The 72,089-nt window shown below is 37.5% G+C and overlaps 2 protein-coding genes and 1 non-coding gene across 3 annotated transcripts; 1 reads left to right on the plus strand and 2 right to left on the minus strand.

Annotated features, from left to right (window-relative positions):
- Positions 1-22,753: 22,753 nt before the first annotated feature.
- On the plus strand, positions 22,754-22,825 carry TRNAW-CCA. Its single transcript has one exon. It is a non-coding gene; the product is annotated as a tRNA-Trp (tRNA).
- A 203-nt stretch (positions 22,826-23,028) lies between these two features.
- On the minus strand, positions 23,029-30,990 carry LOC110929376 (cleavage stimulation factor subunit 77). The gene is made up of 22 exons (XM_022172529.2): positions 30,666-30,990; positions 30,492-30,554; positions 29,817-29,926; positions 29,578-29,678; positions 29,408-29,469; positions 29,186-29,326; positions 28,320-28,448; positions 28,186-28,232; positions 27,607-27,670; positions 27,309-27,429; positions 27,159-27,217; positions 27,020-27,088; positions 26,347-26,487; positions 26,193-26,257; positions 26,000-26,096; positions 25,875-25,934; positions 24,845-24,994; positions 24,700-24,757; positions 24,513-24,611; positions 23,840-24,001; positions 23,592-23,765; positions 23,029-23,478 (listed from the first exon to the last, which is right to left on the minus strand). Exons 1-22 carry the CDS (start codon positions 30,717-30,719, stop codon positions 23,282-23,284), a joined length of 2,223 nt encoding a protein of 740 aa, XP_022028221.1. The 5' UTR covers positions 30,720-30,990; the 3' UTR covers positions 23,029-23,281.
- A 27,835-nt stretch (positions 30,991-58,825) lies between these two features.
- LOC118490466 (glycine-rich cell wall structural protein 1-like) lies at positions 58,826-59,382 on the minus strand. The gene is made up of 2 exons (XM_035988123.1): positions 59,267-59,382; positions 58,826-59,186 (listed from the first exon to the last, which is right to left on the minus strand). Exons 1-2 carry the CDS (start codon positions 59,380-59,382, stop codon positions 58,826-58,828), a joined length of 477 nt encoding a protein of 158 aa, XP_035844016.1.
- Between the last annotated feature and the right edge of the window lie 12,707 nt (positions 59,383-72,089).

Below are 72,089 nucleotides of genomic sequence, written 5' to 3' on the forward strand. Positions count from 1 at the left end.
TTATCAACGGAAAAACAATATTCTGAGATTGGAGGATATTCTTCATCATCCTCTTCTTGGTCGACAGCATGCACATTCTTGTTCTCGTTTCTATGGTAGGATTTGAACTTGTTGTTTTTGAAGGAGGATCCTTGCTTATCTGGTTTTGAGGATCCCACTTGTCTCTCCTGGATCCTCTTGTCATCCTCTAGCCGGATAAACCTGAGTGCTCGTGTTCTTACTTCATCTAAATTCCTGCAAGGTGTCATAACAAGATCATCATAGAATAATGAATCCTTAAGAAGTCCCATTTTGAAGGCTTCAACAGCCGTAGCCATATCCAAGTTGGGAATATCCAAGGATTCTTTACTAAATTTAGTTATATAATCCCTTAATGATTCATTATTATTTTGAGTTATCCTGTACAAATCACTAGTTAATTTTTCAAATTTTCTACTACAAGAAAATTGGTTATTGAATAAATTAACTAAATTAGCAAATGAAGTAATAGAGTAAGGGGGAAGACTTAGCAGCCATTTGAGGGCTGATCCAGTAAGAGTAGATCCAAATCCTTTACATAGGCATGCTTCCTTCAATTTTTCCGGGATAGGATTGATCTCCATCCTTTCCCTGTATTGTGCTATATGCTCCTCTGGATCCGTTGTGCCGTCATACAACTTCATGGTAGGGATATGGAACCTTTTGGGTACCTCTGCATCACAGATTGGTGGTGCAAAGCGAGATACCTTGTGGCTCCCATCTGCAATCTCTGGGATAGGCTTGACTACCCCTGGAACACTTGAGATCATGTCCTTTAGTTTCTGTAGTTCCCTGGCCATAACATGATTGGTACCTGTATCCTGCATGAATCCATGGTTAGTGGTAGGATAATTATTTAAAGTGTTACCTCCCATTGGGTTCAAGTTAGGGAATCCATATTGCTGGGATTCTGGAACAACGGAGGGACCAGTGGAAGCTATAGTCTGCATTGGAATGAAGTCCCCTTGATGGACATCTAGACTCCCTGTTTGCAAACTTTTTAGGGATCCTGGCATCTGTAAGGATCCTGGTATCTGGGATGATCCTGGAACGAAGGAGGATCCTTGAACCTGGGATGATCCTGGGATAAAGGAGGATCCTTGGCCCTGGAATGATCCTGGGATAAAGTAGGATCCTTGAAACTGCTGTACCCCCGGATAGGCTCCCGGATTCGTGAAGGATCCCATATACTGAGGATAGGATCCTGCTGGCTGAAAATACGAGCCCGATGTCTGAGTCATTGCTGCTGACTTGAGATGTAATCCTCTCGTCTCCCCTGTGATCTGTACGTCTGGGATCCCTGATGGCTGAGAGGTGACCATTGGAGTCTCAAAACTCAAGGATTTTGGCATCAGTGGGGAATGATCCTCTGCCGCTTTCTTTTGTCTTTTGAGATCTCCAATCTCCCTGAGGATCCTGTCATTAGTTTCATCCTGCCGCTGCATACGATCCTTCATCTGCAAAATTAAAGCAAACACATCACTAGTACTGGGAATAGAAGAATTCATAGCAGAAGAAGATGGAGGTTTAGAGAAAGAAGGGGTTGGTCTCTTCTCAGCATTTCTCTGGGATCCTGCCGGTGGAGGAGGTAGAGTGGTTTGTGCTGAGGTGATTGTAGACATCGCCGTGGAGGTGTTCTTCAATGATGAAGCCATGTAACTCTTTGAAATGATTTCGAACAAAAGATTTTCTTTATGAATGAAGCACCAATTGTCCCACGGTGGGCGCCAAACTGTTTTGGTCAAAAATCACACAAGGATAATGTAACCAAACTTTATGTAAACGGGGTATGATGCTTGGTTAGCTATGAAAGTAAAGGATCACTTCTGTGATAAAGATACAAAGACACAATGATTTATACGAGGAAAAAGCCCTTGATCAATGTATGATCTCCGGCATAAAAAACCTCGGGTGATGGCAACTACCGATCACCAACTTCAATATAATAAAAATGTAGTTACAACTTCGGATAGTAATGAGCTGAGTACAAGGATCACTGAGTGTCTAAGTGTTTGAGAGTTGTGTCGTATGTTGTGTGTTCTTCCGAATGAGGAAGACGGGTACTTATACATGTGTGGGTGACTTATTTTAGGTAAAATGACTAAATATCAGCTCATTACTCCTTTAGAAATTAAGATAATCTAGCCTAAATTGCTGCCCATTAATCAAGCTAAGTTTCCATATCCGGTACAACGTCTATCTCCAATTTAGCTCTTGCCATATTTGTGAAAACGCGTCCCTGGATCATGATGTGTAGGGCATATCCTGCTAGGTGTTCCTGCAAAACAATTTTGTAACAAGTGGAAGTGACCGTTAGTGTAAGGATCACCATATCGTCCCATGATCCTGATCCTGAAGTCTGGCTGAGGATCACTATCTGCCAAAGAAACAAGGATCACTGGTCAGGATCACGTGTAAGGATCATTTATAGTAAAATCCAGCCCCAACAGAAATTAAGTGATTAATAAAAACACATGGGGAGCATCGCCCGTTCAAGCACAATGTACAAGCTTCTAATGCATAGTCTTGACCAACACATACATTCAACCCGAATTCTTGTATGAGTTCCATCTAAGGCACATTCCTCAAGTTAGTATACTACTAATTACATCATTATCATGTTTCATTCATATATGTCAAGCCATTTCATACAATCTCACATCCTAACTTCACCTAGACATTTCATCAAACACTTGGCGTGCGTACAAGTTTCTAAACATGATGTACAAGTAACCTTCATTCTTTTCTTTCTAATTCTTGTTTTCAATCATCCAAACTACCAATAACAATTCAATCTCATACCATATTCAATATAACTAACAATTTGGTCACATGCAACATATCATATCAAGAATTAAACAAAGATTGGACATGGGTGACATACCCATGTCGCCATTTCTACTAACCCAAGTGGGTTTCATCTCCAAATCTCAATTAACATCAAATCTTGCATAATTCACATTCCAATGATAATTCTAACATATGTTCATGCTTAATTTCATCCCAATTCATGGATTAAGACCTAACCCATTTCGTACAAGATCACCAATCTTAGTTTTTGAGACATACCTTTTGATCCTCTTGTGATGGTGAGCATTAATTCGTGTTTATTCATGATTTTGAGCTTGGATTCAACCTTCAATTTGGACTTCTTTAAGAACTAGGGTTTGCACCCCTTTGTTCTTCTCCAGAGCATTCCACGCACACACACACGATGTATGTGTGTTGTGTGTTGTGATTTTATTTAATAAAACATAACTTTCCCCCTTGTTCATATATGGTCCCTCAAGTTTGTTCACTTGTTTGCTTTGCTAAACTTTTGACTAGGTATAATAACCTAGTTACTACATTCTATATTATTAAACATGGGGTCTCATTAGCAAATTTAGTAATTCGAGTTTTTGGAGCGTTACTTAACTAGGTTAAATAACCTAGTCGTTTATTTCATGCTAAGTCATATAAGAACACATGGCAATTATAAACATTCAGGTTTTGGGATGTTACAAGTCTACCCCCCTTAAAGAAGGTTTCGTCCCCGAAACCTTTCTCATTCAAACTAGACCAATTTTACTCTTACCCCTTTCAGGTTGTTCATTCACAATACTTACTACCACCTAAACGCTTTCGGGATCTTGACAAGGTGTTATTCATGCATGAACGTAATTGAACACATCGTTCCTATGCCCTCATATTACGTAAATTGCTTTCATAATTATACTTATGTTAGACTCTGCTCCAGAGCTCTTATTAGTGTCTTTTACTTTGTCTTTTACTTCATAATACTAGCTCTTAACACATATCATCACTAACGTTTCTTTCATCGAGTTTATTCCAATTGTATACAATTATTAACTGTATAAACCTTAGTCTGTGGTTTGTTTCTAACTTCCTATCTAAGCATCTTTCATTCATATATTTGCTAATCGAAATAAATCGATTTATTCCATACTACTCATACACCATACGCTACCTTTCATTTTGATCACTATGAGCCATGTTAAACATTCCATTACTATCATTACTCCCGATTACCTCTAAGCTCATAAAAGGGGTCGATACATTACCATACGCATACTATAATCATTCAAGAACTTATTATTACAGCTAGATTCACCCTTCTTAACTTATTTATCCATACTTAATCCACAAAGACTAAACATTATTTCCATGGTTACTGCTGTTATTTATGCCATGCGTATCTTTTCTACAATGTCTTGTTCAAATGAACATGGCCAACAAGCCGAGCATCAAAATTAGCATTTCTTAATAACATTTGCCGTCTTTTATATTCTATCAGAATTTCCATAGTTACTATCATTTAAGTTCAATACCACCCGAAGATCATTACAAACATTTGAAATTCACTCCTTATTGACATACATTCTTCTTATGTCAATTGTTAAAATTAAACTTTCCATATCATAACATTCATACCCATTCCATCATTCATTTCGTAGGTCGTACCCAATTAACCAATTCATACTTATCTAACATAAGTTAAACTTTTTACTGACCTCATCTCATATCATCCATCGACGATCTGCAACCCAGATCGATCCGCATTCTTCACGAGTACTAGTCATACCAGGCTAGATTTCATTCATCCGCGTAATGCGCTTTCGCCCGTGCACATCCTTCCACCAATTCGTTTGGTTTCATCACATCAAGAGTTCCTAACATTATAATCTACAATTTTTGCGGTTAGCACATTTCATTCAAGCATTCATTATACTAGGTGATTACTCACCTATATTTCCTTTTTCAACGTCCTACGTACAAACTTTAACACATTCCGCATTTCATTCCTTACATGCAATTCTTTTATTCTGGTTCCTCATTTCATCAACCTTTGCAGTTTGACCCTTTCCAGGTCAGGCTGTCATTTCTTACTTACCATAGATGTATTGAGGTACTCTTCGTACTTCTTTCCATTCATGCTTACTTGCATAGACATTCATTACATCATTTCGGTATTCTTAACAAAACTTACCTGTTCGTATTTAAATCATTGTCCGGGTCGTAGCCCGTCATTCATTATGACTCCTAAGAGTCCATTACTAACATATTTAACACATAACTTGTTCGAACTTCTTTCTTTCGCTTTAAAATTTAGGTTTGCATGCCCATTACGATCATTCTTTTGTTTATTACTTTACATTTACCCGTATGACTCGTTTGACACAACCATGGTCAAACTGTCGACACATTGTGATGCGGATTAATTTCATCCCTTTTTATATTTTAAATCCGTCCCACGAACTCAATTGTCACATTCATGCCTTTCATTGCTTTCATGTTTTGAATCCGTCTAGCGGTTCCAAACATACTATTCATACATTTTCTTCCTTTCGTGCTTTGAATCCTTTTCGCGGATTCAAACATTTCATTTACATTACCCATTCACATCTTTCATTCATTACATGTGCTGAATCCGTCTCACAGATTCAAACATATCATTTTCTGCATTTCATTCCTACATAGTACACTCAATTTCCCGAGAGCCTTACTACCCACTTCACCCGCACGCCCACCTGCTACCCAATTCTACAGATATACCTGCGATAATTACCATGGTCTCACGAACGTCATATGCTTCTTGCGTACTGGCCAGGTGCGCAATTCACATACTAATTCCGTGCCTTCAGGTAATCATCGCCTTATGTCCGCATTAGTGGGTCTCAGTTCGTGCTACATTTTTACAATTTTACCAAGACAATATCGTTGTCTTCCGTTTAGTGCTTACCCTCCCAAGGAGACTTTTTCCTTTTTCTTTTAACAACGGTACCCATACATGTCAACATTGTGTACCTGGGGTCCGTCTGTCCATTCGCATCCTTGCCTGTCTTAGCATCCACCTTAGACTGCATTCACGGATCATCCTCTCCAAACTTTTAAGCTTACCTTGCACATAGCAAACCGTTAGCTTCTTCATATGAATACATACATACACGTTTTCATTCCATTTCTACCTTTGGATCTTGATCGAGTCATGGATTGTACAGGTTCCTTATCACAAGAGCACATAGGTTTGAGTTCAAGTACCTACCTTCTCGTACTTGATTCCCTCAAACCAGGGCTCTGATACCAACTTGTAAGACCCTAATACGTATTTGACTAAAAGTCGCAGCGGAAGTTCAAGCCATAAACTTTCTTTCATTATAAACACCTTAACTTATTTAAAAATTAACTTTAACATAACTCTTTCACATAAATCCATCAATCGACTTATTTACTAAGTAAAAACATAGCTTATGTTTACTACATTATATACATCAACGTTCCCGTACAATCTCACTAGTGACTCGATCCTCGATCTCTGTTCCTTGATGATCCTCATGACTCGTACTACCTGCGCTCACCACATTAAATTCATAACATTAGTACGCATTATAAACATACAAGATTTATTCACGTTTACTTTTGTTCCGTTAATTCTTTACATCCCAGCTTTCCATCTGATCGTACATTCCGTGGTGAGACTTTCTCATTTTACCTGCTTTACACTTCGTTCACAAGGCACATTATTATTATCGTCAATACTCAATTTCATTGAATACATGCGTATATACTTTCATACATACTTACATATGTGCATCCGTTCACACATAACTACTTACAAACCCACGTACCTACATTCATACGTACGTTCCTACATACGTGCATACCAACATACATACATGCATACATGTCTACATACATACCTATTACATGCCTTCTCACAACCCTACATACGTGCACACACTTTCGTACATACTCACTTGGATATATATATACACATACACATACTACCTACATACACACCTACATACATACATACATACATTCATTCATACATACCACTTATATTCACACATACATACATACATACATACATACCTTCATACGTATCTACTTAAGGAAATTCTTAATTTAGGATCCCACCTTTGGGTACCATATTACTACATATTCTTTAGGATCCCACCTTTGGGTACCATATTACTACATATTCTTTAGGATCCCACCTTTGGGTACCATATTACTACATATTCTTTAGGATCCCACCTTTGGGTACCATATTACTACATATTCTTTAGGATCCCACCTTTGGGTACCATATTACTACATATTCTTTAGGATCCCACCTTTGGGTACCATATTACTACATATTCTTTAGGATCCCACCTTTGGGTACCATATTACTACATATTCTTTAGGATCCCACCTTTGGGTACCATATTACTACATATTCTTTAGGATCCCACCTTTGGGTACCATATTACTACATATTCTTTAGGATCCCACCTTTGGGTACCATATTACTACATATTCTTTAGGATCCCACCTTTGGGCCCCCTACCCGTCGGCGACGCCCTCTAGTTTTTGCAGTTTTCTGCAGGTTCGTTTCGTCGTCCGTACGCACTAAAACACACGTAACTTTTGAACCGTTTACCCGTTTGACCTCCCGTTTCTTCCTACATGCTTGTAAATTCACATTCTATCATATGAACATAAAATCTTACCTCCGGATTACGGAAATCCTTAACTTACATACATTCGACTTAACTATTATCTAACTATTTGACCCGTTAAGGGTATTCGCGCATTAATTGGTCTACGACTGACCAAACCATCATCCCCACTTCCATACCTGTCCAAAACATTACTCTAATCGAATAACTTGCTTCTAAACCACTTTTAAGTTCGTTTACCCCAAAATACCCATCATGGGCATTTTGGTCAACCTTAAACCCATCATTTACGACGAAAGACTTTAACACATATTTGACCTCAAACATCATATTTAATTCATTACAACACTTTATTACTTACTTGTACTACGAAGTGATTACGGAAATCACTTACCTCGTGCATCCATGTTCGTAACCGCTTCCTTGCCCCATTTCGACCCGTTAGCCTTTCATGCTTGGTCCATGCTAGTGTGGTTCCTATCCTTTCATGTCGTCATGCCATAATAATGTTAGTACTCATGCTTATTCATATTAATACACATTTTCCAGCTCTTATCTACATTGACTTTCACTAACACGCATACAACATAAATTGTCAACCACATTGTTCAGTTAGACAACCTAACGTAATTCATAACATCATCCTTTACTAGCATGGTCATATATTATATATTTAGTACACATTCACTTCTTGATTGAAATTAAGTGATTAATAAAAACACATGGGGAGCATCGCCCGTTCAAGCACAATGTACAAGCTTCTAATGCATAGTCTTGACCAACACATACATTCAACCCGAATTCTTGTATGAGTTCCATCTAAGGCACATTCCTCAAGTTAGTATACTACTAATTACATCATTATCATGTTTCATTCATATATGTCAAGCCATTTCATACAATCTCACATCCTAACTTCACCTAGACATTTCATCAAACACTTGGCGTGCGTACAAGTTTCTAAACATGATGTACAAGTAACCTTCATTCTTTTCTTTCTAATTCTTGTTTTCAATCATCCAAACTACCAATAACAATTCAATCTCATACCATATTCAATATAACTAACAATTTGGTCACATGCAACATATCATATCAAGAATTAAACAAAGATTGGACATGGGTGACATACCCATGTCGCCATTTCTACTAACCCAAGTGGGTTTCATCTCCAAATCTCAATTAACATCAAATCTTGCATAATTCACATTCCAATGATAATTCTAACATATGTTCATGCTTAATTTCATCCCAATTCATGGATTAAGACCTAACCCATTTCGTACAAGATCACCAATCTTAGTTTTTGAGACATACCTTTTGATCCTCTTGTGATGGTGAGCATTAATTCGTGTTTATTCATGATTTTGAGCTTGGATTCAACCTTCAATTTGGACTTCTTTAAGAACTAGGGTTTGCACCCCTTTGTTCTTCTCCAGAGCATTCCACGCACACACACACGATGTATGTGTGTTGTGTGTTGTGATTTTATTTAATAAAACATAACTTTCCCCCTTGTTCATATATGGTCCCTCAAGTTTGTTCACTTGTTTGCTTTGCTAAACTTTTGACTAGGTATAATAACCTAGTTACTACATTCTATATTATTAAACATGGGGTCTCATTAGCAAATTTAGTAATTCGAGTTTTTGGAGCGTTACTTAACTAGGTTAAATAACCTAGTCGTTTATTTCATGCTAAGTCATATAAGAACACATGGCAATTATAAACATTCGGGTTTTGGGATGTTACACATATTTAATGTTTATCTTGAATCGCATGCTTGCTATGAGGAATTGTTCACACTTTTATCTTATGCTATGTATGTACCAAACTTGTATACTCGCCTTTGCTTTTGCATTGAATTGTATTTTAAACATGTTACAGGTTGATGATGATGAAATGAAAGAAGTAGCACGATGCCTAGATACACACTTTAGACGTTAGGTTTAATATGTTGTATCGAATTTTGGTTATGTTGACTTGTTATTTTGATTAAACTTGTTGTTATTTGGATCTTGTATTAATGACTACTTGAAGTTTGGAAATGAAATTTGGATTATTAAATTATTGTCACAAATAGCGTTATGATGTCTCGAGCAATCTTCACACTTCGTCTCATCCCGATGTTTCCGCCATTGGTTGGGGTGTGACAACAACTATCATTACCAATCAATTTAAGTAACATGTCCCATACCATGTCTCAAAAGGTAAACAAATTATTACAGACAAAATCTAGGCAAATAGTTATATTCCGACAACTCAGATTTACAAAATTGCCCAATTGTTTATCTGCTTCTAGAGACTCTTGATTTCAGATCTACAGACAACTATTTGTTGGACTCTAGAAGCTTATTCTGGCCTCGCTTTCCTAGCAGATAAGCGTCCTAATTACCTGTCACATACGTTAAAATAAAAGTCAATACACATAGTGTAAAGGCGAGTATACAAGTTTGATATATAGAGTTCGAAATAGTTTACGCATAACCAGCACGTACACAGAGGAAAACGAAGCATGTTAATTATCGACACGGATCTATCGATACCAATGACTGTGGGTTGACTGCCCAAGGCAGTTCGCAATACATGATCACCACTGTAATCCATGCAAGTAATTGTCCTTAACAACCCCCGCATGAGCGGGTGCTGAGTCCAAACTATAGTACTATCGTCGTTAAGGCAGGTAGACAACATTCCATGTGTAAACATAACAAACAAACATTCATTAAGTCACGTAATACATGCGGTAACGGTTAGCGTTTAAAATATTGTGTAGTGTGTTCGATGTGATTTCATATAAGTAACGTATGTAACACCCAAAAGTGCTTAAATCAAAAAGGGATCGAGTATACTCACAGCGGTTGGATGGATTGAAGGGAGCGCTTGAGAGTAAGGTTAGCCTGAATAGTTCGACAGCATAACGATAAGTGACGCGTAAAATGGAAACAAGTGTTGGTGGATCGGTTAGTTGGTCGATCGGACGGCAGTTCGATCGGGCGGCTGGTCGGGTGAGTGACTATCCGTTCGGACAGTTGTCCGGTCGGGCGGTAGTCCGATCGGATGACTGTTCGAGTGGATTGTTTCTTCCTATGAGAGGGATGTGTTTGTGTATGATGGTTTGACTTTTGAAGTTTTTGTTGTAGCATTTGGAAACATTGAAGTACCTTTACCTTCCAGGTCGGTCGATCGGACGGTTGTTCGATCGGCCGGCAACCCGATCGGCTGGGCACCCTAGTGAGAACAAGTTCACTGCGGAATATCACTCGATCGGACAGCAGTTCGGTCGGGTGGCATTTCTAGTGCATTGAACATGTTGAAAAATCGATTAAGTGTTAAAGCCCAAGTATCTCATGATTCGAAGAGTAATCCGATCGGATGGTAGTCCGATCAATCAACAGTTCGTTCAATACTCAAACTTCAAGTTTTAGTATAAGTGATAAAATATGGGACCAATAGTGCAAGTCGATCGGTTGCCCGACCGTTCGGGTGGCTGTCCGTTCGGACAGCAATCCTATCGGACGGCACCCCGTCCTGGTCGTCCCGTTCGTCCTACACTTGGTTGTTTTGAATTGTTTGTCGTATTATCTAGGCATTTTGATAACGTGTAAAACAACAGTAACTTTGTCACTACTTGGTGCTCCCGATCGGACAGGAATCACACAGATCCGGTCAGTTAACTGTTCGTGACGGTGTTCCATGTTTAACCCGAAATCGGTAAACCTCGTGGCTAGAATCCAGATCTTGAGCCACACAACCACAAGAAGGAGTAGTATGTCGATACAAGGTCCGATTCCACTGGGATTGAGTGTATTGAGTGTAAAAGAGTTGAAAGAAAGTTGAAAAAAAAACCATCTTTCAATCATTTCTTTGATGGAAATGTTTAGACCTACTAGAGATCTTTGTTTGTTTATGTGCAAATCGGTTAGATCTAAGTTGTTCTTGGTGGATTGAGGCCAAAACATGAAGTTCTTCAAGAACACATGATGACGTCACCCTAGAACACCTCAAATCGGGTGATTTCACGGTTAAAAGTTAAGATTCAAAAGATAGAAAGGTGTAGGAGTGCGTGTAGATTAAGAAAGTATAAGGTTTAGAGCGAGATCTTACCTGAATCGAGAGAAATCTGAGAAATGGTGAAGTGCACGAGCTGGTCGGTCAGAGGGTTTCCAAAAGTGGAAATGATAACAATGACAGGGGTATTTATAGAGTTCCAAAAGAGGAAATGGTTGGCTGATCGGTCAGCAGCTTGATCGAACAGCCTGTCCGATAGGACAGCAGTCTGATCGGTCGGCTGGTCGATCGGTTGGTCGCCTGATCGATCGGTCGACTGATTCGAGTGTTCGGTGCGACGATCTTTGCTGTTTCGACTTCGATTGCGAGCGTTGCGATGCGATAGAGTTTCCTAATCAAATTACTTTTAATCCCAACCACTCATATCGCACGTTGTCTCTTCTCCACTAATTATCATACTACATCAACATATAATCATCCTTGTTTCGTATTTGTTTTGCGATTGCGATTCGATTGCGATGAGTTCGATTGCGATTCGATAGATTACCACATAACGTAAATAAACTTGCACAAGTAACACATAAGGCACACACACGTATAATAATCACCAAAATGCGTAATTCGGGTTTACGAGCGCGATGTTGATTAGATTAGTTCGATTATCGTTTAGTTGACTTTATCGCATTGTTACTTCCTATTATTCACAGTCGTAAAACGATTCGTATCGAGAAATATACTTCGATTACTTCGATTGTAATTAACTACTCCACATAATACAACTAACGTAAAAACTCAAAATAAACTACCTACAGTCAAAGAAGTCAAAACAGGGATTGAGCAAGGAGTGATAGATCGCAATTAGCGATCTTTTCTTCCTTTGACTTCAATCTTGAATTTGACTTTGACTTTCGAAACACTGGGGTGTTACATATTAGTTGAGTTCTAATTTCAAATTAAGGATGTTGGTTATATTTCAAGTATATTGTTTAGTGTTTAATGTGTTATAGTGTTTTAGGGTGTATTATGGTGTTTGGTGATCATAACTAGCTTGGTAACATTAAAACAATGCTTCTAGTGAAATTTTGGTGTTTCGGGTAGTGTCCGGTTGTTCGGTTGGTTACCGGTTCGTTAAGGTGCTAAACTGCGCAGTTTAGTGTGCAATATGATGTCTTTATGACAGTTTTGATTCCCGACACTTATCAACGTATTCTGGACCATTAAACCATAATTTTGCAGTATATTTTGATGTTAAAATGCTGAATTTTGCTGTTTTCTACAGAATTCTGCAGTTTTAGTGTGTTTCGTGCACTTTCCGGCACTTAAATCATCACTCGGTAGGCAGTTTTATGATCTGTTGGTGCATATGTCTGTCGACTTTGTCTTGTATCGAGTCTTGTAATAGATTAGATAGATCAGGGCACGAAATACGAGAAAAACAAGAAATATATAGGATAGAGTCATTTTGCACGAAATGGAACTTATCCATTTCGTACGAAATGGAACTGGCCAATTCGCATGAGCCATTCCATGCGAAATGGACTTCCTATAAATACGTGCCTTGGTGATTTCATTTGTAACTTTCTGATTCCGGTGCCGAGGTGCTGCAGAAGTGTCTCCAGGCTGTAAAACGTTGTTATATCAATATACAAGACAATTAAAGTGTATATCAAGCTGATTCTACATCAATACGTTTGTTTCCGCCTCTCGTATTGATTGAAAACTCTTCTGAACGACTCGTTTGGTTGTGCAAACGATCCTACAAGTGGTATCAGAGCTCAGGAGGAAGAGTTCTTACCGATTTCAGCTTGATTTCATCAAAATTCTGATTTCTACACCTTCTTTTACAATATTTTTCAAAATTAAACAAGATTTTACGGTTAAAATGGGCTAATTTTCACATATAATGTGCGAAACACTGTTTTAACAAATCCTTGAAAGAATCAGATCTAAAATCGAACTAAAAGTTGATCAATTTGACAAAAATCCAGCTGATTGGATGACATCAGCATCATTTCGTACGAATTGAGCTTCCATTTCGCACGAAGTGAACCATTTCGCACCAAGTGTCAATTCATTTGAATCAGCATTCCAATTCGCACGGATTGGTCATACTCCATTTCGCACGGATTTGTCATACCCCATTTCGCACGGATTGGTCATAGCAGCCTCCATTTCGCACGGATTGGTCATAGCAGCCTCCATTGCGCAATTTAGCACCTTAACGAACCTTGCAAACATTGTGTAGAGAAAGACAAGAAGTATAGGAGCTTGACAAGATGAAAGAAAAATTATTGTTTGATGTCAAATATGTGAAAGAATCGTATGATGTTTTGAACAGAACAGTTAACAGTTTGCAAAAGACAAACTCAGAAAGGGAAGATGCTTTAACAATGATGAATGCAGTGATGATGTCTAAGCAGAAGGCTATAAATCATTATATTGAGGAGTGTGCAAAATTTAAGCAAGAGTTGGAAACTGAAAAAATTGAGAATGAAAGAATCAGAAGATTGCTACAAAGTTATTCAAGTTCTGATTATTTGATTGATAGAATTTATCCAACTGTTGCAGGTTTTGAAGCATTTCAAGATAAGAAGCCAGAAGATAAGGATACTGGTAAGAAATGAAGTGTCAGTTATAACAAGTGTCCGCCTTCGATTTGGGAAGGTTATTCTCCCAGAAAACCAAATGAGGAACAAGTCAAAAAGGCTGTCAATATAAAGTGAAATTCTGAAACAACTGATGAGTTGCCAGATAACATTGACGTCACGTTCACATCGTCTGACACCGATCATGAGTCTGAATTAATAAAGAAAGTGGTCGATCAGGTGTTGGATAAAGATAAGGAGTCAGAGTCAGAGTCAAATCCGAATCCAAGAGTTCGAGTTCATCGGTAGACAGTCCAAAATCGTCGGTCAAACGGGTTTACAATAAAGAATTTATGTTATCAAAAAATAATTTGAATGACGAAACATTCAAAGTTACCTATACTTTGAATGATTCAGACAAATTATATTCTGATGAGGAATTTCCAATAAGAAGTGATCAAATTGAAAAGATTAAAAAGGTTTTCAAATTAACAGAAATTAATATTTCTGAAATAAAAGATGTAAATCTTTATGAAAAACCTAAAAAGTACACTTCAAGAGTTCAACAAAGATTGAACAAGAAAAAAGGTTACAGTTTTGGTTCTGGTTTTCAAAAGAAACCAAACCATTACAGTAATTTCAAAAAGAAAGGTTTAGGTTTTACTTCACCCGAAAATCATAAAAATGAGAAAATTTCTAAAACAAAAACAATATTTGTTTCAGGGTCAAGTTCTGAGGAAGAAGAAAATAGTTCATTCTGGAAGCAATCAAACAAAGTGTTCTTTGTAGAAAAACAGAAACATGAGAAGAATGGAGTTCATCAGAGAAAGGAGACAAGAACCTGTTATAGATGTCAAGAAGTTGGTCACATCGCCTGGAATTGTCCAAAGTCAACCAACATCAAACAGGAAGTTGTTTCTAAACTCAAAGAAAAGATTGTTGATAAAACCGAACCACCAACTGAACAGTTTAAAGTGTTCAAAAATTCAAAATTTGAAGTTGGTGAGAGTTCAAGAAGATTTTACAAAAGAAGGGTGAATCTTAACAACCAAACATGGGCTGTTAAGAAATCAGATGTTAAATCTGGCGATGAATCTGACTCATCAAAGTCAGAGGAGCCACAAGTTGAGGTTAAAAGTGAAAATTCAGTACCGCCAACGGATGATGTTAACTTTCCACCATTGTGAGCTGAAAATTTAAAATCAAAAGTTGGTAAAGTAGAGATCTCGAATCAATTCTATTCTGAAAAGAAAGAATTTGATGTCGAAAAGGTTTTTAATGGAAAAGTGAAAAATATTTTTGAAAGAATGGTCGATGGCAGGGCCAAAGGGGTAAAAGAATTTTATGAAACAAAAAGAAATGTTCAAACCCCAAGTGAAACTGAAAAGGTCACACCCAAAGTTGGTCAGGCTTGGGTGTCTGTATTTCATACTTAAAAATCCTGACTTGCCGGAGCTCCCAAGTTGGTAATCGTGGAGCAGGAATCGGCATCATTCTTGAAAATGTTTGTTTGAAAAACTTACAAGTGGATAATCAAGGTCATTAAGTTGAACTTGATTTAACTTTCATTCAAATGGTGAAAGAAAAGTGAACCTACAAGTGGTTAAAAATGAACAAAATGATGAATTTAATCCCCTAACCTACAAGAGGTTTGTAAATTTCAACAAAACTAATTTTTCAGAAAAACCATTTTGATTAAAACAAACTTAAGTGTTTTGAAATCATAATGGGAAAATAGTTTGTTGTCAGGGGGAATTCTGATTGATTATGCCAAGTGGATGGAGATTTGAAGCTTGAAAATCAGTTTGTCATTCTATTTGTACAGTTTATTTTCAAATTTTCCTTGAAAATCAAAAACTGAAACATATTTTTGATTTTAGGGGGAGTATTTTTTAGAAATTTCGAAAATTTGAAAAAGTAAAAAACATGATAAAACCAGAAAAAGCCAAAAACATAGAAAAATTCAAAAATGAGCTTTGGTGTGAAAAAAGAGGAAATGATAGTACATCAGTGGACTATCACAACACGCTAAAGAATTGGAAAGTCAAATGTGATAAACGATCTCACTGATGATATGCCAGTAGGTTTTTACACATTCAGTAGATTGTTTTCGAGATATAAACCTAAATATCAATACTTACTTATCTCGTGGGGAACATCTCTCGGATATATAGGTAACCCTGAAATCTTGTTTGAGGGGCTTTCTATTTCTGACATACTAGGTCTTTGTGCGTGATGATATCTAGGGTATTATACCTGGACTTCTGATTTTGCGGGAGCAATAGCCTAGTCCTCGTATAATGCTCTGCACTGCTTAAATTTTTAAGCCCACCCTCAGCATAAAAAATGATGAAACATTGCAAAAATGCTAATCATGTGTTGTTGAAGAAAAGATCCCCAAACGGGACACACCTAAAGACGAGCCATCATCTCTTTGTCTGAACGGAAGTTCTAACCTGAGCTCTCATGGTCTCGCATTACCCGTTTACAGATATCATTAGTGTACATTCACCTGTAAGACTGAATATAGAAGTCTGGATACGGGAGTATATTCTGAGGTGGTACACGCGAGTAAGTTTAAGTCCATTAAAACACTTAATTCGTATCTCGAAACAGTTGAACTTTGTGTGAAAATTTAAGTGGATTAGTATACTGACAATCTAAGTGAATCGTTTAGAACTTAAAATGTTAAAAGCTTAACGGTGTTAGTGATTTGTCTCATAAACTGATATGATCCTCTTACACAAACTCACAAAAATAGTGTATGTAAATATTTCTTTAATGCATTTCATTAAAAACAAAACCCAAAAAGAGTTTAAGTGTGTTTTAGCAAAAAATTTTGAAAAATTCAAAAAGATTTTATTTCATCTTATTTTCGACAACTGATGTTGAAAAGCTGATTTTCAAAATTCCGAGTGCTAAACATGATGAACAATTGGTTTGGGAGAGTTTGTTTTGAAAGAAGAAAAATGATTTTCTTACAAGTGGTCATTAGAAATTGTAAAGGTTAAATCATTTTGAACAATATCTAAAAGTGATGTTGTGAGATTGATTTTACAGGTGATAAGCAGAGATTAAATTTGTCAAATTTTAAATATGTGAAATTTATTTTGAGGTAGAGTTTGTGCAGGTTAAAGCCAGGTTCCTGATTTTGATTGTTACAGAAAGCCAGGTTACGATCTTAGAACCTGTGAAGTTATAAGAGCCAGATACAGATCATGGATCAACATTCAAGGGGGAGTTTGAATGTTAGAAAGCCAGATTTAAATCTTGTGGTCTGCACAAGCTGCTGATGCTGAAGAACTTAAGGAATCAAGAGATCTGATCAAGAGAAGATAAAGTCAGGTTGAGATTCTGGAAGAGAGAGAGAGAATAAGAGATAGAGATTGAGGATGCTTACATTGTCAGATACTTTGGAGAGAGCAAGAAGACTGATAAAGATTGAAGACTTTGAAGACTCGACACTGAAGACTTCGTCAACATCCAAGGGGAAGTCTGTTGGTGCATATGTCTGCCGACTTTGTCTTGTATCGAGTCTTGTAATAGATTAGATAGATCAGGGCACGAAATACGAGAAAAACAAGAAATATATAGGATAGAGTGAGTTCGCACGAAATGGAACTTATCCATTTCGTACGAAATGGAACTGGCCAATTCGCATGAGTCATTCCATGCGAAATGGACTTCCTATAAATACGTGCCTTGGTGATTTCATTTGTAACTTTCTGATTCCGGTGCCGAGGTGCTGCCGAAGTGTCTCCAAGCTGTAAAACATTGTTATATCAATATACAAGACAATTAAAGTGTATATCAAGCTGATTCTACATCAATACGTTTGTTTCCTCCTCTCTTATTGATCGAAAACTCTTCTGAACGACTCGTTTGGTCGTGCAAACGATCCTACATGATCCATACTTTCCTAAATAATATTCTAATGTAACTCTTGGTTCCGGGGCTCATTCTGTGTTCTAAAAACATATATGTCTGAGTACTGAACTCCCACCAGTACTTCTGGTTTTTCTGATTATTGTGCTAGTCTCATTTTGTGCACTAACTGAACCACACTGTGTTGCATGTAATAATGATAAACAGTCTTGCAACATGAAATGCACTTGTATGTATATGAACATAATCAAAAAATCATTCATCTCATTAATTTAATCATGCTCAGTCATTAAAGCACAAATTATTGTTTATTATTGTACGGAATACATGAAAAAGTGCCAGTTATCACACATGAAACCAAGATATTCAAAATAAGAATTATGTACCATATATCCCATACTCTTAATGTCTTCTCTGCCTGCTCCAATATAGCTAGCTGCAACATAAAGTATCTTAATTTGGAAAATAAATACATTAGTGCAGCAGCAAATCATAGAAAATGATGAGGAAACAAGAGCTTTTAAATCCAAAATCCCAAATCAACAGTTTTTCATTCGTCCATCCTCATATCTTCCCCAAAATTCTCTCAATCAACTGCAAATTTCTCACAATAAACTCCAAAACCCAAATCAATCATGGAAGATTGTACCCATAAACACCACTGAACCCACAAGAATAATATAAGGTCAAAAATAATATTGTTAATATTTTTTTTTGGAACGGTGACTTTTGTGTATTAGGCTACCACACTCCCCAAATTGGAGAGCCCCGTTGCCCTACTCCGGCCAGATAATGTTTTCTTAACCGGACCCACGGCTTCAGAGTTTGGCTTAAGCGTTCCCCCGAAAACCATACCGCCGACTGCCACTTGACAGTTGTGCCACCACAAGAGCATAACTCTTTGGCGTAACACATAGTTAGACAAAAACCCGGGTGGACTCAGGATAGAGCCTGACACAAAGTTATACAAGTGGGGATTGAACTTGACTTAAAAAGAGAATAAACAAAATTTAAAACAAAAGTAATAATAAAAGAAAATAAATGTTTAGCATAGAAAGATTTTCAGATTTAAATCTAGGAAGAAAAGAGAAAGCTATGTAACTGGAAAAACAAATTGTAAATAGCACTAGTAGGATTCAAATCCTTGTTGAGAAACGTTACACATTTATCAAGTAAAGTGTTTGACCATCATATCACATGTTAGCTTTCGTTATATTTTTACTTATATGCACTTCTCTTCCTACGTATAAAAATCTTAAATGGGGCCCTAAGCGAGGGCCTAGGTTTGTATGTTACCTGAGTCGGCCTGCTAAGAATTCAAGCTAGTTTTCATTTTGAATTAAACATCTTCAATGACATAAAAAAACAATTAAAATTTTTCAATGATATATGAATTTTGATTGGATAAAGATGATGCGATATTATGTATATATTTATAAGACAAAATTATTTAGGTTATAGTAAGTGTTCTGAATTGTGGACAAAGTAATTGTCTATTGTTTGCACAAATAACATGATTATAAAAAAGAAAATATTATACTAAAATAGATAATTTAAAAAATTGTAATTAAATAACTTTATTACATTCGGAATAAATGATATAATATACAATTTCCGTTTATATTTTTTTTTACTTAAAAACAATATTTATTTTCTTATGTATTGTAAATATGTTTAAAAAAAATTAAACGGCTATATATTTTATTACATGATTTTCAGGAAATTATGTAGGATCTGTATATATTTATAAATATTTTATTTTTTGGATTGTTTATAAACATAAAATATTTTACAAATTTGTTATTAAATGCATTTAGTAGTTTCCATAAATTGATTATATTGTATCTTTTAAAAATAGTTTTATTAAGTACATATCTATAAATTGACTATCTATTTAATAGTTTCCATAACAATGTTATTAAAACACTTTTCGAAAATTAAGAACAAATCTATAATTAAAAAAAATTCGTTTTATTTACAAAGAAAAGAAATTTTACAACTTCCTTTTTAAAAGGATTTAAGAGTACCCATAAATTGATTAGTTCTTATATTTTAATAGCATTTTTATTATGTATGTATCATGAATCTTTTAAAAATAAAATGTAATATTGTTAATATGTAGTATTGCAAAAAATAAGCATGGTATGATATATTTAGAATCTAAATTTTCGTCATACTATTTTATTAAAAAATCTATACAATGTTATCATTAACTGAATATAATGTTGTTCCATAATTAGATTACACTTTTAAATATTTAAAATATTACTTATAAAAATTTGTGATTACAGAACTTGTAAATATTTATAAACAATGAACAAAATCGGGATAAATAACAAAACACTACAAATATTTGAAGTTCTAATATAATTATAACAAAACAAAATAGCAAATCCAATGAAGTTAATGTAAAAAATACTAAAAATCTTTGAAGTTCTAAAATAATTCAAAATGTAAAAGTATAAATTCCCAAAGATCGCTTTGTAAACAACGTTATTCTTGTCAAGTATTAAAAGTTTGACGCCATCTTTAGTCTTTACTCTTGACAATGCAACATACAACTGGCCATGTGAAAATACAGGGTCTCTCAAGTAAAGACCGATTCTTGATAGAGATTGTCCTTAACTTTTGTTAATAGTCATCGCAAAGCATACGGATATTGGAAACTGCTTTCGTTGAAACTTGAAGTGTATTTTCTTATCAGACGGTATCATGCTAATTCTTGGAATTTAAGTTCTTGAACCAACATTACCTCCCGATAATATCTCAGCCTCAATGATACGTTTACCAAGACGTGTAATTTGAAGACGCGTACCATTACATAAACCGTTTTGCTGATCAATATTCCTCAAAAGTATCACTGGAACACCTAACTTTAATACCAATATATGATTTGGTAATCCTGAAACCTTCACACTGTTTAACACGTCAGGATTATATAAATCTTGGTGTAATGGATCATTAATTTCCTAAGTCGGGCATATACTATAGGAGCTAAGATACTCTACTTCTTCACCGTGAAACAATGCAAGCAAACGATCATTGATCTCATGAACAACTTTATTCTTAGGCGCGAGTAGGGCTCTCTCAGAAAAGTAGTGATGGTCTTTAAAACGCTCAAGAAGAACTGAAGGATATACAAAATCGATCAAAACTTTGAATTGGATCAGTTGAATCAGTTATTAAAAGATCGTTTGGTATTTCTATAGTTGCGTCGGCATCCTTACCATCACCAACATTGCCTTCGCCAATCTCAAGAAGCCATTTAACAAATTCATTTATCTCCTCGATGTTTGAGCTACTGGCTCCAACTGCCAAACGCATGTTTGTTGTCAATTTTAACAGCTTGCAAGTCGACCAAATGTAGGATGAACATAAAGAGGCGTGTACGATGTCTTGCCTGCTTCCATTTTGTACAACAGGTAGGATTTGTCTAAAGTCGCCACCAAAGACAATAGCATTAGATATAGGTACGTTGTGCCACCACAAGAGAAGAACTCTCTGGCGTAACACACAGTGGGACGAAAATCCAGGTGGGCTCAGGATAGAGCCTGACACCTCTGTTGGGAGGCTAGACTCTATCTATTATTGCCTTATCCATCAAAGTTATACTAGTGGGGATTGAACTTGACTTAAAAGGAGAATAAACAAAATTTAAAACAAAAGTAATAATAAAAGAAAATAAATGTTTAGCATAAAAAGATTTTCAGATTTAAATCTAGGAAGAAAAGAGAAAGCTATGTAATTGGAAAACAAATTGTAAATAGCACCGGTAGGATTCAAATCCTTGTTGAGAAACATTACACGTTTATCAAGAAAAGTGTTTGACCATTATACCATATGTTAACTTTCGTTATATTTTATTTATATGCACTTCTCTTCCTACGTATAAAAATCTTAAATGAGTATGTTACCTGGGCCGGCCTGCTAAGAATTCAAGCTAGTTTTTATTTTTCTAGGTTATTCACAAGTTTACCTCAAGATACAATTACGAAGACATACATTTTATTTTCTTATTATAAAAGATATGTTATTAGTTTATTTAAATATAATAAACTAAATTATGTGTTTATAAATTGGTAACGAATAGACAATATAGACACATTTTTGTTATTAATGGAAGTGGGGGGATGGGGGGATCCTTTGTTATTAAATGAAGAGATTTAACATTTTAATGAGGGTGTCAGTCCTATTATTCTAACTATGGGTATAATATATAGCCATTTTGGCAAAAATTCTAGTTTTGCTTCGTGGGGGCTCAAAACTGAACTAGACCGTTTGTGCACACCTCTAGATGTTACGACCGAACCGTTCATCGACTGTTCAAGGTGCTTATAAAAAACACTGACAAGAGCTGAATAAAAGAACCATGGTTGATTGGACGATCGAACTATGGATCATCCATGATGTGCGTAGAAAAAATTATCAAGTCAAACTTCAAAACTTAAGGGTAATTGTGGGTATACAAGTTGAGATTTTAAGATCACTTAAAAATGACAATATTTTTGTAAAGCTCATAAAAATCATTCATAAACCAAAGATGTATATAATAATATAGGGTTTACAAAAGATTGAGATAAAGAAAATCAACACATAACTTCAAAGTTTAAATAGAATTATAAAATAGCTTTTTTAAAACAATCAATAGTTCTAAAATACATGGATGTTAATATAAAAATGCCATCTACTCCAAATAACTTTACTTATAATTAATGTACTTTATTAACTGCAAATATCATTTTTTTTATCCTCTTAAGCGTGAGATAATTAGATAAGTAATCTACAAATCTAGTATTGACATCACATGGATCTGTGGCGCAATGGTAGCGCGTCTGACTCCAGATCAGAAGGTTGCGTGTTCGATTCACGTCAGGTTCATTTTTTTCCATTTTTTAATTTTCTAAATATTCGGCTAGACATACTTGACTTAAACTTTTACATTTTAAAGCCCATACTAATTGGACCGTACAGAACTAACCTGCATAATTCTCTTGTTGTTATTGAAATTTGTTGGGTGAGTTATCTTTTTAATGGCATCTTAATTACTAATCAGTTACATGAAATTAAAAACAATGTGAATATATAAACCCAAACATTAATTTCTTATAACATTTCATCAAATAAATAAAGCAAATCAAAGCGTAGTTGCTTCAAAGTTCAAAATGAACTTTAACTTCATGTTTCTACAACAAATCATTTGATCAGGAGACTATGAACTACAAGCTGGTTTCCTTAGCTACAATAAATAAATACCCACAGGCCTACAGTTTGTAATATCTAGCCACTTCACTAGTTGGTCAACGGTCAACTCTCATCACCAAAGCACACCCATCATCAACCATAGCTACCAGACTGCTCCCCTGAAAATCCACTGCCATACGAAGCAGATCCGGTCTGTACGCTACCATAAGATGCAGCTCCCGTTTGTACACTTCCAGCAGCAACTCTCGCTTTTCTTAGTTGTCTAATCTTGAAAGCATCCTTAGGCAGCGGTTGGCTTTGAACAGTGCTAGTGTCATCATCATCTTGCCCTAAAAAAGTCAAAGTCAACATAAGCCAGACCGACACATAAACTGGTCGTTTTTGACACCTTTATTAACAGAAACAACACATAGAACTGAAAGATTTATGAGTTGTGACATACTGTCTGCCTCTCGTTTTTTCCCATGTCTATCTCTTGGTTTGAACAAATGCGATTTGCTCGATCCAGAAACGTCACTTGAAGCCGGGCCCACTTGCGCTAGTTTCCCAGGTTCCGCAACTGGTAAAGTGCTTTGTAAACATATTGATAGGACATAATCAACATCAGGCAACGGACCTAAACCATGTAGCAGATATGGTCAACAAAAGTCAACTTTCAAGTCAAAAGTCAATTTGAATAATCAACGTTACCGTCCGCAGGAGGCAAACTTGCTATGAACGCTGCCAATGCAGGTGGCAAAGCTTTTGGAATGACATTTGGTACAGCTGGCACTCCACTAGTGGTTAATACCGATGGTGCGCTAGAACTAGGCAACGGGCCAGCAGTGGATGGAAGACCAGGTGTGGTTAAACCTGTGGGAAGATGATATAACAACAAAATAAATAAAAACAGTAAAATGTCATTTTCGTCCCTCCTGAGGTTTGGTCCGTTTGCCAGGCGTTTGGCGACTTTCGTCCAAATGTGTGTTTTTCTGCATCTGGATCCAAAAGGTTTGAAATCTTGCCATTTTCATCCAACTTGTTAACTCCAACCATTTTTCTCCGTTAAGTCAGGGGTATTTCCGTCTTTTTTGTTAACTTAAAGGGCAATTTGGTATAGTGGATTCAGTCAAGGGTATTTTAAATGCTTGTACATAAAGTGAAAAAGACTGAATTGCTCTTTAAGTTAACAAAAAAGACGAAAATACCCTGTCTTAACGGAGAAAATAGGATGGAGTTAACGAACCGATGAAAATGGCAAGATTTCAAACCTTTTGGATTCAAATGCAGAAAAACAAACCTTTGGACGAAAGTCACAAAAATGGCTAGAGCTCAGGGACGAAAATGGCTAGAGCTCTAAATAAAAGTTTATGTTGTAGCATACCAGGCTTTTGTCTCGGGTCATAGACCACCATCCTCGAGATATCTGGATAAATAAGTTTAGACGATACGTTCGAATTTAAAAGCTGCCCTGATGTTTTATCTGCGCATTAAGAAGAGCAGGTATTATCATTACCAGTAACTAATAATTAAATAACCTTTTAAAAAAAGTACAATATTAACTAGAAAACCTGCTTCGTTTGCCGGAGTTGATTTCTCAACTTTCTTTTTCATGTTACTCGAAAGCCACTGAAATAAAACAAATTTGAGTCAAAACTCACACACGGGCAGACACATAAGTCTATTGGTATTAAAAAGGTGAAGAAAATAATGTACATCTTGACGAGATAAATGTTCGAGTTCGTTTGAAGAGCATGGCCATAAATCCATAAAACTATATCTTGACACAACATCTTGCAATGAATTCTCTAAAGCCGATGCTCCTTCGTTTATTATTGCAAGGTTATCTTTCCTTCTTTGTTCCACCTGTAAGAAAAAAAAAATAACATAGAAAATATTAACTAGATACTAGAATTATAAAACAGAGAACTGAAGTACAACAAAGTAGGACTGTTTATTAACCGTCAAAACTGCCCAAACCGACTGGTTCGGCCGGTTTGAGATTAATAGGGTTGGTTCACCATTTGAAAAACCAGGTTTTAACGGATTAGTTCACGTTTTGGAACTTAGAACCAGCTATGTACACCGGTTTAAACCGGTAAACGCCGTTTATCGTAATCATATGTTTTTTATTCATTTTTTAATATGCAGATGTATAATATTCATGAGCCATTGTTGCCTTTAAAAAAAAGATTAAAGTACACAGATGGTCCCTGTGGTTTACCAAAATTTTGGATTTGGTCCCTAGCTTTTCAAAAGTACACGAATGGTCCCTGTGGTTTGCACTTTGTAACGCATTTAGTCACTAGCCAACAAATCTAAAGGATTTAGCGGGTTCAAGTTAAGGACTAAATGTGTTGCAAAGTACAAACCACAAGGACAATCCATGTACTTATAGAAAAAGTTAGGGATTTTATGTGTTACAAAATGCAAACCACAGGGACCATCCATGTACTTTTGGAAAGCTAGGTAACGAATCCAAAATTTTGGTAAACCACAGGCACCATCCATGTACTTTACTTTTAAAAATATTAACACATACTAATGATCTTGAAATTAAAAAAAAAAAAACCCGGTTCAAACAGCCAAATCGCCACACCAAACCGTTTTGGCCGGTCTGGTTGACCCAACCAACCCTGCCGGTTTTGCTTGCATTTTTTTAATATAATAGTAAGCAGTTTGGGCCAGAATTCAACCAAAACCGGACTGGACTATGAACACTCCTATACAAAATATGCTGAACTACCTTTAACATGCTAGCAAGATCTCCATATGTCTGCTCAAACTGAGAGAATCTCTTCCAAACCTACAGCACAATCAATTAATACACATTCATTGTACTAGATGCAATCAAAGTGAAGGAGAATGCACCTCAATAGAGTCCTTAGGACTAAGCGAGCTTAAAGCGCGTTCAAACAAAGCCCTGATATTCCTATCATCATTCAAGCGAGACAAAAAATCCGCATACCTGCAACAAAGTAAAAGATTTTCACGCATGTTCTACAAAAACACCTAAAGATACGATCTTTAAAATGATAATAAGGATAGGGAAACACGTACTTACTCAAGAATGTATCCGGGCTCATCCTTAAATGTTTTCAACCCTGCTTCAAACACACTGTGTGCATACTGTTCACAAAAGGAAAGAGTAAGATAAATTTAGGAATATTTAATATATTAATCACTATGATTTTAAAACAACACATAGTGGCATTTACCTTCACGTCCTTATCCATACAAAATGCCATTGTTGCATAAGCAACGTAAACATGGTAAGTGCAATTTGGAGAATTGCGTGCATCCAAGAAATACTTTTTAGCTGCTTCGACACCTTCCGTTCTTCTTAAGAATCTAATAAACTGCATGATAAGTTATAATTGTTCATAAAACATAAAATTTTTGAAGAAAATAAGTTTCTTTTAAATATATATTAGAGTGTATGTATATATCTTTAAATATATAAACATAGATGGAGGTTCAATGGGGAACACTAAAAAAAGTGGGGAACCGACTCAAACGAACTCTGATTGGACTCATTCCAACGGCATTGACACCGGCTTGTCAAACCCTATAATATATAAATTTAGGCTTAGGGTTTAGCTTTTAGAATTTTGTGTTTGGCTTTTAGGGTTTTATATTAGGGTTTAGCTTTAGGTTTTAGCTTCTATGGTTTATAGTTTAGATTTTACAGATTAGCTTAGGTTTTAGGCTTATGGTTTAGGTTTAGGGTTTGGCTTTAGGGTTTAGAGTTTCTATTTAGGGTTCAACGAGCCGATTCCAATGCCGTTGGAATGAGTCCAATTGGAGTTTGTCGGTTCCCCACTTTTTTAGTGTTCCTCATTGAACCCATTCACTGAACCCTAGAAGCATAATAAAAAAAAACAAATATACCTGTATATGTGATAATGCAGTTGCATTAGCACCATCACCCAAAAGGCTTTCATATACCTTTTTTGCAGCCTGACAAACAGAAAAGTTAGAACATTGGATGCTCAAACTGCATGCCATATTGCCATTATTAGTATAATACCTGAATTGCCCCTCGGGATTCTTCAAGTTCAGCATAAGCATACCTTAGCAATGCACAATCTAAACATGAAGTTAGTCAACACAATTGACTATGAAAAGCTTATCAAACAATAATAATACTTCTAAATAAAAATGTTTTAATAAGAAATACCAGGAAGAGCCTTCAAAGATCGTTGATACACTTTGATTGCAGAATCTATTGAACCACATTTTGCATGCCATGTAGCATAGTCAAACCAAATATCCGGGTAATGGTATAAATACATGAGGCACTGGAATGAGAAAATAAAAATGTTTATTCTTTAAGAAAAATAAATATTGATGAGAACTGGCAGAAGTTTAATTGTGCTCCAAGGGATGCGACTAAAACCCTTGATAATTGAACAAAAATGTGTCTTCTATTGCAGTAATATACTATTAAGATTAGATGATTAACTTCATTAATATACCTGCTCATATGTAAATGAGATACGCTTGTTAGCAGACACCGTATCTATCCTTTGAGGATTTTCCCTGAGAATTTAAATATTTGTATTAAAAAGATAAACTACAAAGCCTTGAAGTTACACATATTTCATGTCAAAATTAGCATTCAGTGAAGAAAGAGTAAAATGCCATTTTCGACCCTGAGGTTTGGTCACTTTTGCGACTTTCGTCCAAAGGTTTGTTTTTTCGCATCTGAATCCAAAGGTTTGAAATCTTGCCATTTTTAATCTGACTTGTTAACTCCATCCAGTTTTTTATGTTAAGTTAGGGGCATTTTCGTCATTTTAGCTATTTATTTTGTTTATTACATCAAAATGGCAAGATTAAATGACAAAAATACCCCTTACTTGTCGTTAAAAATGGATGGAGTTAACGAGTCAGATTAAAAATGGCAAGATTTCAAACCTTTTGGATCCAGATGCGAAAAAACAACCCTTTGAACAAAAGTCGCAAAAGTGGCCAAACCTTAGGGACGAAAATGTCAAAGCAATTATATAACCAAGCAAGATAATAGGAAAACAAAAGCATGCTTCTTTTCTTACTTTTCAAAGGCTAAAAATCTCTTCCATGCTGTCCATTGCAATTCTTCCTGTCAGAGCAAGAAAACTAGTGAGCAACTATATATACAAAATTAAAAAATATTTATAAACAATAAAGAAAATAGACGATAAATTACCTTAACAGAACCAGATGGTGGGACAGCAAGCATGTTCCAATCAATTTCATCAAAGTATTTCTTTCGTTCTCTATAAACGGCCCTTGCACTGTTATATTTTGGTTGATATTCAGATACCAGTCCTTTAGCCTGTATAATATCATTAATCAAGATACATATTTATCATAAAAATCATCATCCAGAAGTCACAAGATGAGCGGGTTGGTAACGTGTCTAAACAAATTTGGGTTGAAACATGTCGTTTTAAAGGGTAAAGCACACGAGTGGTCCCTGTGGTTTACCAAAATTTTCCAAAAGGACACCGATGTTCCCTGAGGTTTGCATTTTGTGACGCATTTAGTCCCCAACTTTTCCCTAAAGTACATGGATGATAATTGTGGTTTGTAACACATTTAGTCCTTAACTTGGACCAACTTTAACATTTAGATTTGTTGGCTAGGGACTAAATGCGTTACAAAGTGCAAACCACAAGAACCATCCGTGTAATTTTGGAAAACCAGGGACCAAATCCAAAATTTTGGAAAACCACAAGGACCATCCTTTACTCCGTTTTAAATAAGTTGAAACAGGGCGGTCCAGGCTGAATTGACCCCAGAAACACCTTTTGTACATTTTCTTAAAAACTAACACGTTAATTATGATTACAAAAACAATATTATTACTATAATAATTTGAATACCCATGGAAACTACGCATAAACAGGCGGACAGGAAAGTTAGTGAAAATAAACATAAAAATATAGCTTTGGAAGATGTATCAACTAATTATAAAAAGTTGATTCATAACATCCAATGATTATAGCATATAAAAAGTTTTTTTAATTGGAGAAAAATGATCTGAATTTAGTTTTGGAAGCGGAACGTTACCAGAGCACGACTAACTGAATTTTCAAAATTCTCATAGTCTCTCCAGTGTTGCTCAATATGATGAGTTGGTGTCACAATAGCTTTTTGGTAAACTTTCCGTACAGCAATCATTCTCTGTGACTCTTCTTGTGGATTTTGAGCCTGCACCATCACATCCTTCAGATAATATTGAATACAAAAGTTATAATTTGTTTATATGTAAAAACAAAATAGCTTACTAACCGGCAAAGATTTTAAAAAGTTGATATAATCGGTCCACACAGGTCCAGAACCAATGTCAGATCCTGCTCATGAAGGGATGATAAACATCAGCAGAAAACACGTTCAAGAGTAAATTAATATTAAACCAGTTAACAGAACAGAACCAAAATTCAACGAAAAAGGAAACCAACCAACATAACCGAGCATAAATTCAAACGCTTTCCTGGTTTCCTCCTGACCCTCTAACCCCTTCTTTTCATTGGCTTTCCTGATAAAATTAATATAGCACCTCCTACAAAATACATAATCAATTAAATTAATCCCATATTAGCACCAAAGAATCACAAAACTTACTTAAATACCTCAACGACACTTATCAGCAACAGAAAACTTAAGATACAATCAATAGCAATACAAAGAGATGTCATACCATAGAGGTATTTGTAGGCAATTCAATAAGCATCTGCTAAATATCTGTTTTGTTGCATCATCATTATTCACAGCCATATGTGCTTCTACATACTGTTTCCAATATTTTGCCTAAAAATCAAACACACAGTCAAAAACCTAACCAACACAAGTCATCATGCAACAATTGATACTAGGGCTATAAACCGAACGTTAAGAGCCTTGGGTGGGAAGTTCGTTTAATAAGTGAACAAACTTGAACAAGGAATTTCATTCAACTAATTAAATGAACAAACACAAACAAAGGCCGCGTTCTTCCTTTACCTCCGTTCATGATCGTTCGCTTTGTTTAGTTTATGTTCAGCCACTAGACACTTAGATCTTTCAAACATTATATTTTGGGATAATTATGCCTATAATTATTACATCAAGTGCTTAACAAGGTGATCATGTCCAATGTCCGGGATTAAGAGTGTTGTTTTTATATTTATATATGTTCGTTTAACAAGTTCAATTTCTTAACAAACAAACACTAACATGAACTTCCGTTCAATTTGTGCTCATGAACAAGTTCAATGCTAAACGTACGAACATAAACAAGGCACCGTTCGGTTCGGTTCTGTTGGTTTACAGCCCTAGCTGATACTTCTAAGCAAACCCTAACATATAAAATATCTGACAATAATTATGAACTCACAGCAGTAGGAAACGTAGCCAAAAGCTGCTCATATTTAGGCACTGCTTCTGTTATCGGCAACCGCTAATAATGGAGAAACAAAATCATTAAACCGAAAGCAAAATCAACAATAATAAGAATAATAATATCAACAACAAACAGCAAAAACTCATGCGAATTGTTGATAAACCTCACCAATGCTTCGTTCGCGAGTGCTTCTGCAGATTCAACACTGTATTTATCCTCCATAATTCAGTTTTAAAATCTGCGTTGAAGTGAATGATTGATGAATTGGGGATTTTAAACTCGAATTGCTAGGGTTTTGAGGGGAAGGTGTACGGATACAGGATTTGAGAATAAGAAGTTTAGAGGTGATGAAGAGTGGTTATGAGATTGAGGTTACGGCGGAGCACCGCCGTATTGTGGTGGCGGAATACGGCGGCGTGGTGGTGAGTTTGACCGATGTCGTAACGGCCGCTTGAAGAGGTTTTGAGAGTTAACTGTAGTAAAGATTATTGTAGTGCCCAAAATTTAATAGCATAAGTAGGGCCGTTCAAATCGCTCGCCGCTCGTCGCTCGCTCGACGCTCGTTCAGAAATTGCTCGGAAAATGCTCGTTCGATTTGACGCTCGGTTGTAAACGAGCCGCTCTGCTCGGTTCGGTTTGTAAACGAGCCAAGCATGAGCAAAGGTCCGCTCGGATCGGTTCGGCTCGAATTATTATTTTAATTAGTATACATATACATATACATATACACATACATCTATAAACATGTATATACACATATATATACACGAATATAAATTATACGTATATATACACACATACACCTATATATATAGACACACTTACACATACATATATACTTAAATATAAATTAAATTTATAGTTTTATATGTACCAATCTATTAGATTTTGGTCAACTATATACAAATTTACAACTATATCTATACGTACTATCCCAACCACTCTAATAAAAAATTAAAATCAAAACTAAAAGTTAAACCCCTTAAACCGATAAACGACAGTCTGTTCATCGCCTCAATGTTTCATGTCGTTACCTAAAGTCGATTGTCTCCTGCTCTCAACGTAATTGTTCGTGCAATATGATCATCGCCTCGTCAGCCACAACATTGTTATTCATAAGAAAAATCTTATGCAATGAAATGTGCATGTTTTTAAAGACATAAAAACTTAAGACCCAACATTGCCACTATCTCTCTTTGCAAATTTAAATTGGGCGACACGGTTGTCCAAATCGCTCGAACTTCGCTCGCCGCTCGCTCGGAATTTTTACTGCTCGAAAAATGTGTTGGTGCACTTTGTGTCTGTACTTTGTCTGTATTTTGTAATGTATAAGACGATGTCTTTTGTATGTTGTGTTTACGTCTTTGTTATGTTGTTTATGTGTTGGAATGTGTGTTTGACCAAGTCAACCATCTTCCTGGTTTGACTTGGCCAAACATCAACACTTAGTGTTTGAAAGATAACATGTTTCGAAGGATGTCATCGAAGGATGGATTGTATCCTTCGATGACCTCGAAAGATGATGCTTCGATGGATTCTAATGGACCTCGAAGGATATATCATCCTTCGAGGTATGTTGGGATCCTTCGAGATCTTTCGATAGCAATTCTGGTCGATAGATGATCCTTCGACCAGAATATCTTATCCTTCGTGCATGGTTATCTGTTATGGGTATATATATCCCATGAGGGTTTCATTTCACAATAGTTCCTGTAAGTTTTGTTCAAAGTGTTGAGAGCTTTTGTGTGTGAACCCAAGTCTTGTAAGAGAGTATTTTCAGTTTGGTCAAGGTCTGTAACCGTGTCCACTGAAATACAAGAGAAAACTTTGATACTTTGCTTGTCTACTCTTTCTCTTGTTGCCTTACTTTCATCTAAACTACGGTTTGCTTGCTAGCTTGGATTCCGCACTCGCTAGTGGGTTAAACATAACAAGGAATAGGTTAAACCTCAACCTCCGAGGGACCTACAAGTGGTATCAGAGCCGTGGCTCTTTTCCTTGTTAAAACCGGGTTTTTGTGCAAGACTTTGGTTGTGTTTGGACAAAAGTTTCTTGGTTTAGCACCCGTTTTTAGTGTGTTTTCTGCATTTTTAACCATAAAAACGTGCTCTAAACTAACCGGGTGTGTTACGGGAAGGTTTGGGTAACTTAAAAATCGTATTTGAAAAGGTTTGTGTTTTCCGGCCAATATTCCGGTCAAAATTCCGGTTGCTTGGTGTGGATAAGAAGCTTCCTTTTTGGGTATTATTTTCAAAAGTCAAATCTGATTGGTGAAAAGTTGTTGTCAGATCATCCCTCTTTGCCGAAAGTTGGTCACCAACCACATCACCTTTTCACCAACCTGTCGTCCTTTCTGTCAGTGTGTCAGACCGTCGAAAGATACCTTTCGAGCTCGAAAGATCATCCTTCGATCAAGGAGATTCGAAAGATAACCATCCTTCGAACATCCTTCGAAGTCAGTGAATTATCCTTCGAGTCAAGGAATCTTTTCGAAAGATACATCCTTCGAGTTACTGTTCATTTCGAAAGATAAGGATCCTTCGTGTAGGTGAATCTTTCGAGGTTATCTTTCGAGGTTATTGTTCGAATCTCAACAGTGATCCTTCGAACACTGTTGATCCTTCGAACAAGTGTCATCTTTCGTGCATCCTTCGAGTCTTATATTGTTTAGACTTAACAGTTTGTGAATTTCAGGTCTTTCGATCCTACATCCTTCGGCTGTTTGTAATCCTTCGAAATTTTTAATATAGTTTGTGAAAATCAATTTTTCTAAAGTTAATTTTCACCTAATATATTAAATATAAAATGGGAACAAACGGTCAATGGGATCCATCCGCGTGGACTACAACATCCTTGGCTTCGAAATCATCTAATACGCAATCATCTGCTTCTCAATCTGATACAGATTTCAAGAATGCTTGGATGCAGGCTATTACCCCACCTTCAGCTGCCATGATATCTGCACATCAGTGGGCTTTAGTTACAAATCAAAGCAGCAGTATTCAAGCGATGATGCAAAATGATAATGAAACGGGTACAAATACAAAGCCGCCAAAGCTTAATCACATAAATGATTGGGGTTGGTGGAAAGAAAGATTGAGAACGTATGTTCAAGGACAAGGTCAAGACTTATGGATGTGTTTCTTCACTCCATTTGAGAATGAGTTAGAAGTCGCAGGATCTAATCCTCAGACTTACAGCAGCCTGTCAGATGAAGATAAAAAGAAGTTTGAATTGGAGAAGAAAGCATTTATGATTCTCACGCAAGCGCTTCACAGAGACATATACCATCAATTTGTCTACTGCACAACTACAAAAAATTTGTGGGATATGCTTACGATGAGATGTGAAGGAAATGCTCAGTCAAGGAAGATCAAGCAGGAACTGCTTAAGAAAGAGTTTGAAGGTTTTACTTGCATGGAGAATGAGGGTCTAACAGAGTTGTCTACAAGATTTCACCATCTGTTGAGTGAAATGTTTGCTTTCAAAGTTTCCGCCACTCCACAAGAAATGGTAAAGAGATTTGCTGATAGTTTACCAGCAAAGTGGAGCAGTTATCTCGAGATTCTCAAAGAAAACGGTGTTCTAGATACACTCTCCATTTATGAGCTAATTCAGAAGTTAGAAAACAAAGATGTTGAAGAAAGGCTCAAGGCGAAAAGAACAATCACTCCTCAGAATCCAGAAGTGTATTTTGGGATTGCAGGTGGTATTCCGGGAGATAAGCCAGCTCCTCAGCATGCTAAACTTCAAACAGCTTTTCTTTCTAACACCGGACCGTCAACAGCAAATCAATTTGATCCCTCAGCATATACTATGCTCTCAAGACCAGATTCTTCTTCTTCTCAACAACAACAGTATGTGCAACAGACAGCTCAACAATTCACTCCACCACCTTTCCTGGATCCAAACAGAGCTCAACAGCAACAACCACAACAACAAGGGTTTTATGGAAGTTCTTCAAGCTTTCAAGCTACTTCCAACCCTAACACTGTCAGATTGGACACTTCCAATTTCTCAAAAGTCAGTGTTGAGATAGCCAAGGAACATATGGAGATGTTGAATACCTTGGTCAGCGCTTATTGTGGGTTGGTTGCAAGTCAAATTGGAAATATCAACCTAACCAACGAAGATTATCAACAGGTTGATAAAGAAGAGTTCGAGATGATGGATATAAAGTGGGCTCTTGCGAGTGCTATTCGTAGAGCTAAAGAATTTATGGAGAGAACAGGAAGAACCAACTTGGAAAGCAACAACAACACCAAGTATGGTTTTGATAAAAATGCTGTCACCTGCTTCAACTGTGGTGAAAAAGGTCATTTCAAGCGGGAATGTCAGAAACCAGCCAAGCAAGGCAATCAGAATCCTTTTAGGAATCAACGACAGCCTCAGCAACAACAGAACAATTCTGACAGACAGATAGTTCCCGTGGGAGGAAATACTTCTGGATCTGCAAACTCTAATCCCCACAGAGGATTAGTTGTTCAAGCTGATGAGATTTGCAACTGGAATCTTCAGCTTGGTGAAGGAGGTAATGGTGGCACAGCTTGTTACGCCAAGGTAGTTGAAAAGGTTGAAGAACCCGTGCATGCTGGTGAATCTTCTGAAGATGAAGATAGCTCGGGTTACAGTGGAAGTTCGGATGGAGAATCACTTGATGCAAGTGATATATCAAGTGAGGCTTTGGATCTGGAGGTTGATGAGTTATTGGCTGATGCTGAAGCCCTATGCAAGAGAAGATCTATTCTTTGTCAGAAAGCTGCTGGAACTTCTGAGAAGCTTTCTCAATTTTTCTCTGAAGACGGATCTTTCTCTTTTCATACAGCCTTTATGGCTCATGTTGAAGGACAAACCTCTCAGGTATGTGATTCTAAACCTGACTCTATTTCTGCTGCTGTTGAATGTATTAAATGTCTTGAATATGCAGAAAAGGAAAGTCTTTTTGAAATCACACACAAACACAATCAAGAGTTGATTGTTGATCTTTCAAAGGCAACTGAGGCTAACTTGTTTTTGACAAGAAATGAAAAGGAGTTTAAAGCTACAATTGCGTCACTTAAACATGATGTTTCTGAACTTTAAAAAGCTGTTTTAAGAAAACAATATGCTAATAACAACTTAATTGACACAATTGAGCAACAGATGGTTGAGTTAGCCACAGCAAAGTGTGAATGTGAAACAATCAAGCAGAAATTGGAAAGCTATTCCAATTCCCGCTATGTTTTGGATCACATTATTGATGTGCAAAAGAAAAAGAAGGATGAGAAATTTACTGGGGTAGGATTCAAATCATGTCCTCCTCCAATGAATCATAACTACTCCAAGTTGCCTGATCACGAGGAGATGCCCCGTTTTGAACCTACAGTGCCACTCAATCTCGATGATTTTGCAGTAGGCCTCGGGTTCAAAACAGGTACATCATCCTCGGGGCAATCTGAGTCTGAGAAAGTGAAAGACTCATCGTTTGTTAAGGAACAGAGTCCTCCGATCATTGAGGATGCTGATTCTTCAGACGATGAATCTGAAGAGAATGAGAAACCACAGTCTAACTTGGTTACACCAGAAATTCCAATTGAGAATCACATCTTGTGCGATCCCTCGGTGAAACCAAGTAAGATTGAAACACCAAAGGCAATGAAGCCAAATGTACCTAGCATTGAAAAGAATAACTTGTTGTATACGCTCAAGGGAGACAGTAAAATCTATGCTGACAAAGATTTTCCAATCAAAAATGTAAATCAAGAGTTAATTGAGAAAATTTTTGAAGGAAGAACTGATAAGTTTTTGGGAAACAAGGGTAACAAAGTGACGGTCACTCAATGTGAACCAATTCCGTGTGAGGTAATTAGAAAACAATACGGAAACCAAAAACTGTCAGTTGAGCGAAAACAACAAGGGAATTCTGGAAAAGGTAAAGGGCAGGTACAGGATAAGAAAGCTCAAAATGCTCAAGCACCAAAGGTTCAGCAGCCCAAAACTGAACAACCAAAGGTTCAACAACCTAAGGTTGAACAGCCTAAGGCTACTCAACCTAAGGCTGCACAACCTAAAATTCAACAATCTAGGGTTGAGCAACCTAAGGTTCCAAGGGTGCAAAACAAGAGAGCTCCTGTCAAGAAAGGAGAACAGAAAGTGAACTTTGTTGAATCAAAGGGTACGGACAAACTGGAAACATTTCAAAATAAATCTAACATTGATTTTATAAAACAAGTTAGAATTTTAAAGCGAAATGATGAGAACAATTATACCCAACACACAAATGGATGTGACTTAGGTCCAAGTACATCTAAACCACAAAGTTCAGTCTCTGGTTCTCAGTCGGGTCATCAACACGTTTCTCCGAGGTTTGTAGAGCGGAGAATGTGTTTTGAATGTGGAACAATTGGGCACATTGTAAGATACTGCCCATATTTGAAAAAGTTGAAAGGAAAAACAAGTGCTCCCCAAGAAACCAATTACCAAAAACAATCGGTTTCCCCGAAACAAGACCCACGTGTTTTGAAGGAAAGGGAAAAGAAGGAAAAACAAAAGAATAAAAAGGTAATTGAGAAGGCCTTAAAGTCTGAGGTCAAGGATGAACAACCTGTACAAGCTAAACCTACAAATGTAAAACCAGTAAACACAAAAACGTTTAATTCAAATACTGGTAAAGGACAACAAGCTTGGAAACAAAAACAGGTATTGAATTCAGGGGGAGCACCAGAGGTTTTATTTCCTAATCATCAAGTGATAGAGATCACTTTCCTTGATGATCAAGGACGACCCAAGTCAACAAAGGCTTGGGTCCCCCTCTCAATCTGATGTGTTAATTGCATGTGCAGGCGGCTCCAGGAGGAACTATTAATAGTCTTTGGATTGTTGATAGTGGGGCTTCCAGGCACATGACTGGAGACTATCGTCTTCTGTTCGATGTTCGAAGTATCAGAGGCGGATATGTTGCATTTGCGGGCGACAAGGGAGGTTATATCACCGGCGAGGGAATGATCTCTAATGGGATTGTGAGTTTCGACAAGATCAATTATGTGAAGCAATTGGATCACAATCTCTTGAGTGTCTCTCAAATCTGTGACAAGAAGTTCACCGTGCATTTTGATGATGCCGGTTGTTATGTGCTGAAGCCAGGATTCAAGATTCCCGCTGAATGGATTCTCTTATCAGCACCAAGAGTTAATGATTTGTATGTCCTTGATATGAGCCAAGAAATAACTCAGTCAAAACAAGTTACTTGTTTCATTTCAAAAGCCACTGAAAAGGAGACGATCTCTTGGCACAGACGAATGGGTCATATTCACCTCAGAAAAATGAATCACCTAGTCAAAAACAACTTGGTGAGAGGTGTTAATGTGAAGAACTTTCAACTTCAAGATGTCTGTGTGCCGTGTCAAAAGGGAAAGCAGACCAAGAAATCTCATCCATTGAAGAAGGTTAACACTGTCAACATGCCACTCGAGCGTTTGCATATGGATCTTTTCGGTCCAGTCAAACACAAGAGTGTGCACGGAGAAGTTTTCTGCTTGGTAGTTACTGATGACTACTCAAGATTTTCATGGGTTGACTTCATGGTCCACAAGAGCGAGACTCCAGAAATTCTGAAGAATTTGATCACCTTGTTGGAAAATCTGTATAATCTAAAGGTGAGGCGAATTCGAAGCGACAACGGTACCGAGTTCAAAAACAGGGTTATGGATGAGTTTTGCACTGCAAAAGGAATCCTACATGAATACAGTTCTCGGTACACGCCACAACAAAATGGAGTCGCTGAAAGAAAGAACAGAACCTTAATTGAGACTGCAAGAACCATGTTGGTTGAGTCTCAGCTTCCAGTTCGATTTTGGACTGAAGCTGTTGCCTCGGCTTGCTACACATTAAACAGGGTTCTCACAGTGAAAAGACATGGGAAAACGTGCTTCGAACTCCTACACAAGAAGACTCCTGACTTGGAATATCTAGAACCTTTTGGTGCACCATGTACCATGATTGAGCCTGATGGGAAGTTTGGTGCAAAAGCTATCGAAGGTTACTTCCTTGGGTATGCTACTCCTAATCTGCGAGTATGGAACCTGACTACCAAAAGGATTGAAGAATGGGGTGAAGTAAGAGTTCAAAGATATTCTAATCCTCCGAAGCCTTCTGGAGATCCATGGATGTTTGATTATGATGGTCTTTTCGACTCATTCAATCTGCCGACATTTGATGATGATAATGCAATTGCTCAAATGTTGTCTGAGAGCGAGAATGCGACTGGCTCTCAGTTAGCTCGTCCAATCATTGTTGACTCACAAGCGTCTTCTTCTGTCAACAATCTCGTTTCAAATGAGGTGTTTAATGATGCTGTCGATTACAATTTGTCATCGGAAGATGAGGAGTATGTTGATGCAAATGATGGTGAAGCACTGCGTCCGGTTCAAGGTACTTCAGAAGCAACGGATCCAGTGTCTGCACCAATTATTCAAGAAGAAAATGCATCATCTTCTACAACTCACCAGCTTCAGAATGATATTGGGAATTTAAATATCACTAACTTGAGGTCAAATGTTGAAGTTCCTCAAGTTACTGAAACCCGAATTCATAACATTCATCCTCAGCAGAATATAATAGGTGATGTTCTCAGTGGTGTAAGGACAAGAAATCAAATCAGAAACAACGAAAATGCTGGATTGTATGCTGAGATACGAGAATCGGGACAACAGAATCAGTGGTCCTTTGCCTGCTACGTTAGCCAAGAAGAACCTAAATCTTGGAAAGAGGCATTGAAGGATGATTCCTGGGTGGAAGCAATGCAAGAAGAACTTCAGCAGTTTGAGAAATTGGGCGTATGGAAATTGGTTGATAGGCCCGATAACTACAAGAAGATCGGAACTCGCTGGGTATTCAAATGCAAAAAGGACGACCGTGGGATTGTTGTCCGAAACAAAGCAAGGTTAGTTGTCCAAGGCTTTAGTCAGATTGAAGGAATTGACTACAATGAAGTGTATGCTCCTGTTGCACGTCTGGAGGCTATTAGAATCTTTCTAGCCTACGCATCTTTCAAGAAATTTAAGGTGTACCAGATGGATGTTAAAAGTGCTTTTCTACACGGAGTAGTCGAGGAGGAAGTATATGTCGAACAACCACCGGGGTTTGAAGATCCATTACATCCTGACAGGGTTTTACTTCTAAACAAGGCGTTATATGGTCTTCATCAAGCACCTCGGGCTTGGTATGAAACGTTGTCTACCTATCTGCTCAGCAATGGTTTTCGACGAGGTTTGATCGACTGTACCCTCTTCATCAAAGAAAATGGTGAAGATCTTCTGTTGGTGCAAGTATATGTCGACGACATTATCTTTGGTTCTACCGATGATAAGTTGTGCAAAGAATTTGAAAAGGTGATGCAGGATAGATTTGAGATGAGTGCGATGGGTGAAATGACGTTCTTCTTGGGTTTGCAAGTTAATCAATCCGGATCTGGAATCTTTATTCATCAAACCAAGTACGTCGGGGACATCTTGAGCCGGTTCCAGATGTCCGATTCGAAGCCTATTTCTACTCCTCTTCCTCAGAATCACGGAATTACTCCGGATGACGAAGGAGATGCTGTGGATTCTTCGCTCTATCGTGCTATGATTGGATCTTTAATGTATCTCACCGCATCAAGACCCGACATCATGTATCCAACTTGTCTTCTCGCTAGGTATCAAGCGAATCCGAAGGTCTCTCACTACGCTGCTGTCAAGAGGATCTTTCGTTATCTGAAGACTTACCCTGACACCGGGTTATGGTATCCTAAGGATGATAACTTTGATCTCACAGCTTTCAGTGATTCTGATTTTGGTGGCTGCAAAAAGGATGGAAAATCAACTACCGCAGGATGTCAGTTTTTAGGCAATCGCCTAGTCACTTGGCAATGCAAGAAGCAGACATGTGTGGCTACGTCTACATGTGAAGCGGAATACATTGCTGCATCTAGTTGCTGCTCCCAGGTTCTATGGATCCAACAACAGATGCGGGACTACGGTTTTGAATTTCTAACTACTCCTATTTATGTTGATAATGAGGCTGCTTTACAGATCACTCGAAATCCTGTACAGCATTCGAAAACGAAACACATCGATATCAAATATCACTTCATACGTGATTGTTTTGAAAAGAGACTTATCGATGTGGTTCACATTCATACTGACCACCAACATGCCGACCTTTTTACCAAAGCATTCGATAAATCAAGATTTGATTACTTACTTTTGGTAAACGGCATTAAGGTGAAGCAAGAGTAACCAACATCAGGGAATCGTTTTTGTAAATATTTTTCTAAAAATCAAAAATCCAAAAATATTTTTATTTTCTTTATTTTTGAATTTTAGGGGGAGAAAATTTCAAGAAAAATACAAAAACATTGAAAAACCACAAAAATACAAAAATATGTCTTTAATTTATTTACTTTCTGCATTTAAGGGGGAGTAAAATCCAGAAAAACACAAAAACAATAGAAAAACAAAAATGAGTTTCTTGGTAATATAAGGGAAAGTGATATTACATCAGAGGTCAGTTGAAACATGTTTCTGAAAATCTAAGAAACAGAAATGATATGTAGCTTTACTTATGATGTACCGATAGACTCACAATCATTTCAAAGTATGCAGGAGATATAAACATAACAGACTGAAAACCGGGTGGGAACCATTCATTGGCATATGGTCTTGGTACCGAAATTTCGTTTGATAGATTGCCGAGGTTCTGAAATATTCGGGGTTTATGCTTTTTATCATCCGGGTATCATGGTTGTTTCTATAAAAGACGAAGTCTAAGTTCTTCCATGATACCATACATACGTGTACATATCTCATACTGCATTCGACCTCAATAAGTGATAAACAATCACATGTCCATCAAAATAAGTGATAAAATATCACATTTATCCGGGAGTCAAGTTCGTCTCTCTGCTGTACGGAAGTACTGACCTGTTCACGGACTTGCTCCTGTGCCCTCATGCATTGAAACTCAAGTTCCTCATCAATAAGTGATTCTATCACATAGGGCTTGTTTTCAAACTCAAATAAGTGACTTGTTCACATTGTAAATATATATACGTTAAAAACGGATGATAAACGGTATACTCCCCAGTATGATGAATCGCGTGCATACCTTGATACGGGAATGTGTCGTGAAGTGGATGAACACCGGTCGGTAAGTATAAATCATACCTTAAACGTATCTCATTGTATTATGATTACACCTGATCGTTGAGTTTAAGTGGATAACAATATCGGTAATTGTGGTAAAATATTTATCAACTTCTGTAAAATTTTAAAAGGAAATGTGTTTTGACAAAAGACCGCCAGCTGATATGATTCTCTTCACCAGAAACTCGCAAAAATATTGTTGTGCTTGTATATATTTATTTACTGCTTTATTTTTAAACAGTTTTTGTTCGTTTGGTGCATATCAGCACGACATTAGCGGTGATGTCGTTTGATAACATTCAAAGGATTTTAAAATTGTTGTCTTTTTATTTTTATCAAACTTCAAAATCCAAAAAGATTTTTAATTTAACCTTTTTGATTGAATGATGTTGGTGCTCGATCCGATACCTGACAAGCCGAAATACTTCATAAAATTAACCTTGCTGAACTTCATAACGGACAATTTTCAAAATGGTCATTATTGAAAAACCTCAAAATTTGAAAGGTGTAAATTGGAAATTCCCTAAAAATCCAAAGTGTTGGTGGGAAATCTGATCCTTCGAGGAAGCAATGGCCCTCGAAAGATCAGATGGTCAAAGAAAGTCAATGAAAGTCAACAGTCTCTGTCGAAAGATGCTTGGTCGACGAAGGATTTGACCAAATGATCCTTCGAGTTGACCAGACCCCTTGAAAGATGGTATTAGATCGAAGGATATCTTTCGAAGGATTCCAAAATATCTGGTATCCTTCGATCCAGATCTTTCAAATATCTGGATCCTTCGAACCAGATATGGATCCTTCGAACCAAAAAGTTATCCTTCGAGACAACTGTTCATCTTTCGATTGGGTTTGAGTCTTTCGAGACGGTTAGACTTTCGAGGTATGAGTATAAAAGGTGTCTTCTTCTTCATTCACACTTATCAGTTTCAAATTTCATCTCAAAATCCTCTCGAACCTCTGCCGAAATTTTTCTCAAACTTATTCAGTATCAGGATTTAATCAACATCACTTGGTAGGATGATCATGATTTAATCATTTAAACAAACATTAAACAAAAACATAATGAACATCTCATTTGATCATGGTTTTTATACACTAATATTCTTATTTGAGATTATGTGAAACTGAAATAGTTTGCAAATGAGTCAATATTAGTTGTTGATGATCCTTTGATGTTCTTTTAGGTGCTTGTTTACATTTAGAATGTGTGCTTTTGAATCTTGATAACAGGGTGTTTGGTTTGGGTTAAAACAGGGGATGTTAGGGTTTTAGATAAAGTTAAATGTTTGGGTTTGTGTTCATGATTCGGTTTGAGTTTAAAATGTTAGTGGTGTTTTAAATGGCTTGTAATGTTGTTTTTTTTGTTTGATATAAAAACACACTTGAACAAATTTAAAACATCACCGGAAATCATACCGGAAAACACTTGAAACATCACCGGAAAAATGCACCGTTGAACAGTAGCCGGAACGAAGGATGATGATGAATCATCACCTCGATAGATGTGCTAAACAGCATCCTTTGAGGTGAATCTCGAAAGATGTTAGATTTCACGAAGGATCATCCTTCGATGTGATCAACCTTCGAAGGATCAAGACATCTTTCAAATTTTCTTGATTCTTCGAAAGATGATCTTTCGATATGTTTGTTATCCTTCGGGAAAAGTGACATCCTTCGAATCCTGTGTCATCTTTCAAACAGATTGTCATCTTTTGGGCTCAAATTCAATCTTTCGATGGACAATTGGATCCTTCGAAGGAGTTCAACACTTAGAATATTTTCAGGAAATTGGAAATTTTCTAAGTGTAGAATTCTCTGTTGACTGTTTGACCCGTGCTTATTATGTGTCAATGTGATGTGCAGAAATGGCACCAAAGGCAGCGAAAAAGGAACGGGCCAAACCAACCAAGAAAGTGAAATCAGAGCTGGAAGCTATGTCTGAATCTAGACATAATATGGTGGCATACTTACAACCGGTAGGAAGCATCAGTCCGGAATTCTCTGGGATCATGGAATATCTTCACAGGGCACGCATTAATTACGCTATCACAACTCAGCATGTCGCATATCAGTCTCACATTAAGGCTTTCTGGAATACAGCTGGGGTTGAAACGGTGGATAATCAGGAAGTAATCAGGGCAGTAGTCGCTGAAAAGCCAGTTGTTATTACTGAAAACTCTATCAGAGAACGTCTTCGGCTTGGAGATAAATCTGAAGATCCAACGTCTATAGAGCTACAGTGTCAGCGTGGGTTATTGTTAAGGATTAAGTACAGAGAGAACGTTCTTACCAATCAAATCAACAAGAAGTTCCTGCCGCTTCGATATAAGTTCCTTCTGCACATTCTCATTCATTGCCTAAGCAACAAGCGCTCTGGGTATGATTTGTCTCCTATTGATTTGACGGGATTGTTTACGGCGCTGATTCTGAACAAGCCGTTCAACATTTCTCGGTATATCTTCAATAATCTGAAGGAGAACACTCGGAGGCCACTTCCGTCTGATACACAGCGAACTAACACCAAGTTTTGGTTATACCCTCGGTTTCTGCAAATGATGATAGATGATCAGATTCCTGATCTTGCTAAAGCTGAGGCAGATGTGCTTCCTGTGAATCCGATGAACGAACGCACACTGCTAATCGTCAAGTCTATGGGGGTTTACAAGGGATCGGATCCGGATAGGAAACTGATTGGTCATCTTGATATTCCTAACTATGAGGCACCTCAGAACCACAGATGGCGTCGTGAAGGGAGTGTTTCTGACGATGAAGAACCAAGGTTGATTGCTTTGGCTGACACTCAGCTCACGGCTAAACATGGAATCAAGGCAACTAGAAGGTCTGCTGGCAGTTCTGGTGCAGCAGCTAGTACTGAGGTTGATATAAATGTGGCCGCTGAAGAGGTTCAGGATATGTCTGTTGATCCTGATGTTCATATTGTTTCTGGTGGTGATGGTGGTGCTGGTAATGTTGCTGGTCAGTCTAGTGTTGCTGCGACTGACAAGGGAAAGGGCAAGATAGATGAGACGAGGGAGCTTATTGATGAAAGCAGTTCATCTTCCGAAGAGGAAGGAGGTTCAGGTGATGGTGATTCTTCGTCTGAGGATGATAATCCTCCTCCTCCTGGGATGATGAAAGTATTTGATAGATGCGGGAACCCTCGGTTGATACATATTAAGAAGACGGGTGATACTGGAGACTCCGATAAGGATGATGAAGATTATACGCTCACTTCTCCAGGTTTTGTTAAGAAAAGGAAGGCTAAGCGACAGGGTGTTCGTTCAAAGAAGAAATCTACTGATGACACCTCTGTTCCTGTTTCTGTCAGCCTTCATCTGCTCCTGAGCAGCAGGTTCCTTCTTCTGGTGATCAATTTACTGAAAAAGAGACGCTGGAGCTAATGGCGTCTCCTCAGAGGTCTTCTGGGACACGCCCGGCGACTGTTGATCAACAGCCGTCTGCAACTCCCACCTCAGGTACACATGCTCGACCCCCTCTCACTATTACTGGTCCTACAGGTGCCTCGGGTCAGGCTGGTCAGTCTGGTTCGTCAAGACCTGAGCCTTTAAGGCCATCTCTGGCAGAAACCTTGTCTGGATTTTCTGAAGCTGACAAGGTACAATTCCTGATTGAACAAATCAGTGAATTGGGTGATATAGTTGGTAGACACACAAGAACTATTGAAGAATATCGTGTCCTGCGAAAACAAGATGCAGTGGCACACAACCAGCTATGTAAAATTGTTGAAGCTCAGAATGTTAAGATCAAGGAACAAGCTGAGGAAATCGAAAGGTTAAAAGAGGCAAATAGGGCACGAGATAGGGAGGTGGAAATTATGAAAAGACATAGTACCAATTTGGAGACTCAGGCGAAAGCGTTGAGGGAGATGGTAAGTAATCGTGATGATAGACTGATGACGGCTTTCAAGCCCATGTACAGCAACTTCAATAGGGTTTATTCGAGGGTTGGTACATTGTGGAACGAAAGGTGCAAAACCTTAGGAATAGTTCCCGAAAGGCGTGAGGATGATCAGGATGATGATGCTGCTAATCCAGATCAAACAACTGCCTCAGGCTCCGGTGCAACTGCATCCGGTGCTGCAGGCGGATCTGGTACTCCTCAAGATACTCCGTCTGCTCCTCCTACAGCTACTACCGGCCCAACTGAACAGACTGAAACACTGGAAATGTCTGTAGACCCTGCACAGATCAGCCTGGAACCGGAAACATTTACAACAGATCCTCCTGAATCTTCAAGTGTTCAAAAGTTTCATCCTGTCACGGGTGAACTACTGGAAGAGGGAGAGTTTATTTCTGAGATGACTGATGAACAGATTTCAATCTTGACCAATTTGGATGAAGTTGCTATGTGTATGATAGATGCTACTCTGCTGGTACAGGATCAAACTGATTTCTCCACAATTGAAGAAATCTTCATCAGTTCTGATCCTGAACGTCCTGTATATGTTGGAGAGGATAATGCGGAGGTGAATGCCCTTGACGATAACTTGGTTGCTGAAAAGACTGCTGAGTTCGACAATCTTTCTTCTGGTTCGCCATCAGCTCAGGAAAGCCGTGAGAAAACTGTTAATGAATGGCGAGCGGATTTCCTTGCTAGGAATCCTCCTCCGCTCGCCCCGTTGGAGCAGGCTAACTATATGATGCTGGAGAAAAATCAGGCTAGGGGTCGGATTATTAGCTGGATGTTTGTCAAAGATCTGCACTGCATGGTTGTGAAAAGAGAAACGGGTCTTCAATATTTCAGAACTCTCCTTAGTATTCTCACACTTCCATATTATGATGTGGCAGTGTTAGCTCAGTTAGATGTAATCAATCGAGCTAAAGAACATATGGTGGATTTATTCGCGAAGAAAATCAGGTTAGAGAGAAGATTGGGTTGGAAGGATCCTCTGTACAAGCCTCAGTTTCCAAGGTACGAGCAGATCAGGTTCACACTTGATCCAGAGACTAACACCGCTCGTTATCGTTTGGTATACGATCCTCCTAAGGTGATGAAGAAGATTCCGTTACTGAAAATGAAGACCGACTTTCTTGGAAATTTCCGCTGCTGGGTTTATGATGCGGATACTGGTGAGGCTGTGATCTTATTCAGAGATAATTCAGAGAACTTCAGGATGATCGATCCGATGTGGATTACAAATATGTCTAGATCGGATATCATTGTTTTGAAGGATCATGAAATCAACTACTTAGTTCAGGATCGAGATCAAGCTATGAAGTTTCAAAGGATGGCCCGATACTGCTTCAATCTGCTAGTCAACGCAGGCAGTGCATGGTCATCACATCATCTCACCGTGGAAAGGACGTCAGAGACTTAAGACACGAAGAACGAGACAAAGCTACAGCCAAGGGGGAGTTTGTTGGTGCACTTTGTGTCTGTACTTTGTCTGTATTTTGTAATGTATAAAACGATGTCTTTTGTATGTTGTGTTTACGTCTTTGTTATGTTGTTTATGTGTTGGAATGTGTGTTTGACCAAGTCAACCATCCTCCTGGTTTGACTTGGCCAAACATCAACACTTAGTGTTTGAAAGATAACATGTTTCGAAGGATGTCATCGAAGGATGGATTGTATCCTTCGATGACCTCGAAAGATGATGCTTCGATGGATTCTAATGGACCTCGAAGGATATATCATCCTTCGAGGTATGTTGGGATCCTTCGAGATCTTTCGATAGCAATTCTGGTCGATAGATGATCCTTCGACCAGAATATCTTATCCTTCGTGCATGGTTATCTGTTATGGGTATATATATCCCATGAGGGTTTCATTTCACAATAGTTCCTGTAAGTTTTGTTCAAAGTGTTGAGAGCTTTTGTGTGTGAACCCAAGTCTTGTAAGAGAGTATTTTCAGTTTGGTCAAGGTCTGTAACCGTGTCCACTGAAATACAAGAGAAAACTTTGATACTTTGCTTGTCTACTCTTTCTCTTGTTGCCTTACTTTCATCTAAACTACGGTTTGCTTGCTAGCTTGGATTCCGCACTCGCTAGTGGGTTAAACATAACAAGGAATAGGTTAAACCTCAACCTCCGAGGGACCTACAAGCATGAGCAAAGGTCCGCTCTGCTCGGTTCGGTTTGTAAACGAGCCAAGCATGAGCAAAGGTCCGCTCGGATCGGTTCGGCTCGAATTATTATTTTAATTAGTATACATATACATATACATATACACATACATCTATAAACATGTATATACACATATATATACACGAATATAAATTATACGTATATATACACACATACACCTATATATATAGACACACTTACACATACATATATACTTAAATATAAATTAAATTTATAGTTTTATATGTACCAATCTATTAGATTTTGGTCAACTATATACAAATTTACAACTATATCTATACGTACTATCCCAACCACTCTAATAAAAAATTAAAATCAAAACTAAAAGTTAAACCCCTTAAACCGATAAACGACAGTCTGTTCATCGCCTCAATGTTTCATGTCGTTACCTAAAGTCGATTGTCTCCTGCTCTCAACGTAATTGTTCGTGCAATATGATCATCGCCTCGTCAGCCACAACATTGTTATTCATAAGAAAAATCTTATGCAATGAAATGTGCATGTTTTTAAAGACATAAAAACTTAAGACCCAACATTGCCACTATCTCTCTTTGCAAATTTAAATTGGGCGACACGGTTGTCCAAATCGCTCGAACTTCGCTCGCCGCTCGCTCGGAATTTTTACTGCTCGAAAAATGCTCGCTTGATTTGATGCTCGGTTTTAAGTGAGCCGCTCCGCTCGGTTCGGTTTGTAAACGAGCCAAGCACGAGCAAAGGTCCGCTCGGTTCGGCTCGGTTCGGCTCGTGAACAGCCCTAAGCGTAAGTATAAACTATAAACATATAACTTTATCATGAGGGGTTGTTTGTTTTCTCTGAAAAGTTTTGCACAGACTCTTCTGTCTCTGTATCGTGCAGACTACGTGTAGATTGATTGTTTTTTCGAAAACGTTTCATTAAAAAACGTCTACGCGAGCTCTTTTTGGCGCAGACTTGACCCAACCACTTCTAAGGTCTGCAGAGGGTTAAACACTATCACCGACCACCACCGTCCATCACCACCACCACAGTTCACCACCTCCATCCACCACCCACTACCATCCACCACCCACCACCGTCCATCACCACCACCACCCACTACTGTCCATCACCACCACCACCGTCCACCACCCACCACCATCGTCCCTACACCACCACCAGTTTATTTTAGAAGTCTGCATACGTTAAAAAATAAACAGCCTTTTTCTTGCAGACTGCAGAGGTTTGATTCACCCCTTCTTTTACAGATGTTTGCAGATGTGGTCCGCAGACTGCAAACATTTTACCTCTTAAAAAACAAACAACACCTGAGTGTTGTTAGATGCTTACATGGTATGGTTTAAACTAGTGTTGGTTGATTAAAATGTTACCTCCAGGGGCGGACCTAGCTTGTTAATAGGGGTGGCCCCAGCTACCCCTTGACGCATAGTGTAAATTTTGAAAAAAAAATGATATTTTTCGATTTCGTTGCCCTTTTTTTAAACGTTGCTCCTATAAGAATTTTCTAGATTCGCCACTGGTTACGTCAAGGTCATATAGGCATTAGGGTTTTAATTACCATATCGGTTAATTAACCCGGTATTGTTTAACTAAAGATTAAAAAAAGAGAAGGTTTAAGCAGATGTGGTCCTGCACTCTTGGAATGGAAGGGGAAGGTGATGCTAGCCCACACCATATAGCTTTAGATGTTTTATGGTACTAACTACCAAACAACTCCGAAGTAGATAAATATATGACATAAACTTACATAAACTTACTGGAAAGTGGCGTTTTTATTAAAAAATAACCAATCAAAACCAACACAAAATCTGTCCACCAATGAAACGTTGTCACCTCACCCACACATTTTCCCTCATGTCGGTGGAGATCCTCAAGCCCCAACCACAATGTCGTGCTCCACGCCGGACACAGGGTGGTTAGCTTGGCATGGGCTGGCTTCCACGCCGGATTTTCATTCTCACACCATGTGGTCTTAGCAGTGGGTGATGACTCTTGCATAATAGAGTGTTTGAGTATGTATGTATCTCTTTCATTTGTAAATCTTTTGTACTTTAACATTTTGAAACGTAAGCGATTTTGGACTTTTGAATTTGTGTTGTCTTACAAAATTTGTACTAGTTATGACTACCTGTGTTGTTTTCTTGTACTTTAGAATGCTCATGCCTTTCTAACATGTTTCCAACCATGTTCATTTCTTTTAAACGTTTACAACAATTTTCCTTCTTTATGTTGGTGCACTTACGTCTGCTGACTACGTCTTACATCGAGTCTTGAAGTTGAACAAATCTAATATGGCACGGAAACCTAGAAATACATGTTTGTATAGGGTTCACTTATCAGTCACTAGGTTAGGTCCGCTTTTGTGTCATGTTTAGGTTTAGGTTCGCTTATGTGGTAACAAACAGGTTCGCCTATATGGTTTTGAAGAGTGGGTTCGCTTATATGGTTGTACATATAAGCGAACCATGAACAAGTATATATAGGAGGTAGTTATGAGCGAACCATAGGGAGTTAGAACACATAGTTGAAGGTGTAATTGTTCCAGCATGCTGCTGAAGTGCTGTCCAATCGTGTAATCGTGCAATTAATCAATAATACAGCAAGTTTAAAGAGAATACAGCTTCAATAGCACCGAATTATTAGTTTCCGCCTCTTAATTCGGATACGAACTTCTCTGAACGACTCAAACAGGGCCGAGAACGATCCTACAATTAGTATCAGAGCACAGGAGGAGAAGTTCTTGCCATTTTAGCTGCATTTCTTCTGATTTTCTACACTTTCTTCACGTTTTCAAAATTTTTTACGGTAAAACCAGCTCAAAATCACACAGTGCACTCGGAATCATGAATTAACAAACCCTTGAAGTTTTCAGAACTAAAATCGACCTAGAAAGTTGATTTTTAGGGGGTTCGCTTATACGGTTCCGCTCAAAAAGTGACATCAGCATCCTGGATCGCTCGAAAGTTCAAATTGGGTTCGCTTGTAGTGATAGATTATGATAGGTTCGCTCCAACTATATCTGATTGGTCCGCTTATCTGGTCAAGTCTATTGGTTCGCTTATCTGACCAATAGTTGGTTCGCTCGATTGGTCAGCTTTACTTGGTTCGCTTATCTGATCAGCATATCTGGTCCGCTTATTGGTTATCTTAACTGGTTCGCTCCAAGGGTCAATATCAGGGTTCGCGTTTAAGACACTGTCTTGGTTCGCTTTTGGGAACAATTATAGTATTGCTTTTGTGACAGTCCGCTTATTTGACCAGTTTACATAAATTTGTAAATCTTGTGAACTTTGAGTATTTTGAACAATAGATACTGAATTCTATAACGCTTTTGCTACCCCAACCTCGATTACTCAAAGTGCTTTGATCGACAATGAAACCGGAACGTCTCAAAGACCACCTAAGCTCATGGATATTGATGATTATAACGTGTGGTCGGAACGGTTCGGAAATTGGGTTGAAGCTTATCATCTAGATGCTTGGGAACATACTGAAGAGCCATATGTTAAGCCCACAAAGAATGATGTTGTGAATGGTACTCCGTTAACACTTAGAGAGATGAGTACAGCAGATAAAAAGAAATATCGCGATGAAAAGCTTATGGTGAGTCTGCTTCAGCAAGCTATAAAAGAAGATATCTTGATACTGCTTCAACATGACGGAACTGCATATTCAATATGGACAGAATTGGAAGCAAAGTTTACGGGAAGTGATGATATGTTAAAGAACAAAATGTCTCTCATGAAGAAAGAATTTGATTTGTTTCGGGGACTGAAAATGAAAACACCAAGCAAATTATTGATAGATATTGTAACTTGGTGAGAAATATGACAAAGTAGGTATTAAGAAAGATACTGATGAATTGATTGAAAAACTTGCAGATGCGCTTCCATATGAAACATGGGGAACATTTTTGATGATGCTGAGGTCCAACAAAGCAGAATATAAAAAGATGACACTAGGAGACTTCATAAAGCATCTGGAAGCTCAAGAGATGGAGCAGAGGAAGATCGCTAGGATGAAGAACTACGATGGAGAACAGGATATCAGTCTGTACTACAAGCATGGTGCTACGGATTCAACAAAGTATTCTCCTAAGATCGAAACTGCTTACAGTGTTAAAGATTCTCCTGAGAAGAAGGCATCTCAAGGATCAAGCAACAGCACAAGATTTTCATCTTTCGATCCTGACATCTCTGTAACAAAGAATGGTAGAAAACTTCAGTGTAACATTGTGTTAAGCCTTGAAAATGACCAAGACTACACTGAAGACATTGCAAAAAATCAAATGTCTTTGTTAGGGATGATTTTAGAGTCTTATAGTTGTTTTGTTGCAGGAAAGATCGGAAATCCAATGCTCACGAAAGAGGATTACGATCAAATTGATGCTGAGGAAATGGAATTGATGGATATAAAATGGTGTATGGCGAGTGTGATGAGACGTGCTGAAAAGTTTAAACAAATTACAGGCCGTGATGATTTTCGTGATGCAAACATTTCAGCTTTGGGTTTTGATAAATCTAAAGTTACGTGTTTTCGTTGCAGGGAGAAGGGGCATTTCAAGAGGGAGTGCAAAAACCGTGAAGCTACCGGTGCCCAGAATCCTTTCGGAAACAATGACTATCACAAGAAGGCCATTTATCATCAAATCACACCACCAGCACAGCAGCAGGCACAAACAGCTCATGGGAGAGATGTGATGGATAATTCAAAAAGAGCATGTGTTGTTAGTCAGGGAAAATATGATAATTTTACCTGGGATAAGTATCTTCCGAAAGACAGTAAAGTATGTTTGGCTGAGCAAGATGATGAGAAGTTGGCTGAAGGTTTTACTTGGGATGATTTTTTTCCAGATCAAAATCTTATGGCCAAAGAGATGTCTAAAAACACTTCTCATGCTTTCTTTGCTAATGCTTATGATTTGAAATGTGCAGAAAGATGCAGGAAAGTCATGGAAGCTGCTGAAGAAAAATGAAGAAGGAACAGAGAAGAGGCAAAAGAGGAAGAGAGATTGAAGGAAGAAGCGAAAGCTGAGAAAAGAAGAAGAGCTGAGTTTTTACAACCAAGCAGAAGTGTTAAAGAAGTTCCAGAATATGAAGTGAAGATTGATGCAGAACGAGTTGAAGTTTCTGAAAAGTGTTTAAACTGTGATTCGTTAATCAAACAAAACAATGAGTTGTTGCACAACATTCACAAGTTGAAAGAATCGTATGATACAATGAACAGAGAGATTAACAAATATACTGATTCGAGTGGTGAACAAGCAGTGGCGATGAACACGTTGAAAGTAGCATATCTTAGACAGCTTGATGATGCTAACTTTTATATCGAAAAGTGTGCTGATTTAGAGTTGGAGCTGGCAACACAGAAGATAGAGACTGAGAAAGTTAAAAAGTTGTTAGACAGTTACTCATGTTCGTCTTTTGTTGTTGACAGGATTTATCCAGTGGTGGAGAACTTGAAAACGTTTGAAGAAGTGAAGATGTCTGAAGAAGAGAAAATTGTGACTGAAGATGAAGGAAAAGTGAAAACTTCTGGTAAGAAATCAAGTGTGGTCTATAATAGATGTCCGCCCCCAATTGAATATGGATTTATGCCTCGAAATCCGAATTCTGAAAGAGTAAATAAAGCAATCAATTTACAATGGGAGTCTGGGCCGTCGGATAACTTGCCAGAAAGTACTGATATCACGTATACGTCATCAGACACTGATCATGAGTCCAAGTTGATAAAAAGTGTGGTAGATCAGGTGTTAGACAAAGATGACAATGAGGAGTCAAAACCGGAGTCCAAATCCGAGTCAAAGTCTGGGTCAAATATGTCAAAGCCGACAAATAAAAAGGATAAACGAGTTTATGATAAAGAGTTTTTAATGTCTAAATCTAATTTGAATGATGAACCATTCAAAGTGGCATATATTTTGAAAGGTTCTGACAAATTATATTCTGATGAAATCTTTCCAATAAGAAGTGTCAGATTTGAAATGATTCAAAAGGTTTTCAAAATAACAGAAATTAATATTTCTGAAATAAAAGATTTTAATCTTAATGGAAAACCTAAACAATACACTTCAAGAGATCAACAAAGAATCAACAAGAAAATGGGTTACAATTGTGGTTATAGTTTCCGACAGAAACCAAACCATAATTGTAATTTCAAAAAGAAAGGTCTTGGTTTTATTCCACCGAAAAACTATAAAAATGAGAAAATGTATAAACCAAAAACTATGTTTGTTTCAGGGAAAACGTCAGAGGCTGAAAAAGAACAATCATTCAGAAAGCAGACAAATCAGGAATTCCTTGCCAAGAAGCAAGAAGAACTAAAGAAGAATGAAGTTCCGAAGAAGATTGAAAAGAGAACCTGTTTTCAATGCAAAATTGTTGGTCATGTGGCAAAGGATTGTCCGAAGAAATTCAAGCCAAAACAAGAAGTCTCTGGGAAAATGAAAGAAAAAGTTGTTGAAGAGACTGAACTGTCAACCCGGAAGTTTACTGGCTTTGAAAATTCAACTTTTGAGAAAGGAGAATGTTCAAAGAGTGCTTCAAAAAGGAAGGATAATGTGCCAAATCAAAAATGGGTTGTGAAAGGTTCAGGTAATAGTTCTGGTGATGAATCTGATTCCATAAAATCAGAGGAGCCACGTGTTGAGAAAAAGGTTGAAAAGAAAGTTCCAACAGTGGACGATGAGAATTTTCCGCCACTGAATGCTAAAAATTACAAATCTAAAATCGGAAAAGTTGAAATTTCAAATCAATTTTATTCTGACAAGAAGAAATTTGATGTTGAAAAAACTTTCAACGGAAATGTAAAACGTATCTTTGGAAAAATGATCAATGGTAAGGCCAAAAGCATCGAAGATTTTTATGCTTCCAAAGGACGTGTTTACAAGCCTGTTGAAAGTAAAGATAAAGAAGATGTTGTTACACCCAAGGAAGGTCAGGCTTGGGTAGATATATTTTTCAAAGAATAAAAACCTGACTTGCCGGAGATCCCAAGTTGGTATCGTGGATCATGAATCGGCATCCTTCTTAATCTGTGTTTTGAGGTTTTGCAGGACTTGCCGGAACACCCAGGTTTGTAAGCGAGGAGTAGGAATCGGCACCTTGAGAATTCAACCAAAAGATGGTAATTGGTTGAAAAACAGGTTTGAATAGCTTAATTGATAAACATACAAGTGGTTAAATCAAGATCATTAAATTGAACTTGAGTTAACTATCATTCATTAGATTGGTGAAACAACGTGATGATTTGAACCCCAATTTTACAAAAGGTAAAAATCAACTAAACTTATTTTCCGAAAAAACCATTCTGATTAAAACAAACTTGAGTGTTTTGAAATCATTATGGGAAAATAGTTTGTTGTGAGGGGGAGTTCTGATTGTTTAAGCCAAACGGATGGAGAATTGAAGTGTTTCGATATCAGTTGTCATGTTCTGTACAGTTTGTTGTCAATTTTCTTTAGATATATTTGAATTTTAGGGGGAGTAAGAATTGTTAGAAAATCTAAAAACATCAGAAAATTTGAAAAAGACAAAAACATGATAAAACTGAAAAATGAGTTTTTGTTGCGAAAAAGAGGAAATGATAGTACATCAGTGGACTATCACAGTACGCTAAAGAATTGTAAAGTCAAAATGTGATAAACAATCTTACTGCAGATGTGTCAGTAGATTTTCTCACATTTAGTAAATTGAAACGAGATATAAACCTAAATCAAACTTGCTTGATTCGTGGGTAACTATTTTTGGATATACGGGTAACCCCCGAAATCTTGTTTGAAAGGTCCCGTATTCTGAGATACTAGGTCTTTATACTCAGTGATATCTGGGGTATTATTCCGAGACTTCTGCTGTATGGAAATACTGACCTAGTCCCCGAATAATACTTTCTACTAAAAGCTTTGTAATACAAGCTCGCCCTCAGCAATCTGATTAAACAATAAAATTGATAATCTTTGCTGTTGTAATAAAAGATCCTCTAAAGGGGACCCACCAAAAGTCGAGCCGTCATCTCTCTGCTGAACGGAAGTTCTGACCTGAGCTCTCACGGTTTCGCATCTACCCCTTTACAGATATCATTTGTGGTATACTCACCTGTAAGACTGAATATTTGGGATCTGGATACAGGAGTATATTCAAGTGGAGTGATACACAATTAAGTTTAAGTCTCTAAAACATTAATATCGTATCTCGAATCAAATGAAGTCTGTGTGAAAATTTAAGTGGACAAACATACTGACAATCTAGGTAAATTGTTTAGAACTGAATATGTTTAAAGCTTAACGGTGTTAGTGATATGTCTCATATACTGATATGATCCTCTTGCACGAGCTCACAAAAATATTGTCTGTAAATGGTTTATTTCTGAATTTTCATTTTCTTTCAGAAAATTCCAAAAAGATTTTTGGTGTGTTTTAGCATAAGTTTTGAAAAAGTCAAAAAGATTTTCGACATCTGATGTTGAGATACTGATCTTCAAAATTCAAAGTGCTAAACTTGAAGAACTGGTTTGGGAGAGTGTATGTGAAGATGGTAAATTTGTTTGAAAAAAGCCAGTAATCGATTCTGAATGCAAAATCATTATTATAGCTTAACAACATAGTTTCTGAAAAGTTTGAAAGTTTAATTTTTAATAAGAAACTTATGGTTAGGTAGAGATTGTGCAGATGTTGAGCCAGATGTCAATTATGTGTTGAAGCGCCAGGTTACGATCTTGAACCTGATGAAGCTGTGAATTCCAGACTGCGATCCCAGCTGTGTGAGAGGGGGAGTCTGAAGACACCGTGTCAACATTCAAGAGAGAAGAGTTTGTTGATGATGAAAATAGAGAATGAGGATTCTTGAAGCGACAAGATATTTCAGAGGCAGATTGTCGACTGATGAAGATTGTAGGTTGACTTGTGCGAAGACTCTATGAAGACTCCATCAACATCCGAGGGGGAGTCTGTTGGTGCACTTACGTCTGCTGACTACGTCTTACATCGAGTCTTGAAGTTGAACAGATCTAATATGGCACGGAAACCTAGAAATACATGTTTGTATAGGGTTCGCTTATCAGTCACTAGGTTAGGTCCGCTTTTGTGTCATGTTTAGGTTTAGGTTCGCTTATGTGGTAACAAACAGGTTCGCCTATATGGTTTTGAAGAGTGGGTTCGCTTATATGGTTGTACATATAAGCGAACCATGAACAAGTATATATAGGAGGTAGTTATGAGCGAACCATAGGGAGTTAGAACACATAGTTGAAGGTGTAATTGTTCCAGCATGCTGCTGAAGTGCTGTCCAATCGTGTAATCGTGCAATTAATCAATAATACAGCAAGTTTAAAGAGAATACAACTTCAATAGCACCGAATTATTAGTTTCCGCCTCTTAATTCGGATACGAACTTCTCTGAACGACTCAAACAGGGCCGAGAACGATCCTACACTTTATGCATGTTTGTAAGAATGGTTATAGATTTGGTTGTTCTCAAGAACGAAAAATTGTTAAGTGAAGTTTGAATCAGTTGATAGTGGTTGAGATTATCGCGTAGTATCTGAAGGGAAGGGGAGGTCACATCAATAAGTTTTGGTTAATTACCAACACCCCTTCTAGATGCCTCGGCCTCAAAAACAAATTTTAATAGTCTTCTTCACCTGTTGTTCTACGTGGGTACTTCAAAGACAAGGTTGACTTGCACGTTATGTCTCAACCTCAAAAACATTTTTTTTAGTATTTTATTGGCGACGTTATGTAGCAACACTTCAAAACTGACTTACAACTTGGGAAACCACAAAGGTTGAGAGAATGATTGTACAATGTATGACATGGACGGATGTTGGCATCGACCAATACAGGTACGAAGTTGATAACGAACGTAAACATGGTTTTGTTGACTTGGTAAATCAACCACGTTTTTTTGTCAAAAATGCCAACTACGTGCCATCCTTGTGTTCACCTTATTTTGATTACACGTTGATTGCATCCAGGGGCGGACCTAGTATATAGCTAGGGTGCGCGACCGCCCCCCCAAAATAAATTTTGTTAGTGTTATACTGTCGTTAAAAATCTAGGTGCCCCTAAAAATTTTGCAATCACACCCCTTTAACTTTGACCATCATGTTGGAAAAAATATGAAGCAAAAGAAATAAAAAAGAACGTCACCTGAAAAAAAAAAGTTACGGAGATGTACCGGAGAAGAAGGTGACTTTAGTCTTGTAGGGCTATTTATGTAAATAAAAGTTTCTGTAGTGTAGAATGGACAAAATACTGTAACATTGTCTAAAATTATGGTGGAACCATTAAGGGTGTTTTTCTTTTTTTTTTTATTATTTCACAACTAGTCAGACATAACTGTTCTCCTTTTCATTTCATTATGTCACTTTCTTATTCTTATAACTTGGTTCCTTCTGTTCACACTAGGGGTGTTTAAAACCGGATGTCCGAAAATACGGATATCCGAAATCTTCGGATACTAGATCTCACTATCCAAATTCGTATCCGAAATTTCGGATATCCGAAATTTGGATATTCGAAATTTCGGATATCCGATCGAATAGTGAATCGTATATCCGAATATCCAATTTTTTATTTAATTTCTATTTTTTATATTCATAATCGGATATTTCGGGTAGTTTCGGATATATGAATATAAGTTTTCGGATATTTTTTCAAATATTTCGGATACTTTTCGAATATTTCGGATACTTTTCAGATATTTCAGATATTTTCGGATATTTTCGGATACTTCGGATATTTTCGGATATTCGGATATTCGAAAAAAATAAAAATTAAGTTTTCGTATATTTCGGATATCTGAAATATCCAAAAAAATTTAAAATCACTATCCGAATCCGAAAATTATCGGATAATTCAGATCGGATTTTCGGATACGGATAGTTTTAAACACCCCTAGTTCACACCCTCTAGGTAGTGTTTGGTATGCAGGAATGAGAGGCGGAATGGAATGGACTATTACAATGGAATGAAAAAACATATGTTTGGTTGGTCAAGGTAATGGAATAACCTATTGCATAAGGCATTCCATTCCCTCAAATTCATTCCATCCACCACCCCTGTTTTTTAACCATTCCATTCCCTCTTAACCTTCTTCATTAACATCCCGCCCACAACTACCACCACCTACCACCACCATCACCCACCGTCGTTGCCAACACCCGCCACCGCCACCTCGTGTAACCGCCCGACCACCCCCGTTGTCACCCTCCGCCACCGACCACCGACGCCAACGCCAACAACCGCCACCACCGTCAACACCGGCCACCGACAACCGCCACCCCCCGTCGCCTCCACCGCCATCCACCGCCTCCGTCACCCTACGCCACTGAACATCGGCGCCACCACCGAACACCGCCACTGCCGACTCGACCACCGCCTGCCACCACAGACCACCGCTGCCCACCGCCGCCACCCACCACCACCACTGATCACCGCCGCCCACGCTAACCACCACCACCTTTCGTCGCTACCACCCGCCTGTCACCACCACCGCCCGACCACCGCTACCCACTGTCGCCATCACCCTCCACCATCGCCGACCATGACTACCACCCGCCACCACCATCGACCACTGCCACCCACCCCGCCACCGCCGCCCATGCCACAACCATCCAACACCCACCGCTGACACCCCACCATGTAACATCCCGAAATTTATAAAACTTTATATTAGAATTTTAAAGTACTAAATAAATGAGAATAAGCTAACTAGAAAATAAATAACCTAGTTAGCTAGTTGTCTTGTAGTAACTCATGAAGGGATTGAAAAAGTCTAAATTATAAAGTTAACAAAGGTTGAGGGGCTTATGTTGTAAAACTTGAAACTTGATTTAATAAAAATAAAATAACACACACCAAATACACACAAAGGTGTGTCTGGTCGATCAAGAACACAGGGGCGACAAAGGGCTCCCCACCAAACCCTAGTTCTTGTCAAAATTGATCAAATTGGAAGTTCTAATCTGTTCCAAATCAATTTCCAAGCACAAATTAGTGATCCCCTCTGAAAAAGGATCATAAGGTATGTGATTTCCATGGAAAAACCTTCATCTAAATTTCTGAGTGAATCCATGAAATTCAAAATTGATGTTGCATGTTAGTTATTTGGGATGAAATAGTGTCTAGGGATAAACCCTAGTCAATTACTTATTGAAATTTTGCCTATTTCTTGTGGAATTCATAATCACCATTGAAGGTGATAGGTGGGTTTTGTAGAATTATGTTAAACACTAGGGTTATCTTTGTTAACTTAGTGTATTTGAGCTCTATGGAACAAATCCAGATTGGTTGATATGAAAATTTGTCATGAACATGTGAAATAATGTTTAAATCTTGGTTAAATAGTTAGTCAAGAACTTGATTTTTGAATTGTATGAAATCATGCTCATTAGGTGTTTGATATAATGCCTAAGAGAAGATAAGTGTTGAGAAATTGGACTAAAAACACATATTTGATTAGTGTGGTAAATTATGCGTTATATACTATAAGAGAGTTCTAAACATCTATGGTTGAACTCTATAGGAAAGGAAATAAGAACGTCAAGTGGACGAGCTAGTGGCGATACGCGTTTGAAGGGAACGCTTTGAAGGTACGTAACTACGGTTTCGTTAAGTTATGTTCAATTATGTGATTTTGTTAGTAGACTTTAAAATTACCATAATATATGAAGTTGATATTAGTCGAAGTGACGAAGATCACTAGATAAATAAACGGGTCAAATATTGGTTAGAATAAGTTTGGTGTGTTGTAAAATGGTGGTTCCATTAAACAACCAAACGGGTCGAACAACGGTTGAAATTGTAGTGTTGAAGTGACTTAAACGTCACTCATTAAAACTTGAGTTACAAAAAGCGTAAACCGTGGAATGGAAGTGATAAGCTAAGATGGACAAGCCTGGGAATGGGTAATTATTGTTATAAACCAATGACAATGAATTATGCAAGCATGTAACATGTTCTGTTACATCATGTAAATTTGATATTTTAGATAATTAAAATTGTGTTTTAGTATAACGAACTGTATTAGTTGAAAAGATGGCGATCAATACTTAATTGAATGAAATAAAATAGCTTAGAAAACGTTTGGTAGTCATTGGAAATGGAGGATTCCATAAATGAGCCAAAACGGGTCAAATAAGTGTGTATTAAGTAGTAAAGACTTGATTTTTGTTAGTTTTTGGCAATAATGGATCACAAGTGCATGAAGCCATAGATTTGGTAAAGAAATGCCGATGATCGTAAGCCCCGGATGTTGGGTGAATGCGCCATGATGTTATTATAGTATTGATAGTTGAATTAGTATAAACTATGTGGGTCGATTAAGCTAAAATTGTAAATTTTAGACATCCGGTCTGTGACTTGAAATTGTGGTATAATAAATGTAATAGGCCCGTCGGTAATTAAATTACAGACGTATAGGAAAAAGAATCACCTAAAACGGACCTTCGGATCAAAAGTTATGAGCATTTGAAGTTTGAATGGTAAAATTCGGAGCTGGGCAGGAAATGCAGGTCAAAAACCTGCACTTGCTGGAAAACCGTATCCCCCGCGCCACGCGACAGGATCATCTCGACCCGGCACGACACGTGAGAGCCGTCACGATATGCGACAGAATAAACGATGTCTGGCGCGACACGCGACAGACTAAGTTTTGAAATTTTATTTTATTTTTGATGGTTTGATGCTAGAACTTGTTTATGCATATTTAAACAATGTCAATGTCACACCCCAACCGCGTATAACATGCAACCGCGGCGGAAACGTCGGGGAGTGTTGAAACAGAATTATTTGTTTCACAACCATGGCATACAAAGTTATATTTTATTTATCAAACAAATGTGTTACATTGTCTTCAATCAGGAAAGAAAGAGTTTATTACATAATTAAACTAAGTCTATCTTCGTTTTATGTCTCTAAGGCACAGGTCCGCCCTAGTATCACAATCATCATCCTAAGCGACAGCTCCTGAAAACACATGTGAAAGTAGGTACGTCAGCATAAAAATGCCTGTGAGATACATAGGTTTTGTGAAAATAGAATTCATGACTTATGTTTGTGAAAATGTTTAGTCATGAACCTTGTAATTTGCTTTGTCTTATAATTCATATGAAAAACAATAAGATCAGATGATATGTATAAATGAAAAGTAAGGTTAAATGAGAGTAAAAATGAGTTTGTATAAGATAAGTTGTTTGTAAAACAATGTCTTGTGAAAAATATGTTATTTGTATAAAATGTAATATGTCTATACTGAAATGATTTAAATAATGCTACGAAAGGTAATATTATACAAACATTTATATATAGGAAGTACCAGCGGCGTATCCACCATGTTTGTATCATATTACATACGCCACGTTACTCAAACCATTCACCCAAACCAACCACCATGTAAATTGTTCATGTATAAATCAATTGTCAAGTGTTATTATGTAAACCATATCAAAATGTTCATGTCTTATGTAAACCACCAAACGTGTATGTCAATGTCAAATTGTTTATGTTTAATGTAGATGTAACACCTCGAAATTTTGTGTCCAATAATGTGTTGACACGTGTCATGAGTTTACACGTGGTATGAAATACTAAATAAAGGACTAAAGTTGACAAACCTTGAAAGTATGTAAATTCGAGGGTTAAAAATGTCAACGAAGGGTAAATATACTGTATAGTAACCCTAAATGATGCTCGTACCTTCAAACGAATGAATCATGGATCGTACGGAGCGAAATACGGGAGAAAGTGAGAGATTACAAGCTACAGGGGTTAATTGTGTCAACATGTTAAATTTATACCTCTGAGTGACCCTTTGACGAACCCGAAGCTTTGTAACAGTAAAATACGCTCACTAGAATATACGATATAAATTTCGCTAAGTTCCATTTTAAAACGAGAAAGTTATGATCAAATTCGTATGTGAGGGGTTAAAAGCGTCAACAATAAAAGTTAAGGCTTTTCGGATAGTAATTAAACTAACCGGGGACTTAACAATGCGGGTAAAAGTCATGAGGCCCTTAATTGTAAATAATCGAGGGCCAAATCGCAAAGTTACCCCTTCGAAACCGAAAGGTCAGGTTAATCATTACAAAAGATTTGAAAATCTTGGAAATCAACCCTCAGGCGGGCCGCGTTAAGGAAATGGGTGAGCTAATGCGGGCCGCGCGCCATTTGAAGATTCGTTTACTGACTTAAGGATTAAGGCGGCCCGCGTCTGTGTTGCTTGAATCCTAATGCGGGCCGCGTGAAGGTCCCAGATGCAGAATTCTTGGACAGATTCAATGTTTGAGCTTGTGAATGATCTTGTGTGCATTAATTGAAGCATGGGCGCCCTCTACATGTCCCCTAGCACTATAGGACACCTGCTGATCATCCATGAACCATTGTAGAGTGAGTTGTAATGATCTTATGCCAAAAGTTTCACTATAAAAGGCAAGGTAGTGTTCCATTGTTCAACACACCTCAAACCTGCCTTCTGATCATTTCTAGAGCTCTCAAGCATTCTTCCATCATCTCTAGTCGTGCACCAAGCTTCTGTAAGTATGCCTACCCTTTTATGGCTTAGTTTTTGCATAGTTTAGCTTCAAAGTCAATCCGTCGTAATTAACGATTGACTTTGCCATAAATCACAAATGGTCCAGTGGTTTGTCGAATCAAAGATAGTTATATGTAGGTAATCATGTGGGCTTTAAACCCCTAAAAGGGCACCCTCTGATTCCCACTCTAACTAGTCCGAATGTCGAGTCAAACGTGCTTAGAAAAAGTCAACAGAAATGCTATTTCGCGATTTCATGCATAATCAGTAATATAGATAGTGTGTAACCTGTTTAAACACTCATAAAACATGAAAATAAGTATATTAACTAGTCTAAGCTGGTTTGATCCGACCATTTACTGTTTTGACCCGGTTCGGAGCCGAAAGTCGCAAAACTTTGACTTTTACTTTGACTTCAGTTCTGACCCGTTAAAGTATGATTTAGATATGCCTTAGGACTCTCTTAGGACCAGGTTACATGATGGTATAACCCTCTGTGACCGGTTCGTTGTTTGTCCGAGTCTTTTACACCTTTCCGATAAATGCTTAAAAGTTGACCGTAACGCCCTTTTAGATTTAAAACGAGAATTTCGGACATGTGAAAGGACCATAACATTAGTTACTGATTTCTAAGCATGTCCCTAAAATTTCACATCAATCCGAGGTCCAGAATAGGAGTTATGCTAAATAGCGCAAATTACGGAAACTTTAGTAAATAAATAGCGCAATTAGCATAACGCGTATCTAAACCCAGATTTCGACACCAAACCTTTTACACACTGATGTAAAATAATATTTTGGGATTTTTAAAGATTTTTAACCTGCTCATAACCTGCGGTTATGGCAACGGTTCGGTAAATACCGAATATACCCTTTTCGGCCATAACTTGAGTTCTACAAGGTCTTTTGACCCGATTCCAGTTGCTACTGATTTTAAATAATAAATAAAGTACTTTGGACTTTATAAACTGTTCGGGAAACTCAGATTTCCTATAGAACTCAGAAACCTCTTTTATAATCTTTAAAAAAGACCGAAATACCCCTACGGGGCATAATATGAACTTAAACTCGTTACGGGCATTATGGAAGGTATCCTACTGATACCACGACCTCTTTAAAGCATATTGACTTAGGAAACCAGTGTAGGACTCTTACGGTTACCCGTTGCGCCTTTTGCGCGCACGGTTCGGCTTATGTAACTAGTTTACATAAACTAGCCGAAACGGGGCAAACCATATTGTTTTGACCCCAAAATCCAGAGTGTGGTTATTATACCCATATAAAACAAGTCTTCAAACTTGTTGGGCCCAAATCACATTCCATTCCCGGTTTTCGCCTTTCACGCGATTAAACCGTAACTATCCTTTGAAACTAACCGGTCTAAGCTACGGCCAGATTAAAGACCCGTTAGGATTCTAATAGGTTATTTTTAAACCTTCGTTCCAGATTAGGAGACCAGTAAAAGCTATTTTCAATTTATTCGATTAAGGATTTATACTTGCAAAGGTAAATACTTTTAACTTATTTTCCGTTATACGGGCTTGGGTTACGGTATATAGCATACCGCTTGATCGGGCATCAAATTCTCCACCGTTGAGTGGGTAATTGAATAAATTTGATCGGCTCGTTTAAACAGTCTTGTTACTTAAAAGCCTTTGGGGGGTTAATGACCATGTCCCGGATATCCCTGGCAGCATTTTACGAAATGGCCACGACCTAAGCGCGGAGTGTAGGCGTACACTCGTCAGTGCATAAATAGTTGATGTGGTGTGTCTATTGATCTTTAACCCGGACAAGATCCGGGCTACTGAATGCATAAGGAACATGTAATCCGTTCACAAGATTATAAATTTAAATAATTCTCCCAAGTTATAAAAGAGTTTGTGCCTTGTGCATTCAAATCAATTTTAATAAACATTTTTACAAAAGTGTCGGTTGAATGTATTTACCAGTGTAAACTGACGTATTTTCCCAAAAAGACTAAATGCAGGTACTATGCGTAATTGGCTGGATATTTCTCCTTAGCATCATAAAGAGTCTCGCAAGCTTAAGATGCCTACGTCTGTTGAACAATACTTATATTTTTATTTGATCCCCTGTGGATACTTTTCGACTATTCGTAATACATTGATATTACAAATAATGGTTGAAACACAATTATCTTTATGCTTCCGCTGTGCATTCATATATATTGTGTGGTTTGACTATATTGTTGCCAACTACGTCACGGTAATTGTGACAACTGGCAAAAATAATGGTAATTCCGTACAACTTAATTACTTGATTTAACGATTAAATTCTCTCATTACGATTTAATTATTGTGTAATTAGGTCGTGTGAAGTCTAGCAATCACAGGACATTGTTTAAAATGCTAAACAATATTAACACAATCGCCATGTTGCGGGAAAACCGCAACTGTGTCCTAATATGTTGGCAAAATGCTGAAAGCACTATTCACCTGAGCACACTATTCATGCCAGCAAGTTCCGAAAACTGTCTGAACCAGCGATGAAAGGCATGGACGCACTCTATAGATGAAATACGAATAAGAATCCCTAATTAGGGACACTAAACACTAAAACGCATTAACGTTCCAGTAAATGCACATAATTACAGTTTTTCCGTTCTGTGCCAAAATATAACCGAAACAGAATGTCCGCGACACTAGAAATTAACAATTTAATGTCCGTAGGGCTTACAAATATTATAATACACCTTAATTAGGCTTGTAGAGGCTAATGAAATATCCGAATCACAAGTTTCCGGTACTACGTCATAACGACCACAAATTCGTCATTTTTGCGCCGACGAACTAGTCAACAATATTTTCGCCACCCAAACAACAAAATGAATCATCTAGTGAACTAGTTAAGCACATTTTAACGTCAAAAATATTGTCATAACACTAATGGTACAAGAATTTCTCTAATCCTCTAAACCCCTAAACTAAACCACACTTTATATATATGTAAACTTTTATATCTAAAAAAAATTAAAAAATATATATATATATATATATATAAAATCTATACCCCCATTTCGGTCAACATGGGGTCCACCCCATCAACCTACCAATTTGAAAAATCTAAGTAAGGTATGGTAACTTAAGATCTTGTTTAAAAATTTGAAAGAATTATAATCTATAGACCATACCATATCCATCATTCCATCATTTTCCTTTCACAAAAAAATCAACTAAAAACCTTTCTTTCCTTCTTCTCCATTTACGGCCAAGACAAAACCCCATTAACATATTCATCTACTTTGAAAAATCATCCCATTTTTACCATAATCAAGCCTTTTTATTACAATCTAAGCATCATTAACAAACGGAGCACACTTAGGGCTTTGGTTGGAGCTTAATTTCTTCTAAATCTTCATACTAACCTTGTGCAAAGTTGTAAGCTCTCACTAACCATCTTTTTAAGCTTATTATTATGTCTAGATCATGAATGTACAAGTTGATCATCTTGAAATCAAAGAAGAAATTCACCTAAAACCCTAAACCAAAATGTAACAACTTACTAAATAAGAAGTATTATGTGATTATTATGTGTATTAGTGTTGAGTGAGTTGTATGAGCATGTTGATTTTGTTAAAGTAGGTTGATTAAGCATGTGATTTATGATGGTCATGTTATTTATTTAGTGTAGTATTTTGTATTAGTGATGATCTTACTATATTAGGCATAAAAATATGATTTAAACATGTATATGTTTAAATCTTGAAAGATCATCATCTTCATGGTTCATGAGCTTTACATATAATTTTGATACTTGAAGAATCATGGACTTTAATAGACTTGAAATTTGATTTAATGAACTAGTAAACTTGAGTTTTATATATAACAAGTGATATAATCAATGGTTATAAAAAAAAACTTCACATAAAAAGTCTTAACACTTTGATACTTGAAAGTCTTGGGATTTTTAGAGGTTTAAAAGTATAAAAATATATAAACAACTTGTATTTAAAAGAACTCATTAAAAAGATGAACATAAAGTTTATTAAAACTTTTATAAACAAAATACATGTATGAAGGCTCATGAAGTGTGAAGTGAAATTGTAGAATCTATTCACTTGAAAAATTAAGTTTGATGAACTTGGTAAATTGATGATGATTTGGAAATTGAATAAAAAAAATGATTCTTAAACACGTTTTGAATACGTGGGAAAAACGCCATAGTTTGGGGAAATTATGGCGAAATTTTTTAAAATCTTAATCGCGATTAAAATGGGATTAACGGGGTGATTAGCATGGTAAATCGCGATTAGTAACTTTAATCATTATTAACAACCTAAATAGTGATTAGACAAACCCTAATGACAAGGGGTAAGTCTTAACCATCCAAGAGTTGTTTAAACACTAAAAGTTGCTTTTATTAAATAAAGTGGTTAAAATTATAAGTATAACAAATCAATGTAATTTTTGGGAAGATTATAGGTATATGCTTCAAATACTTTATTTGAAGTATGAAGTGTGTATATTATGTGTATGTACTAGCTGTAGGAATACGTACCAAAAAGGAAAAATACAACGCTTATAAAAAAAAATATACACTTTCGCCACGACAAAAACATTACAAACATTCACAAGTGTGATGTTAGTCGCGAACCGTCACGCCTACTTAAAATGCATAATTGTAATACCATAACTCAAGGCGCGAACGTCAGACGATTCTTTATGCTTCTACAACGAGACGGACAACTTCGACACGAAAACTATATATATTACCTGAACGTCACTACAAGCCTAAAAATGAACCGTTCTAGACACTTCATATGTATTAATGACAACGAAAACCAGAAAGTTCGATAACGAGAATAACACCAAGTGTAATTATGAAAAGTAGGCTTTTAAATTAATAGTGGGCTTAAGATAACATAAATTTTGGGCTAGGTCCAAATTCTTAAAAATGTGGGCAATGACCCATTTCCATAAACCCTTATAAAAGCCCATTTGTAATAAATAATATGGGCTAGGCCTAAATACATTATTAATATGGGTTAAGCCCAACGACACTAAAATGTGGGCTAGGCCCAATGAAAAATACATGTATAATACGGTATACCTACACGTATAAATACGGTATACCCACGCATATAATACAGTATACCTACACGTATTATACGGTATACCTACGCGTATAAGTACGGTATACCTACCCGTATAAATACGGTATACGTACACGTTTAAAGCACACAAATACAAGTATACATATGGTATGTGTATATGTATAAAAGACTCTAGTATATGATGATATACTCACATACACTTATTGAAGTGTACTATCTCACTAATGTTGTACACATACGACAACGTATTTCGACGATAAAAATAAATACTTTCAACACTTTTGTCGAATAAAGATATACACTTATATTTGTGTAACAAATATAAAGTCTCGAATCAAAGTACTCCAGGAACAAATGCCAACGTATTATAAAACTACACAAGTGTTCCAAAAACGAAATGAAAATAACAAACGTTCAAGATGAACAACGAGTACAAGGTCTAGGAAAGACCGACGTGTCTAATGAGTAGAACCCTTGTAGGTTGACTTGCGTTTACGGAACACGTTGCTAGAATACCTCTCTCTCAGGAACGCAAAACAGTGAGTTCATGTCCCCCTTTTCTCTTAACTGTTTTCGGATTTATAACTCTCGGGGGTGAAATACATGTTACATATGTTTCAATGGTATGATTTGGCTATGAAATGAACTATTAGATCATGTGAGCATAGGCTGAAACTGAAATGCCAATAACTCTCATAAGAAACATGGACAAAGGTTAGATCTAATGGGTACGGCCGAGCCCCACTCATGGTCCATTTGTGACTACTTAGAGTGCTTTTGTGTCCCAGTCGAGGTGATTCGACAATGGTCAAGGGGATTTGACACAGTCAAGGTGATTTGACACAGTCAAGGTGATTTGACACAGTCGAGGGGATTCGACACAGTCGAGGGGATTCGACACTTATAACAGCCCACTCGGGTTGGGTACTCCCTATGTCTTCACATATATTAATGTCCTTGCAAAACATTAATGATCTGTTCATAGACGCTATACATACCTGTTTGTTATGAAAGATCTCTCACATGTTTAAAGGTTTAATTGGAGCTCACTCAAAACACATGAACTCGCTCAACTTTTGTTGATGTTTTCAAACTTACGTGTATTTCAGAAAACTAATGGGATCTTGGTGCTGGTGTTTACTATGAAGCTTTTAGATTACAAGTCATCGATGTCATCCTTTTTGGAGGGTTTAGTCCATATATCTCATCTTCAATGAGATAGAGGATGCAAAGCCTTATGTTTTAATCTTATGTCAACTAGTCCTTTTGTAAACTTAAAACTTATGTTGGTTTGTATCCTAAACAACTTATGATGTGTAATATTTTATTATGTCAATGGATGAACATCGGATGTTTTTAATCATGTAGATGTTTACTTATATCGTATGCAATGAAAACTAATCAAGTTCACACCACGCGCTTCCGTTAATGAACGGGTGTGACAGATTGGTATCAGAGCTTCGATTGTAGTGAACTAGGATTCCTTCTCGAGTCTAGTCTACAATCACTAGGATTCTCTCACGAAAACATTTTTACAACAAACAAAAAGATTTTTCATTGCATTTACGAAAGCGCCAAGATCCATGAATCAAACGTTTACAAAGAAAAGACAAAAGCAGGGACATTAGTAGGGAGGAGAATACCCCAACTAAAGTGCCACGTGAGGTATAGTCTACGTGAGATCAAGACGAAACGACACCCGAAACAACAAATGAGAGCTATATGTGATATGTTGCATTTATTTGCTTGTATATACTAAGTAACATTATTATTCATTGATATATATGCATATACGTGTACGGAATAATTATTGCCGGGAACGAGATCCCTTCGACTTCGAATCCTATTATTATTCTTGACTCGCATAATGAGACTATCGACCTCGCGTTTATTGTGGAGCTTATGGCTTGTAGTTACCAAACGAGACCCTGAGCTTGGTTCCGTAGAAGATGGTTGTTCTTCCCTCTTGAATGCGAAGGTGCCTGACTACGGCAGTGACGGCGAGGCGGAGGAGGTAACCTTGGAAAACAACCTTATCAGTGAGATGAGGTCCCTATGGCTTTTACGAAACATGATTGACGACACTCTTGTCCAGACAAGGAAGATGATGTACTCATCTTGAAGGTGCCCCTCCAACTACTATTGTTAGGAACTCTATTTATTCCTACTTCATCTAAGCATTGTGCCATTCCGCGCGTAACGACAATGAACGTTGGCGCGTGGACCATTATAATGGTCCTTTCCATGTTGAAGGTATGAAGACAGTAGTGTCCCTTCCCTGACTGATCGGCTGCTTTGAACGAGAGAAAAAAATTAGCGTGACCATGCAAGACAATTTATTATTACGGGGGCCCACGTAATAACATCTTGTAGTGCATGGAAATCCTGGTGGGCTCTGCGGGTCAAGCAAATGATCACTATCTATTTGAAATTCCTAAGTTATTCCAAATCTCCATCTAGTAGAACACTAACCGAAATAGTTACTCTAACACTCTATAAAGTAGGAAGTTTGCCTTTGCCTACTTCGTGCCTAAGACTTCTACCCGTAATACGAGTCGTTTGGGACCGGTATCTAAGCAGGTGAAAATGGCTAACACTCAGAAAAGATTCTCCTCATCCATCACCTCACATGCACCCTATCACCTACTACCTATATCACCATCACCAACACCCTATTAGTAACTCTACACTCTCTATCCCGTAAAGCACCCCATCGTTTGGGTAGTGCATTCGCGCCCTGGAGAACCGCTCTACGGTTGCTACAAGGCACAATTCAGACCCGAGGAAGAAGGCACGTACCTTCACGACCTTATCTCTGCGTTTTCACTATCACCCCTATACGTGGTAGTAATGCACAACCCCCCACCTTTTGGGAAGTATGCCCGTTTTGTAAAAAACTAAAGACCTAAGAGGACCAATGTAGAAGGAAAACAACTACTACTTTCGTATTATGGAACTTCTATGACCGATGTGATGTAACCTCGAGTCCATTTTGTTTTTCATCTGTTAAAAACAATGTATCAAGTTGTCGAACATATATGGAAGCTCAGTGGTTGTTTTCTTATTTATACATTTTGATAATATATGCATGTGATGTTAGATGATTACATGTTTGCTTGTGGTGATGATTGTCTATATACATATATACCCCATAGATAATATATGGTGAATGTTGTCTAACCTACCCAAAACTTCTTGCTAGAAGAAAATGCCGCCCAGACGTGAAACAAACACGTTACCAAGGACAGAAGCCGAGCTTCAGGAACGCATATCACAGGCAATTGCACAGCACGAGGCCAACCGCTCAGAACACAGCGGTGGCACTTTCGGAAATAACCCTCCAACTGGTAATGTTAAATCACCTAAGACACATTACAAATCTTTCGGATATTTCCAATTGTGCTTTGCCAATGCTCACTCGTGAATTGTGTTACATGTGTTACAGGCTGTACTTATAAGCAATTTCTGGATTGCAAACCCCTAAACTTTGATGGCACGGGAGGTGCCGTTGCTTTTGTTCGCTGGGTTAAAAAGACCGATTCCGTGCTAAGAATGAGCAAATGTGCACCTGAACAGAGAGTCACTTATATTTCTGGGTTGTTTTTGGATGGTGCACTCTCCTGGTGGAACCTCCAAGTTCAAACTCTTGGCGAAACTGCTGCATATGCGCTCAGTTGGGATGAGCTTAAGGAATTAATGCACAAGAAATACTGTTCAAGAGCTGAAATCCAGAAACTG

This window comes from Helianthus annuus, chromosome 3, assembly GCF_002127325.2.
Source record: "Helianthus annuus cultivar XRQ/B chromosome 3, HanXRQr2.0-SUNRISE, whole genome shotgun sequence".
Lineage (NCBI taxonomy): Eukaryota > Viridiplantae > Streptophyta > Magnoliopsida > Asterales > Asteraceae > Helianthus > Helianthus annuus.

Excerpts from the sequence above, each read along its gene's own strand:
- LOC110929376 (XM_022172529.2), bottom strand. The coding sequence starts at position 30,719 with ATGGAGGATAAATACAGTGTTGAATCTGCAGAAGCACTCGCGAACGAA. Across the intron at positions 28,449-29,185 it reads ATTCAGTTAGTCGTGCTCTG|GCTAAAGGACTGGTATCTGA; the intron begins GTAACGTTCCGC and ends GATATTATACAG. Across the intron at positions 27,218-27,308 it reads ATCTTTGAAGGCTCTTCCTG|ATTGTGCATTGCTAAGGTAT; the intron begins GTATTTCTTATT and ends CTTCATGTTTAG.
- LOC118490466 (XM_035988123.1), bottom strand. The coding sequence starts at position 59,382 with ATGGTGGGGTGTCAGCGGTGGGTGTTGGATGGTTGTGGCATGGGCGGC. Across the intron at positions 59,187-59,266 it reads ATGGTCGGCGATGGTGGAGG|CGTGGGCGGCGGTGATCAGT; the intron begins GTGATGGCGACA and ends GGTGGTGGTTAG.